This window comes from Nannobrachium achirus, assembly GCF_963921795.1.
Source record: "Nannobrachium achirus genome assembly, chromosome: 4".
Lineage (NCBI taxonomy): Eukaryota > Metazoa > Chordata > Actinopteri > Myctophiformes > Myctophidae > Nannobrachium > Nannobrachium achirus.
In genome coordinates, this window is record NC_137813.1 from 16,810,540 (window position 1) to 16,882,628 (window position 72,089).

At 43.9% G+C, this 72,089-nt stretch overlaps 1 protein-coding gene across 1 annotated transcript; it reads right to left on the minus strand.

Moving 5' to 3' along the window:
• Positions 1-7,713: 7,713 nt before the first annotated feature.
• wizb (WIZ zinc finger b) lies at positions 7,714-54,794 on the minus strand. The gene is made up of 24 exons (XM_080723092.1): positions 54,617-54,794; positions 53,469-53,636; positions 51,648-51,855; positions 44,999-45,074; positions 42,900-43,048; positions 42,315-42,707; positions 40,672-41,949; positions 39,570-39,824; positions 38,052-38,249; positions 37,094-37,281; positions 36,880-37,018; positions 32,635-32,874; positions 28,883-29,102; positions 27,700-28,052; positions 25,520-26,005; positions 24,307-24,505; positions 23,051-23,454; positions 22,246-22,585; positions 21,073-21,299; positions 20,245-20,459; positions 16,665-16,883; positions 16,049-16,157; positions 11,146-11,296; positions 7,714-8,978 (listed from the first exon to the last, which is right to left on the minus strand). Exons 2-24 carry the CDS (start codon positions 53,553-53,555, stop codon positions 8,546-8,548), a joined length of 6,567 nt encoding a protein of 2,188 aa, XP_080579218.1. The 5' UTR covers positions 53,556-53,636; positions 54,617-54,794; the 3' UTR covers positions 7,714-8,545.
• Positions 54,795-72,089: the final 17,295 nt, after the last annotated feature.

Below are 72,089 nucleotides of genomic sequence, written 5' to 3' on the forward strand. Positions count from 1 at the left end.
ATACAGACGCTCGAAGTTCTATATTTGCCTCTGCCTCTGAGAAGTACAAAGGAAATACTCAAGTAGAGTAAATATACGGTAGGCCTACTCGGGTAAGGGCAACATTTCCCAGTCCTATTGCAATAATTCAATGTTAAGCTGTGTGCTTTGTTGGTTGTAGGTATAGCAACGTCTACTGCCTGACTGCATATGGTCTGTAACTTCAGTTATGTAATAATAATAATAATACTAATGTTAGTCCTTCATGTCTATTCTTGCATCTGTTGTACAAAGTCTTTTTGTTGGGCTGTCAACACTTCATGCCAAAGCAAATTCCTTGTGCCTTGAATCTGATACTTTTCCCAGCCCACCTTCTTTTCTGATGTAATACGGCATGCACTCTCTTTCATTTATACACACTAGACAGTAAAACAGTGTTGTGAGCTTGTAGTGGGGCGGGTGGGGGTCATATATAGATTGGAGCTCTCGCCTTTGGACCACAAGGTCATGGGTTCCGCCACGGGGACCGCAAACTTGGCGTATGAGTTGCACGGCTTGGGAGCACGGGGAGCTGTAGGGGTGGCACTCCACCTCCGCAATACACAGAGGAGTCATTTCAGAAAGACATAGCGATGGCCAAAACGCAAAACCTCCTATCTGCAAATTTCATGATTTTTGGATTTCACTTGAAATGAGGACTGACCATGCTGCACATGGTCAGTCTGTCTGCAAGATCGTTCTGCCCCTCATTTTGCCAAAAATGTCATGTGACTAGAACACAACATTTGACAGGTTTGCAAAAGTGGCAAAATGATGAAGCTCAAAACCTCCTATCTGCATTGCCTTGTTGATTGCTAATGATTGGTGTCAGGTGGTGAAACCTTTGATAAAAAATATTAGTTGAAAGTGGTTAATAAATGAATGGTTGCATACGATAAAAAGGTTTGTCTGAATGATAACACGTGTCACATGTAGATGGACGGGCATCGATTATGATGAAATCAGATTAATCTGCAAAACAATTCAAATTTGGGTACAATATAGGCCAAACTATAGAAAATAACAGAACTTATAGTTAAATGTGAACACTAGAGTGTTGCCATTGCCACCAAAATGATGCCCCCGTCAATCCATCTCCCAGACATAACAACCCTCTACGACAGGGGTGGGCAATTATTTTTTCCATGGGGCCACATGAACAACAGAAAATGTTGTGGGGCCAAGAGGCAGTGCTCCCCGCAAGATGTGCACCCCGCAAACTAAACACACAGCTACCTCCGACTTCAGTAAATAAATACTTAGCAGTCCAATTGTTGTTGAAAACCCGGCATTTGGCATCGACTTTTCTTTTTTTAGACACTTGATCAGTATAATGGACAGTAGCATGTCAGTATCATGTCAGTATCAGTATCATGGTCAGTATAATGGACAGTAGCATGTCCGTATCATGGACAGTATCAGTTTAATGTAAACTCTGATATCTGGAAATAGACGACACATCTTCTAAATGATCTTAAGCAACACAATACACAATACAAAAAAAAAGCTAACATTTGAATTGGGTGTGGGGGCGGTAAGAGACAGGGATATTTGATAGGAGCCACTTGCCCAAACAAGGTTGAGAAACAATGTTCTACGTATACCAGTGGTTCTCAAAGTGGGGTCTAAATTGACCCTTACAAGTCTGTACAAATGGAAACAAATATTTGGTTCCATTTGTACAGTCTTCTACACTGTCAGAGTTAAGAGAAGACCTTGAAATGTATATACCATCAGCATTTATCAGCCAGGAGTAGTGTTTTGTAGCCTGGCTTTAGCCAGACTGATCATGTGGATTCACTCACACGTTCCTCCACGGTATCAGTCTGGACTTCGGTCCATAGGCAGAGAGTACGAGAAATCAGAAATTGACCGGGCCAATCGGTGACTGCCTTTAACTACCGTTTTCCGTTGAAAGGCAGTCACTGATTTGCCCGGTCATTTTCTGATTTCTCATACTTGTTGGCCAGGCTAATTGTTGGTGTTTTTACTGTGTTTTGATAGACGGGGGATGTTTTGGGGCTACCATAACAAAGAGTGAAAACACCAGAACACAGCGAGAGGGCAGTGTGGTTCTGCAGGTTAAAGGGCCTACATTATGGTCTCCGACCAGTGAACATTTAGTTGGAAAGGTCAGATAAAAATGTAAATATTGTTTTGTTATGTAAAGAAGGGGCAAAGTGTCATACTATGCCTTTCAACAATGAGGACTTTAGAGTAATTTTGTTCATACTTTGTACTACTTATTTAATTGTTCAACATGACGTGTTAAGAAATGTGCGATACAAGTCAAGTTTGGCCGGAGCTGACAGATGACGCACACATCTGTGTGTAAAATTGAAATCACATTTATTGTTTGTTCAGGAGCTGATTCAACTTGAACCCTTTTGTGTACAGTTCACCATTCTTCTTTTTCAACTCCTCTCCCTCCGTCCTCATTTCATTACTCTTTTTTAAACACACATGCACGCACGCACGCACACGCACAGTCGCACACACCCACACACACGTGCGCGCACACACACACACACACACGCCCTAGCAGAGCAGCCAGTCAGACTGGCTATGGGGCGCGTAGACACATTCATGCTTAATTTATACTCCATTGTACGAGAGTGTTGTGTGCTGCAGAGCCATCTATATTGGAGAGTTGCACCATTGCGAGGGCAGAAACAAGCGCCGGTCACGTGGTTCATGTAACTAGAAATGTCACTATTTCCCCATAGACTCCAATGCATTCCGTAAACTCCCGGTTCAGCACTTTGTCACTAGTCACCAATAGAAGTCTATGTAGAAGACCTGGCCTGATGAAGTGAACGGAGGTGGCGTAACTCTCCAATAAGACGGCTCTGGTGCGCTGTAAATAGCATAGTACAAGCTCACTTAGCAGCTTGTACATACGCTATTTCCAGCAGCGTGCGACACTGTCGAGTGACTTGGCATAAACCAGGGTGGGGAGCACAAGGGAACTCTATCCGACCCCTCACGCAGCAGCACACAAACTACTAGGCCTTCTGTGTGAAGCACTGACCAAGGAATCTCAACGTGCAAAATGGTCCCCTTTAAGGCCCGTTTCTTCTGTTTGTTTCGTTTTTTTTTTAGAGTCCTTCGACACCAGGACGTTGACACTCACATTTAAATAGTTCCCCTTTGCTTATAGGCTACTTTTCAGTCGCTTCTCCTCAACTCTCCCAAACGCAGTCTTTATACCAGCACCAATGTTTCAGCTTCAGAGAAGAAACTAGCAAGTACAAATTAAAAAGAACTCTAAAAGATTCACCTTTCAAGGACTGCAAATACGCAAATGCACAGAGCAATAAAAAATACATAGCCTCAAAAGTTCAAATCAAATCACGATAAAAGGAATTAAGATCACTTATTTTTTTTTTCTATTTTTCTTCCTTCTCTTCTTTTTCGTCCTCTTGTAACTAACTGGCTAATAGAACTGCTGACCGGCTCTACTAGCGTCAACAGTTTCATAAGTACATGTAGTTATATAGGATTAATATGGGATACTGCAGAAAAGTCGTTTTTTCCCGGGATATTCGCTTGGATCAAACAGTCATGTCTCGCAACACGTCGGGGCCAACCGCTTCTGAGAGTTTCTCGGCTTCCCACGGAACCCTGCGCCACTATTGCCTCGCTGTGAAAGTTGACGGGAACGCTCGCCTGAACGCAACAAAATAAAAAAATAAAAGAAACTCCAGTTTGCGTCCAGAGACGGATGCATGTTTGTGTGGCTTGACTTGGGGTGGGTGGGTGTCTGCGGGGTGGGGGTACCGGTGCTTTCGAAGAGCCCTGCTAGACACTGAGGCCCTCGTGTTATGAAACGAAGAGAAGACTGGGCGTTAGCTTTGAGGGTTCCAGTGGGTCCCCGGCTAAACAGTGAGGAACCAAACATACGTTTATGGGCCTGTAACTCCAAGAGTGGGTCCATTGGCTTCCATTCGTCCACTCTCAAGAGTCGAATTAACACAAAGGATTTTAGCGTGTAGATAGGGGTCCCGTACACATACATGGCATTACGTGTGGGGGGTCCTTGAAATGAGGTTGAGAATCACTGATCTAAAACCTAGTAACAACAGGGAAAAGTTTTTGGACACTTGGATAGTCTTTAAAAGCCTCTACTGGGTAGCTGATGCAATGGACACACACTCCACCGCTACAACAGTCCTCCATCGTCCAACAGGGACCCTCACAGGGGGGGGAGGCAGGGTTAAGTGGGGTTGGGGGTGGGGCAGCAGTGCAGGGTTCTTCCTCCGGGGCGAGGTCCAAATGTAAACAGCTTTTACACATCCCGTTCTTTGGCACATCCCGACAGAAAGGACGCAGATAACGTACACTTAGGACTGGGCCATATGGACAAAACATTGCAATATTTCCGTGACCAAAACGTGTCGATATCGATGTTGGAATATGGTATTGTGATGATGATATATCTTTTTTGGTTTTGGACCCATCACAACCCATTGCAATGTGACGTGTTGTGAGCTTGTAGATATTTTCGCTATTATATTTTTGAGCAGTGCTTTGTGACTATGTCCTTGCAAAATGGACAGGGCATCAAATACTTATTAGGTATACGTATGTCCCTTTTCTGATTGGACAATATAATGATGAGACGGGATGTTTGTCTGTCATCATCAGCACCGCTCACTTCACATTGGTGTGATTTTTTTTAACTCACTTGGTTATTTTTAAAGTATAAAAAAATGGCAATTAAAACCAGGAAAAGAAAACACTTAAGCCATATCACAATATCCAAAATCCCAAAGGATATCTGGTCTCACAACACAATATGGATATATCATATCGCAATACATTGCCCAGTCCTAATATATTAATGTTCTGATTAGACCTGTGATTCTCAACCTTTTCTGGATCAGGGCCCTCTTCAACATCTCTATAGTATTCGTCGGCCAGCGTGCATTTTCAGAACATGATCAATCAATCAATTGTGTTTCGTCGTATAATTGCAAGTCCTGTTGATCAAGTATGACAATGAAAACAATTATTTCAAGGTTTTTGGTACATAATATTTGTAATTCTTGTATGTTAAAACACATTGACTGCCTTACACACTTAAGTCGTGTTACCTAAAATCCAATGCTTTGGATGGCGCTGTTCAATTCAAATATTTTTTTTGATTCGGGGGCACGTCGCCCGATGACGTAAACCGGAACGAAAAGAGCCTTTCTCTTTTTTTGAGGATTTTAAACAAGGAAAAGCTCCTAATGATTGTGTACGTGGGGACTGGAGAGGGGATGATCACATGCTGCAGTGGGTTGAGAATCGCAGGATTTAGACCACTGGTTCCCAAGCACTGGGTTGGGACCCATTAGTGGGTCGCGGACACATTTTTAAGCGTCCCTTAATTTTTGGTTTCCTACATTTCGTTTTTAATTTATTATTTCAAAACATTTAAAAAAAATGTAATGTTTTTTTCAAGAGTAAATAAAATAAACATCAAATACCATAAATTAGAAAACAAATGTTTAAGAAGTAGTGAAAATAACCGATCTACAAGCTTATAGATCTGTTGTTTTCCCTAAGTTTGGGTCCCGGGCAAACGTCTAATTTCTAATTTTGGGTCTCAACCTGAAAGGTTTGGGAACCACTGATTTAGACTGACTGCAGACAGCTTGACTTCAGATAACGAGGGGGCGGGTGGGGGGGGTCCGTCTTTCCCTTTACACAGCACAGCGACTAACGTACATCTCGCTATGAACGTGTATGTACATACAAACTACCAAAAACAATGCGCACAGTCACAGACGCAACTGCGCACAACTGCGTTAAAAGTGCACGGTATTATAGACCTAAACGTCACACATTCCAAATATCTTTTTTTCTTTCTTTCTTTTTTAAGCTTCAAAAAGTTACCTAGCTTACCACATTCAGATGTGTAATAAATAAATTAAAAAAGAAATGATTTGGGTTACATTGAAAAGACAAGGAAGGGGGGGGGGGATAAAACGGCAAACACAAAACTTTACATCGGTGGGGGGGCAAACTTCATAGTTTTTCCGAGCCTCCCCGCTTCTCACGTTCATAAATAGAGATTAAGAAGGGATTGTGTGCCATTCAAATAGCAGCAGCCCTGTGTGTGTGTGTGTGTGTGTGTGTGTGTGTGCTGGAAGAAAAATACAAAATCCTACAGTGTACAAATGAAACCAAATGAGCCCTCGCGGGTCCATTTGGTTACATGTGTACTCTCTAGGATTATTGGTTTTCATAAAATCACAAAAGATTAAAAAAAAATCATAAAAGATGAAATGATCAATGGCACAGAAATCGGGGGGGAATAGGCCATAGGAATATTCGTTCATACTTGATTATGTATGAATGTGTGCATAATATATACAGTATTGTATCAACAGATTTAGTGCTTTTAGCTACATTCAGGCAACAGGAATTCTTTTTTTTTTTTTTTTGGAGGGGAGGAGGGGAGGGACAGCAAATGATCTGTCACCTCAGTATTACGTCATAAAGTGAACAGGGTTTGGTCTTCCCTTTTAGGGAAGTGTGTGCTTCCACTTCCTGCTCCATTAACCAATCGGAACTCTTTGTCCAATTCAGCCTGGCTCATTGGGGCATTTTTAAGATTAAGTGCTTAAGTGACAACATCTAAACATCAAACAACGAGTCTAGAAATGTGTGTTTTTTTGTCTCTGTTGTAGCAAATGCTCTTGGCAATAACAGTTAGAAAAGCCTGTTGGTTTCCCTTTTAAATGTTTGCCAAATCTTCTCTCAGTGCCAAACAGCTGATACTGCTGTGGCTATTGTTTGGTGTCGTTTGGTGGATCGGATGATCAGTAAAAGATCGAAACGAGACATATTGACATTTGGCAGAGACGTAAACTTACCAAACACACATTTCCAAAATATTTGTTCAATGTTTTACATTAAAAAGTGCCGTAATAGACCTTTTGTTTTAAAAAGTCTGTACAATGAGACCAACGGGATTACACACAACGCGTCGCTTGATTTCAGTCATGACCTTCAGTTTGAGGCAGAAGGCCTCGCTTTTTTAAAGCACTTCTAGTAGAAACGGGCACGGCCTCACAGGCCTTTAGTAAAGCACTGTTTAGAAAGGAAGGAGGGGGGGGGGGGGGGTAAAATGGTCCTCGAAGGGGAGGGGGGAGGTTTTGGGGGCGGGGGGTCGTTTCAATAAAGTTTAAAGCACCTTAACATTCAATATAAATAAAATACAATAAAATACAAATCTCCCCCTTTACCCATTTAGGCCTAGAATTATTGAACGCTTTAACCAGTGAAAAATAGCAGATATACAAGCTCAGCTTGTAGATCTGCTATTTTTGAAAAAGTCATGAAAATGTGTGCAAATCTTTGAATATATGTATTTTCAAAGCGAATGTTTGTAACTAAAATTTTGCTTCTGGGTGGTCCCTGGAACTAAATATTTTGAGATGGGGGTCCGTGGCCAAATAAATATCATTTTGGGGGTCCTTCACATGAAAACGTTTGAGAACCACTGACATAGTAGTCTCTCAAGAACAGACTAACTGAGCTCCAGTTAAGTGAAAAGGACCTTTTCTTTGACAATGGTTATAGCCAGATCGCTGACATAGAAACATAGGTTTTTCAAAAAACCTTAGAAGGGTTCAAAAGACACTTATAGATTCGGGTCAAAATTCAAATTTTCACGATTTTTCAAAAATAGCAGATCTACAAGCTCGCAGCGCGGCACTCGGTGCCGCGCTGTGAGCTTGTATATCTGCTATTTTTCAATAGTTAAAGCATAAAATAATTCTAAATGGGTTAAAACAAGACAATAGCCTCCCAATAACCTCAGATAAGCCAGACAGCCTTGCTTCCCACGGTGCGGAGTAACAGTCTGGAAAGAAGGGGCTCTGGGATGATCCTCCTCAGAACAACACAAAAACACATTGCAAAAGGCCAAAGGAAAGACATGGATGGAAGAATAGAACCGTAGAAATGTAAGGTAAGACAATGGAGCGTGGCATTTCAAGCCTGACTTGTGCTCAGTTTGCGCGTTAAGACGCCTCGCTTCCAAAAATGGCAGATCTACAGGTTCACAACGCGTCGTGTTGCCAGCGCTACTCAAAGCGACCCCCCCAGTGGTCCCAGCAGGGGTTTGAGGGGGTCCCCGGCAAGATAGTTAATAGCGTCACAATCAGTTTAACCACTTTAACCATATTGTATACCTCAGCAGCTATTCAGAAATGGCAGATCTACAAGCTCACAAGGCAATATTACATTGTGAGATGCTAATTTCTTTTTACATTTTGAAAAATATTTAAAACGAGAAGAAATGTTTCAATACAGATCTTCTCTTCTCTTCTTGCCTGGCAGAAAACATTTTCAGATAGGGGTCTGTGTCCAAAGACATCATTTAGAGGTTCCTTGACGTGACGAAAAAAAAACTTTGAGAACCGCTGGCCTTTGCGACACGTTGTGAGCTTAATAGATCGGCAGTCTCCTGGGCGCGCGATGCCAGCGCACCACTACAGCACTAATAACCCAAGTCTAAATCAGCCCGATTTCACACGGCCGGGGCGGGGGCAGGGATAGGGATTGGGATTGGGGTCGGGGTAATAGGAGGAGGAGGAGCCAACAGAGCCCCCAGCCCCTCCGCGGCCGCGACTGTCCGCGAGGCGGCCGGAGCGGACTCGGCCAGAGGCGTGGGAGAGGAGGGGGCCGGAGCAGCGGCGCCGAGCGGGGGCGTGGACGCAGGGCTGGAGGTCAGGACCGTGGAGGTGGTGGTGGAGGCGCTACTGGAGCTGGAGGTGGAGGTAGAGGTGGAGGTGGAGGCCGGCAGCGCTTCGGGCGGCTCCTGCTCCTCGACGGCGGCGGCGGGGTGGGGGGCTTTGGGAACAGCAGGCTTGCTGTAGTTCATCTTGAGGATGTGCTGCTGAAGGTGCCTGATCCAGTCCTCCTGCACCGACAGAGGCCCGTGGAACTCCACCTCGCAGAACCTGGCGACAGGGACACGCAGAGAATGTTAGGGGAGAGGCAGGGGCTGAAATTTCTAAAAGGGCCTTTGGGAGGATATATATATCGAAAATAGCAGACCACCAAGCTCACAACGCGCCGCGCTGCGACGCGTTGTGAGCTTGGAGGTCGGCTATTTTCGATGCGTGATACCACACCGAACTAAGCATAATCAAGTCAATACAGGAGATGTGGCGAGAGGTCAATTCTTTCAACCTAAGATGCTGCATTCAAGTTCAGGAGAGTTTGGACAAGGCAATTAATTCTCTTGAATGCCGCATTCAGGTATGGCATGGAAAGACAGCATTTGTATTTCTTTCACTATAGTAAAAACTGCATTCATGGTCTGGAGAGGGCACTTTTTACCGACGGATAAAAGAGCAGGGGCTCAAGCCCCCTTTACACACACACACACACACACACACACACACACACACACACACACACACAGAAACACACACACCACGCACCATGGCACACACATCAGCAACTGCCTTCCATTTCAACGGTCCCCGGTTTGAGATCGCTGCTGTCTTAAACCTCTTAACTCCATGAGGCAATATACGGGTGGACTTATATAAATGTATGTTCTTCTGTAATACGTATAATATATATTTAATATAATATATATTTACCTTTGAATACATATATAAATATATTTACCTTTGATTCACCCCTTCTCTTTTCTTTCTTTTTTCACTTTGGTTGTCTTAATTGTTTGTTTGGTTCTCCTTTAATTGATATTGCAATATGAATATTGTAAAGTGCGATAAACTAATATGCATATATGCATTGTGTACCCTGATAACATTATAACATTACTAACATTAACCTTTATTTTAACAAAGAAATATCACTTCCACCAACTCTAATTCAAGTCTGAGAGTACAAAAAGGAAGCAAATGTGTTCCTAATAATCAATTATTTCGCTGGGGACCCCCTGGAACCCCCCTTAAGGACCCCAGGGGGCTACACGCTTGTGGATCTGCTACTTGTGATACTTTTGTGTGACACAGTAGTATTGATCAAGTAGGGAATGAATTTAGGAAGGAACACAAAAAGTTACGAATATGGAGATGAGAGGTTTCTGCCCGAGACAGCAAGTCCATCTCAACACCGGGGGAAGCCACACTTTTTCATTGGCGTTTGGGTGCTGAAGTGATGTCAGATTTTAAGCTTATCCCACCCGGCCCGCCGCTCTCAATATAGTGCATTAGCAGCTAAAAGTAAAGCGCAGCTTGGGGATTTAGGGACTACCTCAGATAGACAGCTCTAATGATGCTCAAGAAACTCTTGAGAGACTTTTTTGGTTCTTGTACGAGGTACTAAAGCAGGGAACTTCAACCTTTTCAGGCCAAGGACCCCTTAGTTGAGAAAGAGATGAGGCAGGGACAACTTTCATGGATTCCATATAGTTTCATTGTTTGACAGCACAATCATCATTGTATTTTGGATTCATGTCAATTTGTGTTTTCAGATACGTATTTAACCACATTTACTTAACTTGACATTTCACTCTGTACTTAGTCTGCTCTTTTTTTCCTTGTCTTTGCCAAAAATAGCTGATCTACAAGCTCACAACGCCTCGAGGGGGTCCCGGACCCCCTGTTGAAGACCCTACTAAAGATTTTTTCCCGAGGGCCTACAGATCTCCCTGTGGCCCCCCTTACCAGGGGCGTCAATTGGGTATGGCAGGGGTATGCAGCTGCCATACCCTGGGTTCAGGGGGGGTCTCTTTGTCTATCTGAGCTGGTTATTATGTTGTTAAAATACAGTAAAATAACTACAAATGCAAAATTTTACAAAATGGTCGCTTCAACAAGGTATTATAATTATATTCTCCACATTTCAGCTGCACAGGTGCAATGCATTATTGTTAATTGTGGCACATTTACTAACATGCCAAGTTTAGCTGCACTTGAACAACTGTTCCAGGCTGCCATATCCAGCCCAAGAAACCGTAGAAACGGGGGAAAAAAAAGAAAATGTACTTGATAAGGTATGGCAACATGAATGGTGTCTTCGCGCGCGTTCAAGACACCAGTCATGTTGCCATACCTTAGCCTTTTTTGAACTGACGCCACTGCCCCTTACAGTAAGTCACCTCTTTGAAAAGCGTCTGACATGGCACCCTCAAGACGAGTCACTCACCGGCACTTCAGGGTGTAGAACTTGCCCACCAGCTTGACCAGGGGGTAGGAGGGGGGCTTGGGGACCAGGGAGGGGATGGTACTGGTGCGGGGGGGCTTCGGGGAGCCACTGTCCCGCTCCTCTCCGTGTTTCAGGGGCCTTCGCTCGAAACCTAGACGAGGATCGCACATTTAGTTGTGTTTTGTTTTTTTTTTGTTGGTCAAAATAAAATATTTTGTTGAAAGGTTAAAACACTATAGCGTGTTTGTTCATAACCCCATCTCTGCCGCACTTTAATTTTTTAACATTTTAACAGAAAATACATTTTCAGGTGGGTTGCTAATTTTCAACCAATCAGGAGAGAGTACCCATTTATCAGCTTAAATTTCCAGTTCTAATTTCATCTGCTCATTTCTTTGAGCCAGCCCTTCCAACTTCACTCATTTATCCTGTATGAGTCCTCTCTCCTGATTGCAGAAAATTGGTATCCCGGTATCAGCACCAGTGCACCACTCAGAGTACATATTTGTCCATGCAAATTCACATAATATACGTATTACTGTTGTGTTTTGAATCTCTAAAGGACCACAATCGAAATAAGATTTCAAGTGTTTATCCTTTTGACTATTGTATGCACGTGTTTTACACGTCGTTATTCATTGTGCTTGGTGCGAACACCTTGGATTGGTTTGAAGAAGGGGGATGGGATTGGGGAATCAAGAATTCAGAATCTCAACAAAAGACAAAAGTCTTTCTAAAAACCACGTCAACCGCAAAGAGGCAGAGGAGAAAACGGTGGAATAAGTACAGACAGGGGCTTCGAGGCCACTGTGGCCTCAGGGAAGATGATTTTCTGAGGGAAGATCATTTTCTGAGGGGCATAAGGCCAAACTGAGGGGCAACGGCAGCCATGGCCTTCATTGCACCCGTTTAAGTGCCCTGTTTCACTCTGTCATATATTGATATCTGACCTGCTTTCTGTCTCTTCCTTTCTCCATCTCTTTTCACCTTTCTTGAAACTGCAATGGCGTAATTTGTATGTCAAAGAATTTACTATTATGTACTGTAGCCAAACTGACGGCAGGGGGAAGCCTTATGCAAGGAATGAATGTGAAATGGGCCTCCCCTCTTTCCGTCGTTCAGAGCGTAGAAATGCATGTTCTAGATCAGGTCCACAGAATACAGCCAGGAAGTGATTTGGGACTCCATTGATGTTTACGTGTGGTGGAGATTTGAGAGCAGCATTACGGGAGATGTTTTTTTACTGTACACACCCGCGCGACCCCTCATCAGCTTAAGCCCGTATCAGAGTCTACGGTGGAGACCTATCCACCGCAAATTTGAGGTGGAAAGCTTTCCACCTCAAGTCAGAAAATAAGTGCAGGCCATCATAGTCACGGCCCACGGTGAAGTCCTTTACACCGTCTAGACCGGTTCAGGTCGACCAATCAGTGAACGGGGTGTAGAGCCTGTCTGTCTGATAGTAAAAACAGAGAGATGTGTTGGGACTCACGGTGGAAAGCTCTCCACCGTGAGGAATGATGTAACGCTGTAGTTTCATGACTCAAAAAGACTCGAAAAGACTACACCGCGGACGTGACTATGATACGGGCTTTACAGTGCTCAAACAAGATAAAAGAACGAGCGTTCGTATTGGCTTTGCGCCGCGTTCAGAATTGGGACGAGCGTTAACGTTCGAAGCAGTAAAAGAGTTAATAGTATAGCATCAAAATAGTTTTAACCGGGGTGCCCGCTGGCCTAGTGGTCAAGGCGCATACCACATACTAGGCTATGATGCCTGCTGGCGTCGCCAGTTCGATTCCCGATCCGGACGACTTTTGCCACATGTCATTCCCCATCTCTCTCCCCATTTCCTGTCAGTCTACTGTAGGGTTTAATGCCGGGAACCGGGATCCCGGCCTAACCGGCCTGAGCGCACCTAATTTCCCTCCCGGTTATTGGCTTAGGGAACCGTCATCCCGGAGATTGTCTTTTTCTTATATAAATTAGGCTAATTATCACTAGAAAGGCCTACTACAGTGCGTGGGCAATTATAGGCTGCTTGCCACATATCCTCGCCTCCTTTTTTAACAGGAAAAAATATATATCAGAATGAATCAGAACCTCAATATGCCTACAATAATCCAACCACAAATTAATCACTCTGATTTGCACTGCCTCTTTGATGAGCGCAGCCGCTGCGCAGCTTGCAATCTCGAGAACGAGCCGGGCGCAGCTCTTGCAGCGACAAGCAGCAGGTGGGGGGTGGGCTTCGATTGCTGTAACATGATGAATTGCCCAGTTTGGGACATAATAAATAGACCTATAGGCCTACTTGACTAAAACTTGTATGGACATTTAGTTTGGCTGTTGATATCACGGGAGGCGGTCAGATGCTGTGGAATTCTAAAAAGCCACGTCCCATACAATATAGGCCTACTAAAAAAACTTAAATGATTAAATCTAACGTGGCGTGGCACCGAAATTATACTGCGTTCCGCTTCCAACAGTCCCTTTACCATCACAGAGAGACAACATGATGGAAAACAATTCGTGCCTTAAGAATATGAATCCACGTTACATAAACTGCTGTACTGTAAGTAATACATTTGTGGTCTACCAAAATTTACAAAATGGTCGCTTCAACAAGGTATTATAATTATATTCTCCACATTTCAGCTGCACAGGTGCAATGCATTATTGTTAATTGTGGCACATTTACTAACATGCCAAGTTTAGCTGCACTTGAACAACTGTTCCAGGCTGCCATATCCAGCCCAAGAAACCGTAGAAACGGGGGGAAAAAAAGAAAATGTACCCTCTTTCCGTCGTTCAGAGCGTAGAAATGCATGTTCTAGATCAGGTCCACAGAATACAGCCAGGAAGTGATTTGGGACTCCATTGATGTTTACGTGTGGTGGAGATTTGAGAGCAGCATTACGGGAGATGTTTTTTTACTGTACACACCCGCGCGACCCCTCATCAGCTTAAGCCCGTATCAGAGTCTACGGTGGAGACCTATCCACCGCAAATTTGAGGTGGAAAGCTTTCCACCTCAAGTCAGAAAATAAGTGCAGGCCATCATAGTCACGGCCCACGGTGAAGTCCTTTACACCGTCTAGACCGGTTCAGGTCGACCAATCAGTGAACGGGGTGTAGAGCCTGTCTGTCTGATAGTAAAAACAGAGAGATGTGTTGGGACTCACGGTGGAAAGCTCTCCACCGTGAGGAATGATGTAACGCTGTAGTTTCATGACTCAAAAAGACTCGAAAAGACTACACCGCGGACGTGACTATGATACGGGCTTTACAGTGCTCAAACAAGATAAAAGAACGAGCGTTCGTATTGGCTTTGCGCCGCGTTCAGAATTGGGACGAGCGTTAACGTTCGAAGCAGTAAAAGAGTTAATAGTATAGCATCAAAATAGTTTTAACCGGGGTGCCCGCTGGCCTAGTGGTCAAGGCGCATACCACATACTAGGCTATGATGCCTGCTGGCGTCGCCAGTTCGATTCCCGATCCGGACGACTTTTGCCACATGTCATTCCCCATCTCTCTCCCCATTTCCTGTCAGTCTACTGTAGGGTTTAATGCCGGGAACCGGGATCCCGGCCTAACCGGCCTGAGCGCACCTAATTTCCCTCCCGGTTATTGGCTTAGGGAACCGTCATCCCGGAGATTGTCTTTTTCTTATATAAATTAGGCTAATTATCACTAGAAAGGCCTACTACAGTGCGTGGGCAATTATAGGCTGCTTGCCACATATCCTCGCCTCCTTTTTTAACAGGAAAAAATATATATCAGAATGAATCAGAACCTCAATATGCCTACAATAATCCAACCACAAATTAATCACTCTGATTTGCACTGCCTCTTTGATGAGCGCAGCCGCTGCGCAGCTTGCAATCTCGAGAACGAGCCGGGCGCAGCTCTTGCAGCGACAAGCAGCAGGTGGGGGGTGGGCTTCGATTGCTGTAACATGATGAATTGCCCAGTTTGGGACATAATAAATAGACCTATAGGCCTACTTGACTAAAACTTGTATGGACATTTAGTTTGGCTGTTGATATCACGGGAGGCGGTCAGATGCTGTGGAATTCTAAAAAGCCACGTCCCATACAATATAGGCCTACTAAAAAAACTTAAATGATTAAATCTAACGTGGCGTGGCACCGAAATTATACTGCGTTCCGCTTCCAACAGTCCCTTTACCATCACAGAGAGACAACATGATGGAAAACAATTCGTGCCTTAAGAATATGAATCCACGTTACATAAACTGCTGTACTGTAAGTAATACATTTGTGGTCTACCTTGCTCTCTTGGGGTGAACTATGAAGAATGATCTTGCAAGCGTTATCCCCCCAAATATATCCAATTGTGTAAGTAATGGCATGCAATGGTTTATAATGACTGAGCCATTGAGGAACATTGAAGCGTTGCTGTGAAGAGTTGTGCGCGACTGCGCGTCCAGTGGCATCTCCCATTAGCTTGATTATATAGGCCTAGTTTGTCCTGCGAGTGTCATGCTGAAAATAGCCGATCTGCAAGCTCACATAGCGTCTAATCTACGACGTGTTGTGAGCTTGCAGATCATCTATTTTCAGTGACACGTGGAAATTCAGTTGATAGGCTACGCAATCTCGCCCCCTGGTTGGTTAAAGGGGTACTGTCACCTAAAGGCCATTACATGGTTATTAAACGTTATTAATTATTATTATTATTATTGACGGGAAAATACCGGGGAGCCCGGGAGAAGCTCCGAAAAATCCCGGTTTTTAAAATGAGCTAAATTCGGGAAAATATTAAACCCTAGTCTACTGTCCTGTCAAATAAAGGCATAAAAAGCCCCAAAACAAATCTTTAAAAAAAAAAATTTTAACCACTTCTTTCACTTCATGTGAACGCATCAAAGCTGGCTCACCTCGGGGCAGACGGACGTTGAGCTCGCTGCGTGCGACCTGCGCTTGAGGCAGGAGGGGGGCGCCGGGGGCCCTGCCCTGGCCCGGCCTGGCAGCGGCGGAGCTGGGGACCTGGAGCAGTGTTGATGTGGACAGGAAACTTTGATTTAGTTTGGGTCTTTTGAATACAATTCCATTCAGTTTCAGACACATGATTTTAGTCATCTGAAAGGTTTTATAAAACATATTATATAAAGATTTTAGTAACCTATAGTCTACAGTTGATTTTGTCGACAAACATGTGTTTTGTCAGGACCTGATGGTGCCGTAATGGCTCATATTACACTTGGTTGCCTGCTGAAAATAGCAGATCTACAAGCTCTGCGACACGTTGTGGAGCTTGTAGATCTGCTATTTTCCCAACAACCCAAGCGCAAGCAAACATAAAATGATTGTCTTTCAGTTGTACTGGATCTCTTCTCCGCTAGTCCCTCCCTAAACATTATTTTTTCCTTTTTTTATGAAATTGTCAATATATTTTACCTTTCAGTAACCATAGCTTAAGTTTGTATTTAGCTTTCGTCCGTGAAAAAAGGCAGTCGGCGAAAGATTTCCGTTGCCGAAATAATGGACACTGACCTGGAGGTTGCTACCGGCGGCCCCGCCGCCCGCCTCCGGGGTCTTGGAGGAGCCCTGGCTGGCGTCGTGGGACGGGGGCCGCCGCACCAGGCTCAGAGCCACGGCGGACCACTGGCCCAGGGAGGAGGAGGACGAGGAGGAGGAGGGGGGCTTGTGGGTGGACAGCGAGAGGACGTGGTCGAGGTCCGACGACGTGGGCGACAGAGGAGAGCTGCTCTTCTGGAAGGGACAAAATGCACACGTTTATCACACATTATCTCAGTGGTTCTCAACCTGGGGGTCGGTTTGGGGGGTCCCCAGATGATTAACTTAATGTGCAACATTGTTTTCTCACTCAACAGTAAACAAACCAACATAACGTTTAAGTGTATAGAGGCTATCTACACATTTCTAAAGTGACTTTTTAATACCTCTAAAATGACAAATTAAACATTGGCCAAATTGTCAAATATTAGAGGCAGAAATTGTGAAAATAGACGATCTAGATCTAGATTGACTATTTTCACAATAGAACCTTGTTATACAAAATGTAATGCCTCAACTCTTGAGGCTCAGTGTGGGGTTGGGGGTCCCCAGTTCAAATATTTTTGAAGGGGTAGCAGCCTGAAAAGGTTGAGAACCACTGCATTATCTAGTCATGGTGCTGATTTATAATCACACTATATAAAGTCCCTTTTCCACTACGAGGTGGAACCAGAACTTTCCAGAACCTGAACCTCTTTCTTTGGTTCTGGTTTTGTTTTCATAGCAAGGCACCGGTTTCAGACAAGGTTCTGGGAACCTTTTTTAGGTCCTGCTCTTGATGTAGTACTAAACTTGAGTTCTGGGAACCTATGGGCGGGGCCAGCAGCGCTGCTGCTCTTTTTTGGGTCCTTCCAGGTTAGGTCTGGTTATATGGAAACGTAAGCAGAACTTGGTCCCGGAACTTAACAGGTTCTTGAAAGTTCTGGTTCTAGTTCTGGCTCAGCCCTGTAAAAAGGAGCTTAAGACTGGCTCTCAACGTCGGGTCCTAATGGGCCCTAATTTAGCACATTTTGATTTAGTTTAGTCAGTCTTTTGAATAAAATGTAATTTAGTTTTAGTCATATTTTAGTCATTCGAAAAGTTTTCGTTTTTAGTCGACTTTTAGTCGACTAAATATCACAAGACTTGGTCGCATGCTGAAGATACTTGAGACTTGAATTCATGGATATTCATTTGTTCTTTGTCACATTCCTAAGCCAAAAATGTGATGACCAGCAGTGGCTCCCTATGGAGACACAAAGAGCCTGCTTTGTTCCCTATGGAGACACAAAGAGTCTCCTCAAATGATTGGCTTAGGAACGCGACAAAAACACCAAAGATATCCATGAAATCAAGTCTCCATGGTGTGAGTGAACAATAGAAATACGATTTAATTTAACAGTTACAGACCCGTAAGGGTCCTTTTTGGGGGCCCCTGGGGTTTCCCTAAACCAGTGGTTCTTTAAGTGGATTCTAGGGACTCTGTGTGCTCTTACAAGTCTGTAACTCTGACAGTATACAAATGGAACCAAATGGACCCTAATGGGTCCATTTGGTTCCATTTGTATACTGTCAAGAGTGGAGCCCTTCAAATATAAACGTTTGAGAAACACTGCCCTACAACACCCTATGCTGAGAACCGGTGTGGTGCATTATAACGCAGTGCCAGTGCATACAGTGCCCGTATAATCAATTCCACATTACAGCCGGATTTGAGTCGACTTCAGCAGAATGAGAACACGTTCACAATAAGATGACAAGGACGTTCTAAAAGGTAATGCATTCTGTATGTGTGTCACATCACGATGGAGGGAGCCGGGGTGACAGTGACGCAAATGCACCAGAAACTAAACCAGCGGGGAATGGAGAAAGAGAGAGGGGGAGAGAGAGAGAGAGAGAGAGTGTGAGTGAGTGAGAGAGAGAAAGAGAGAGGGTGAGTGTGAGAGAGAGAGAGAGAGAGAGAAACTGTATATTTGCCTCCATCAACGGCGCGCAATAATTTATCTGAAGATGAAACATAAGCTGCCAGGCACCCTGGTTACTATGGCAACTATCAAGTCAATAGCCAACTAGTTCTGGCATCTGTCCCCGCAGCGATATTTCGTCGCTGTCGGGGGAAGAAACCTCGTATCTCTAGACTTCACATTTTTATGATTTTAACAGGCAAATGAATGCGCTACTTCGTTGTACCACGGGATCACACAAAAGCAAGCATTGAATAGCCGACCTACACGCCCTCAAAGCGTGCACGTCGCGACGCGTTGAGAGCTTGTAGATCAAAGAAAATAATGCTACTTTTGAAAACAATTTTGAAGTGAAAGTGGGTATGCGTGTGGGTTCAGGAGTCAAATTTAAAAAATAACAGATCTGCAAGAACAACAACATGTTTGGAGCTTGCGCTTCTGTTATTTTTGATATTTTTGTGTGCTGCTGTTGCACATGATCAAGCAGGGCATTCATTTACAGGGAAAAAGATATATATATACTGTATATACTGTATATTATATACTCTATATGGAAGGTTCTGCCTGTCAGCAACAGAAATATTGAACCAATGAAAGGTAATTAGCCAGACTAAATAATAGCTAGATTGTATCTATTTGAACACAGGTTCTTCAGTTCTCCCTCTTTGCTTCCTGAAAGGTAACAGTTTTGGACATAGGAGGTTTCCGGCCCCGACCGGCGATACGTGCAGTGTGTAAAGATGCAAGGCTTTAACAGTAGCGCTGGGGGCTTGTTAGACAACACAAGACACAAAATGTCTGTCGAGGCGCCGGCAGAGGCGTTTCATGCCGCCTGGCACGCAACGCGCACGCGTGCGGGGAGACGTGCTCGGGAGCTGACAACGGCGGTAAGTCAGTGTGGGCGAAGAAAAAAGTAACGCGCTGTAGTCCATAATGTGAAGAGTCTAGGTTGTACTGTACTGCGTAGCAGCTACTGCCAGGTCTCGTGGGCGGGAAAGCGCTGTGTTAATGGGTGTTTAGATCGACGTTTCCCAAACAGTGGGCCGGGACCCGTTTGTGTACAAATACCTCAAAACTGTACTTGAAGGACAACTTTGTTTTTTTTACAACAAGGGTTCATATTTTAGATAGTCATTAGAGAAAAGAAAAGATGACTGTTAAAATGTACTGCTTTCTATCGTTTTAGTGATTTTAACGATTTTGATTTGCGTGAATGTCCCCAAGTTGGCCCATTCCCAAGATGCACCGCATGGGCAGATGTGACTTATGGGGGCTGGTGTAAATAGTAACAAAGACATTTCCGGCTTATTGTGCCTAAAAATACATATTTAGCCACTTGTACGCATGCCCCCACCCACTGAAATCAAAATACTAAAATGGCTAAAACAATAAAAAGCAGTAAATGAAAACATTTTAACACTCATCTTTTCTTTTCTCTAATTACAATCTAAAATATGAACCCTTGTTGTAAAAAAGTTGTCCTTTAAGTACTGTACACTTCCGCAATTTTCTTTTAGGCCAATTCTACTACTTCCGGCAGTCTCTTCCGGGTGCTTCAAGCGCCACTGAGCAACTTAAATTGAAATGAATACCTCTATGGGTGGTGGCCTCACCTTCTTGGGGGTGGAGCGGTTCCCCCCCTGCATGTAGCTGCGGTGCATCTCCACCACCTTCTGCGGCCGGCTCCGCATCCAGGCGCTCAGCGTCTCGATGGGCGAGCCGTTCACGCACCACTCCGTCACGCCGAACTGCCGCAGGTGGGCCCGCGCGTGGCTGGCCAGGGCCTTGCGGTTCTCGAAGTAGAAGCCGCACAACTCGCAGCTGGCATCTGGAAGAACAGGACGGGGGGAGCAAAAATAAAAACGCACCGTTCCCATTGAAATACAGCGGCAGAATCTACCCTCATAGGTAGAAAATCAGTGCGGTGTGACCGTGCCCTGAAAGAGCATTTCTACATTGCAGTAAAAATAACTAATAAATATACAGGACAACTCCGCACTAAATAACATCTAGGCAAATTTAGGCCACAGTCTCATAAATCATGTTTTGGGGTGAGCATTTGGCACAACTGCCAATCAAAGTGACTGTACTGGCCAATCACACCGCGTCTTTTCCGGGACTTGGCAGCATAACAGCATAACATCTGTTTAGCAGAATCTGGCGGCTCGCATGGGACAACAATGTCATGCGTGTGTGTAATGACAAATAATAACAGATTGATAAAAAAAAACATAAAAACTTTTGACCGCAACAAATAGCATAAAAGCGATAGGCTTATGGGCTGCTGGGTGCTGCAGGGGAAACTGGACAACAGGGGCATTTCTGCCTAATAGACCCCATGGACAGTCCTTTGGGATCAATATAAGTAGTGAGCCTAGATGTTATTGATTCTGGAGCTATCCTTTAAGATCAGGCAGGCGGGACAGTGTCCGTGGTCTTACCCTGATGCCCGGCTCCGTGCTTGTCGGGGGAGGACTTCCTCTTGAAGGAGAAGTCGTGCGGCAGCGGGGAGAAGGTCTTGATGTGATGGGACGGCGACTGGCCGGCCTCCGCGGGACGGCCGTCCTCCGACAGGGGCCTCTTCCCCAGCTGTGTCACCCGGAAGAACTTCCCCGAGGTCGGGATGGCCGACGGCCCGGACAGTCCCCCCAGGCCCTGCTTGTGGAGCCTGGAACCAAGGGCGACCAAATGAGTTACCACAACACACTGGTTCCCAAACAGTGGGTCGGGACCCATGTGTGGGTCGCGGACCGATTTTTATGGGTCACGACTCAAGTACAATTATGAGGTATTTTTTTGTACTTTTACTTCTACTCCAATACATCTCAAAAGGCAAATATTGTACTTTTACTCCACTACACTTTTTTTTTTTTTGTTCAAGGTTTCTTTATTATTTTTACAACTTGTATATATGAATTCACAAAAACTTACAAAAGATGATGTATTTTACCCCCCCCCCCCACCCCCCCAAAGTTCCCGCTCCGAAAGAGCCACAACCCTGGTGTCTTGTACCCTTATCAAAAGAAAAGAAAAGAGAATAATAATCATAATGATAATAAGAAAAAAACAAGGTCAATAGGCACATTTACATGAACAAGAGAGCGCAGTAAAGATTATCATTAAAATGAGTAAAGTAAAAAAAAAATATATATATACATATATACATACATATAATATACATACATATCCACTACACTTATTTGAACGGTTTAGTTTTTTGATTATTATTATAAAACATATATTAACCACTTCAGCTCTATATACATTTAGACGATTTGAAAATAGCTACTGTACAAGTTCACAATGTGTCGTGATGCAACGCATTGTGAGCTTTTAGATCTGCCATTTTCAAAATATTTATACATTTGAATACTTGTGAAATGGGATTTTATGCATAATAAGAACTTTCTACTTTTGGTACTTTAAGTACATTTGATACCAATACTTGTTTTAATTCTGGACATTTACTTGTAACAGAGTACTTTTACATTGCAGTATTGCTACTTTTCCTTAATAAAATTTGAGTACTTTTTCCACCACCGCTTGTCGGACTAGGGACGCCCATTTTGAAATCAGGACTATCACAGCCAAAGCGAGGCGCGTGCTCACTGTACCTGGAGCCGGAGTGCAGGAGACTCAGGGGGGATTTGCGGTATTTGGCCGACTGGTAGCTGGAAAGCCGCTGGCCTTCCAGACTCTCCCAAGCAGGGCTGCCGACCCCAGTCTCCTTCTTCACTGTCTGGTCCGACGGAGAGGACGCGCCTATCCGGCCTTCTCGCTTGTGCATGATCTCCCTCAGGGTGTCGATGGGCGAGCCGTTGACCGACCACTCCGTGATGCCCATCTGGCGCAGGTGGGAGCGGGCGTGGCTGGACAGGCCTTTGCGGTTCTCAAAGTACTCCCCGCAGAACTCACAGCGGATGTCCCGCGTCGGCTCTGCCTCGTGGGTCATGGCTGGGTGGCAGGCGAGGAGAGAAGAAACGGAAGAGCAAGTGAACAAGTTGTTTTCTGTGATTACAGAAATAAGGATCAAACTTGATGACAAAATACTTGAGTGGATGTCTGACAGCAGGGCTGCAACTATCGATTATTAGCTTTTACGATTATTCTATTGATCCTTGACGCAGGTTCCAAGGGGTCCCCAGCTAAATGATTCTAAATTCGTAAAAGACTTCAGAACCAAATGGAACCCCCTTTTGGGTCTGTAACTCCAAGAGCGTACGAAGGGAACCAGGTCCGCTAGGTTTCATTCGTAAACGCTCTCTCTATATATTCAAAGACAAGCAAAAAGTTTCAAGATTTTTCAAACAATAAAAGCTTGTAGATATGCTATTTTTGAATATCCCCCCAAAATGATTTATCTCGAATCTAGCAATGACACAGAAGCGTTCCCCGGTCTTAGTGGCCTTGTGAGCGTACCCAGGTTGAGGGGGAAGGCGCTGTCCTGGCCGCTCCAGCTGCAGTTGAGCGGCACGGCGCCCCGTCCCCCTCCTCCCCCCCCGGGACCCCCGCCCCCGGGCTGCGACGCGGTGACCTCCAGCTGCACGGGCTCCGGCTTCATCTTGATGAGCGCCAGACCAGAGGAAGGTGACGAAGAGGAAGGGGACGAGGAGGAGGAGGGCATCACCCCTGGCTTGTTGGCGGAGGCGGGCTGCGGCGCCGGCGGACTGGAGGGCCGGGCGAAGCCGGCGAACGGGAGGCGACCCAGGAGCGAGCCGCTGGCGGGCGACGGGGAGGAGGAGGAGGAGGAGCGGGGGGGAGGGGAGCGGGCCGACGATGATGACGACGGCCGCGGCGGCGGGGGCGGCGTCTTGTGCCTCGGGCTGTGAAGGATCGGGGACATCATTCACTGCGTTTAGTTTTGACGAATGAATGAACCCATTGAAGACCTGCTGAGGCCCGGTTCTAAAAAGTTGTCCTCTAAAAATCAGCGTTTGTGGGACACGGACCAGTTTTCATGGGTCATGACTCGAGTAAAAAGACCATTTTATTTTCCTACATTTAAAAAGGTATATACTGTATATATATTTCAATGGATTTTCCCCTCCCCCAAAAATATGAATTAAAAAAAATATATAGATCAGCTATTTTTGGCAAAGAGGTTTGGTGCAGGTGCTGTAAAAGGGCAAACTGACATTAGACCCCTCCCATCTCCGCACAGAGCTACCTCGGTAGAAATATATTTTTTTTGTCTAACTGCGATCGGGGGTGATTACGTAACATTTCGCTCCAGGCGTACTTGTGGGTAGGGCTGTCACGATTATGACATTGTACACGATGATTAATTGTCACTCAAATAATTGCGATTAACGATTAAATTGTGTTTTCGTTGTTGACAATTACATTTCTGTTTGGCTCTTAGGCTTTGAAGTTGCACATGGCAGATATGACACATAACCTAAATATACATAGAAATGACTGACATATTTGACAACGTTATACTTAAAAAGGAACATAGATAGTGGAAATAGCTGATCTACAAGCTCACAATGCGTTGCATCGCGACGCGTTGTGAGCTTGTAGATCTGCTATTTCCACTATTTTTGAAAATGTTTGAAAATATATGAACATTTTTCAACATGGAAACGATTATGACGATTATGACAAAACAATCGTGATTGTGTCAAATGATCGCGATTAGACGATTATTATGTAATAATTGTGACGGGCCGTACTTGTGGGGTTTGAGCGGCAGGGCGCAGGGCAGGCCCCGCCTGGTGATGATCTCCCTCAGGGTGTCGATGGGCGAGCCGTTGACCGACCACTCCGTGATGCCCATCTGGCGCAGGTGGGAGCGGGCGTGGCTGGACAGGCCCTTGCGGTTCTCGAAGTACTCCCCGCAGAACTCACAGCCGATCTCTTTGGGAGGTTCACCTGAGAGGACAGGACAGGACACACGTTGGAAGTGATGGAGCATTTCTAGAGCATTTACTAGAGCATTTCCAAATTGCAATACTTAATTTACTTCTACTCCACTACATCTCAAAGGCAAATATTGTACTTTTACTCCACTACAATTATTTGAAAACTTTAGCTAATAGTTACTAGATTTCATTATTATTACGAAACATACAGTAACCACTTCAGCCCTATATACATTTCAGCCATTTCAAAATAACCGATCTACAAGCTCACAATGCGTCGCGATGTATTGTGAGCTTGTAGAACTTCTATTTTCAAAATATTTTTTATAAGTACATTTTGATACGAAAACTTTAGTACTTTTAAGTACATTTTTAATTTCGGACTTTTTACTATACTACTAACAGAGTATTTCTACATTGCAGTATTGATACTTACAGTACCACGTAAAACATTTGAGTAGTTTTTACATCACTGCACTTAGCCAAGAATCCTTGGGGGGGGGGGGACCGATTGGACCTTTACAGGTCAGTGAGAATCACAGCCTGAACGTACAAATGGAACAAATTCTTTCCTTCTACACAAATCACTTATAGACGATCTTTGAGCTCACAAAGCTAACCAATTTCTCTGCGCTCTGTGAGCGCGTAGATCGGACACTTTCACGTATTATTATGACGTGCCTAGCGTAGGGACGCTAGGATTCATATGGCAAACTCCCTGTCGCACTTAGAACCACAGACTCACTCCCTAGCTTCCGCCGTGGTCTGAAGACTCACCTCTTCAGACTCCACCTTAGGCCACTTTTTTTTTTTTTTTTTTTATGTTTTCATAAACATTTTTATGTTTACTGAATAGGTGCTTGGTCTACCTACGTTCTTTTTCTTAGATTACTATTTCTATGCATTTGATGTATTGATGTATTACCATGCTTATTGTATAGTCGCTCTGGATTAAGAGTGTCTGCTAAATGCCTAAATTGTAACGTTTAAAGCACCTTAGCGTTCCTCTGGCGGCAGCACTCACTGTGTGGGAGCGCCATGAGCTCGCCGCTGCTCAGGCGGAAGACCTGCATGGCGGAGGCCTTGGGCCGCTTGGCGGGAGGCGGGTGGCCGAGCAGAGCCGAGGCGGACGAGGAGGAGGCGGGGGCTTTGGATGGCGAGTCGCCCCTCGCCGTGGTCATCTTATAGAGGAGAGGTGAGCAGGGGGCGGACGCTAAGAGGGACGCCGGCCGCTTGGGGGAGGCCAGCGCCGCGGCGAGACCCTGCGTCTCGGCGGCAGCGGCGGAGGGAGGACCGTCGGCCTGCAGCGAGTTGCCATTGCCGTTGTGCTTGAAGTCGTCCGTGTGGATGAGCTGGTTGAGGAGGTCTATGGGGGAGCCCTTGGACTCGGAGTACTCCACGCCGAAGTGCCGCAGGTGGGCCCGCGCGTGGCTGGACAGGCCCTTGCGCGTCTCGAACCAGGCGCCGCACAGCTGGCAGATGATGTCCTTGTTGGGGTCCACCTCCAACGCTGAGGAGGGAAAGAAGCACGTCTGGTTAGCGCGATAGGCTCTGTGTAGTAACGAAATTTACCAATGATTCTGATTTCTCTCTGTTCCGTTTTGGGGGAGCAGAGCAGTGTGGTTCTTAAACGTTTTGATTTCAAGGACCACCATAACTCTGAGAGTGTACAAATGGAACTTAAAGGACCCATTGTGCACTCTCAGAGTTACAGGCCCATAAAAGGGGCCATTTGGATCCCCCTCAAGGACACTTTGAGACCCACTGGTGTAGCAGAGTGTTTCCAGTGAGCCAACATGCACAATATCAGCACCCATACTCTGTTTAACCAGAATGGAACAGAGCCTTAATCAGTATCATTGGAAACACCTGTGAAGGAAGTAGCCTAAGGAAGGGGCCCAGTTTCTTTACAATATGGCTGCTGTACACAGAGCCTATTGAACCCTACTTCCATGAGTGGTTCCCTAACCTTTTCTGGATCAGAGTGGTTCCCTAACCTTTTCTGGATCAGAGTCCAAATCCCCAAAGCGTTGGCAGCCCACCCATCTGACCATTTCCAACCTGGTTTGAAATCGCTGAGTTATAGGATTATAAACTAGTTATAGAATCCTAAAGTAGTAATTGAATGACGCACCCTGGCTCACCGGGCGGCATGCATGCCATAAGGCTCAGTCGTTGACCCAGGTTTGATCCCGACACGAGGCCCTTTGCTGCATGTCCTTCCCCAATGCGGTCTCTCTCCACTATAACTATCAAATGTGTCCCAGCGCGGCTGACGACTAGTCATTGATTTTTTTTTTTTTTTCATTTTCATTTCTTCATTTCATTCGAAAGCTGGGAATCATAGCTACAAAATGATATATTGGTTGTGGAGATTGACCCAACAGTTTTGAAGATATGGCTTATAGAATGATGCCATGCTGAAATACTACTTTTGAGATATTCAAGTTCTAAATTTGGGAGGACCAACAGAATTATGTCCCGATCTCTCACATTAATTCAAAAAAGTCTTATTTACATGCAGAGTTAAGCTCTTGCGTTTAAGTGAAATGTAGCCTGATATTTATGACATGCTTTTGTGGCTTTATCACATTTTAGAAAAAAAAAGAAAAAAAAAGAATTCAGCTGTGGTCTAAAGTAGTGGCTTCCGAAATGACTGCCCCAGTGTCATGCTCAGTCACAAATAAAGGCTTGGAAATGGCCCCGAAGATCTAGGGCTCTATTTTCGTCCATGCCTTACCCTGTATCCCTATACATATCTTTGCGTTGTTTTAGTATTTTGGAAAACATTTTAAATAGTTCAATCTCGCAACGTGTCGATGTAGATCGGCTATCTGAAGTATTTTAAAATATTTTTCAAAATAGTAAAAAGATGTTTAGGGATAAGGGGTTAGTCATGGATGAAAATATAGCTCATCAAAAATCATAAACTATTTATGTCATATCGTCACTGTCGAGCAGAAACCTTGTATCTCCAAGTTTCAAATGTGTATTGTCTTTTCGTAAAGTAAAACAAAACTAGCGATGCGAGGCGTTGTATGCTTGTAGATCGGCTATTTTCACTATTTTTTTTAAATACAAAAAGAACTGTTTTTGACATACAGGGTTTCCAACCGACAACAACGATATGGTCATACGTTTTCGGTGACTTGCCCACTATGCAAGAGTTCAACATGAGATGGTAGGAGGCCAACTTCCACTCACTGAGGTTGAGAGGGGCGTCAGACTCCTGCGGCGCCCAGAAAGGCTTGGAGGTGGCGATGGAGGTCAAGCCCTTGACGCCGCCGCCGCCGGTCCGGTTGTGGTCCGAGGAGCGCGCAGGCAGCAGGGAGGAGATGGGGGCTTTCCTCACCACGGGGGACGGGGAGCCGGGGCGCAGCGGGCCGGCCGAGGGGGGCCGGGGGGACACGCCGGGGGACGGGCAAGGCGTGGGGGTGGAGGAGGAAGACGACAAGCTCTTCACAGCCTTGGCCAGGACGGACAGGGGGACGACGGGCTTCTCTTCGAAGTCGGCGTCCTGCGCCTCGGCCTCCTCGCTCTTGTGCATGGCGGCAGGGCTGTGACGGGACATGTTCAGCTGACGATTAATTGTCATGCGTAACGATTAATGTAAACACAGAAATAACAATCTAATTTCCGTTTGCCTTTTAGGCTTTGTACCGGTAAGTGAAAATTGTACATGGCAGATACGACATTTAACTTCAACATACAAAGAAATGAGCAGTACCAATCATTTAAATGAATAATGCACTATTGCCAAAACAGACCATATTTACAGTATATACTTTCAACATGTAAAGATAAATTGGAAATAGATGATCTACAAGCTCACAAAGTGTTACATTGTGACGCCTTGTGAGGTTGTGGATCTGTTAGTTCCGCTACTTTTGCAAACTGTTTGTATGAATTAATCCAACAGAAGAATACATGCAGTTGAACAGAGACGATTCTAACGATCATGCAATAATTATTATGTCGTAATTGCGATAGGAATGGGATGATAATCGCTATTATCGTTTATCGCGATAAATTAAAAAATCGTGCGTGGAGACTTAATTTATTGTGAAATTGTCCTCTGTCATGCACTGGGATCAATTCACCTTTTATTTGCCAAGCTGCATATCCAGTACCACTTACTGTAAACCCTCTGTAATTGCTCAAACTCTCTACCAAATCTCTTAAAAAATAGCCAATCTACAAGCTCACAACGCGTCGCTTGTAGATCTGCTATTTTTTTGGCAAATGTCCCGCACCAGGATAATGGATGTTGGGGATATTTTGATCATCGCGATAATACCGTAAATCGCAATTTCCTTGGCCACAATAATCGTGCTATGACATTTTCATATCGTCCTCCCATCCCTAGACTGCGACAGGGCCTACTTACTTCTTGGCAGAGGGAGGCCGGTTAGGCGGCGCGAGCGGCGGGGTGAAGTGGCCGTCCATGCCGCGCTCCTTGGCGATCTGGTAGAGGAGGTGGATGGGCGCCCCGCTGCTCTCCGACACGCTGATGCCAAGCTGGCGCAGGTGGGAGCGGGCGTGGCTGGACAGGCCCCTCCTGGTCTCAAAGTGGGCGCCGCACACCGCGCACTTCAACAGGTCAGGGACTGTGAACGGAGGGAGACGGCAGTGGGGTAAAGCAGTGGTTCTCAACCTTTTCAGGCCGCGACACATAAAATAATCATATTTCAACTGGGGACCCCCCACCCTGACGAGCACTAAGAGTTGAGGAATTACATTTCATGGTTCTATTGTGAAAATAGCAGATCTACATGCTCACAACACCTCGCAACGCGAGGCGTTGTGAGCATGTAGATCGGCTATTTTCACAATTTCTGCCTCTAATATTTGACAATTTGGCCAATGTTTACTTTGTCATTTTAGAGGTATTAGAAAGTCCTTAAATTGTCACTTTAGAAGTGTGCATATACCTTCTATACACTTAAACTCTATGTTGGTTTGTTTACTGTTGAGTGAGAAAACAATGTTTCACATTTAAAGTTAATCATCTGGGGACCCCTCAAAATTATTTGGGGACCCCCCTGGGGCTCCCGACCCACAGGTTGAGAACCACTGGGGTAAAGTGCCTGTACTCAAGTACATTTTTTTAGGCACTTTTACTTTACTGGAGTATTATCAATTTTCAATACTCCTACTCCATTACATCTCAGAGACAAATAATGTACTTTTACTCCACTACACAATTTTGTGCAATCATCGAGCACATCCACACAATATAACAGCCAGGCGGAAATTATTTTGTCATTTCTTTCCGAAACAAAGGTCTGCAAATAAAATCATCAAACTGTATGAATGAGACATCGACAAATTAATATTTTTATATTCGTCTACGCATTTATTCGCCGCGATCCCGTTGTGTAAGGACTCTTAGTTGCTCACCAGTGTTGTGCACTGAAAATAGCCGATATACAAGATCTTCAGATGTGCTATTTTAGTGTAATCCTCATTCCCTCCTGACATGGTCAAGGCAGATGGCCATCCACCCTAGAGCCTGGGTCTGCCTAGCCTTTCTTCCAGCAATAATAGCTTGCTTGGGGTGGGACCATGGGGGTCCGGCTCATAATTCAGATTATTCTGACATCCCAAAGGTCCGACTAAAGGTCAGTGTGAGGACAATGTCCAGGGATCCTTGCCATGCTGGCTTGAGTTGGACATTTTGGCAAAAATTGTATTTTTGCCATGGACATACAAAACGACAATAATAGCCTATTACCAGAAACACATAAAGCGCTAGCCGTAACAGGTCAGGTGTAACTCTGAGAGTGTACACATTTGTAAACTCTCAAGGGTTAAGGGGGCCTTGCAAATAAAACACTAGTTGGATTCCTAATGTGCCACAATAGTGTCGTAGTAAATAGGCTAAGTGTCAGACATATTCTGAAGAAAACCTGGAGACTTGACATTCATTCAATTCAATTCAATTCAATTCAAAGAACTTAATTTTCCTTTCAGAACTTTGTTTGTGCAGTGGTTAAAGGCATACCGGTACATTCACAGAACATAAAAACATAAATGTCACTATAATAAAAAGCACTGCTACATTTAAAAACTAGTTCTTAACCCATTTAGTGCTCCAGACATTAACGGGTTAAATGTCCTCTCGCAGGCTTCCATATGCTGCCATTGTCTTATTTTGAAGGCCAGAAGTCCATTGCGGATCACTTCCGGGTTGACGTCATGACGTCATTCAACGGGAGCGGTCGTCACCCCATGCGGTTTCTAAAATGGCCGATCGATGCCTTTGTTATTATGTTTTTGTAGCGAGAATCTAATGCCATCCTTGGCTTTAAAAGTGTTGTTTGGAGAAAAATGGACATTAAAGATGAGATTCCCCGTCGGCCTCCATGTTATGGGATTACTATTTTGTGCACGTGGATCCGTGATGATGATGAATCGGCGAGGCCGATCGTGCTAGGACCTTCCGCCGGGCTATTGGGTAGGAGAACCGGCATTACTCTATATACAGTATTTTACGCGATTATACTCGGGATCGGCACTCTAAATACTTGAGTATTTTTCACGAGTATACTCGGGATCATCTGTAAAGTGCCTGAGACAACTTGTTGTCATACAGGCACACATAGACATCAAAGGGGGCTTGAGCCCTAGCCCTTTTATCCATCTGTAAAAAGTGCCCTCTCCACAACATGAATGCAGTTTTTACTATGGTGAAAGAAATGCAAATGCCCCCTTTCCATGCCATACCTGAAGGCGGCATTCAAGAGAATTGCCTTGTCCAAACTTTCCTGAACTTGAATGCAGCATCTTATGTTGAAAGAATTGCCCTCTCTGTGTAGAAATCTATGCCATTACGACATATCTCCAGTATTGACTTGATTATGCTTAGTTCAGTGTGGTACCAAGTACCGAAAGTAGCCGACCTCCAAGCTCACAACGCGTTGCAGCGTGACATGTTGTGAGCTTGGAGGTCGGCTATTTTTGATATTTTCACCAAAAGTCCCTTTTAGAAAATGTCAGCCCCTGCACTCTCTAACATTCTCTGCACGTCTCTGTTGTCATATAATAAAATGTAATTGAGATGAATTGAATATATGATTCAGGCTTGACTCCCCTTTAACAAATCTTTCAAGTGAAACCTTTTCTTTTTACGGACGGTTCACTTGTCGCCGGCTATGTTGAGCTTGCTGCAAACGAAAGCACCCGGTTTGCATAACAGGAACAGGTGCCTGGAGTTCCCTCAGCTCAGCCTCGGTGCATCTGTCTCCCCTGAAACCAAACAATGCCAGCATTTTGCAGCGGGCCACCTCGCTCACCTCTAGTGTCTACAACACGCCGTCACGCAGCTTGCGGTAACACGAGCACACGGCTCCGAGGTCTTCCCTATTAGCGCCTCAATGCGTCCGTCTGCCCCTGAGAGCGTCCCGGGGGGACCCCAATGGCGTTCGCCATCCGGCAACGCTGATCCAGGGTCAGTTGTGTCACTGCTTTACTCAACGCGACGGATCCGTGCTGCATGGACCGTGGCAGAAATTGATCCAACCCAGTCGGTCCCGCCTCGAGTCGATCCCAAAAAGCACTCACTTTGGGCTGCATCGATCAATTATTTTCTAAGTGATTATTGATTACTTTTTTGATTAATCGAATAATCGAGAAGTGCAATATTGTTTTGTTTTTATATAGGCTATATATACAGTATATTTACCAATTACTCAATTAACCACTTAAGCATTGGGCCTAACTTATACTTTGTCACACAATGGTGTCATGCAAAATAACAGATCTACAAGCGATGCGATACATTGTAAGCGTGTAGATCTGCTATTTTCAGTATAGGCTATGTCTTTATTTTTACTTTTAGCCTATGATGACAAAATCGGAATGGATGAATCGATGTATTAAATGATCCATTGAATTGATCCATGAATTGAATACCAAGGACTTTCAACATAAAAAAGACCGTAAAAGGACTTATTTGGGATGTTCCTTTTAGGCAGGTGTTTACTTGTACTGTACTACATTTCTATTGTATTGACTATACTTGTACTGTTCTCCATTTTTGTCGAATAAAATAATCAATCAATCAATCCAAACAAAAACAAAAAAATCAACCGATCGGTAGGATTAACTGTTGCACTCCTGCATGCTGCCCTCACTCACCCTGGGGGTCTGCATCGTCCTGGTCCCTGGGAGAGGGCTGCTCTGGGGGGTCCCTGGGAGAGGGCTGCTCTGGGGGGTCCCTGGGAGAGGGCTGCTCTGGGGGGTCCCTGGGAGATGGCTGGTCTGGGGGGTCCTGGTTCGTCGGACCCTTTGTCCCCGTGCCGGAGCTCACACCGTCCGCAGACGGAATCCTCTCCACCTCCTCCTCCTCCACCTCTTCTACACCCTCCTCCTGAGGTTCTGCTTCACACACAATCCCCCCCAACACACACACACACACACACACACACACACACACACACACACACACACACACACACACACACACACACACACACACACCCCAAAACAAAAGTGTATAAAATGCCAAAGAAGCCACTTGTAAACTTCTGTTGTGTTAATAATTCCAGGCTACTTACATTAGCGAATCACCTGTAAACGCCTGCTCTATTAACAATGAAGGTAGGCTATATTCTTCTAAACTGCAGACTGCAAACAAGTCCCTTTTGAATTCATCATTCACATTTTCCAGTGACCTATAAGTAGGTTATGCATAATGAATATGCGGGCTGATGTCAATCAGAGAGAGTGCATGGTGAGCTGATGATTTTCTTGGCAGCAGCAGTAGCCCTATAGTCATAATAATAACAATAATATTCACAACGTTCGAGTACAGAGAAATAATCCTGAAATAAATTCCAGCATCAGCCCCAAAGACACCCCATCATCATCCTGTGTGTGTAAGCACAACATCATGGCTCTGACAAACGCGGCAATAGTCTTGGTGCGAGGAGCGTACGCTGCATTCCTGGGACAAAAGTGCCATTTTCTGCGACAAATCGGTAAATCAAAGTCGACGTGCAGACAGACAATGCTTTTTGTCTGGTGGGAGGGCGTCTCTGCGCTTGTCACTTCATCTCTTGACTGTAAAAGAGCGGCGCTTTGCTCCGACACATCAGGGGCGCAGCAGCAGCATCGGCGCTAATCTAAAAGATCACTTATTATAGGTAGGCTGCTATCTGCTATGTACAAACATTAGCTTCTGTTTATTTTATTTTGTTACGAAACAAAACTAGTGCCGAGTTGGCATCCATTGTGCATAGAGAAGCCCGTATATCCTATTATATAAAACGACTTCGCAAGTAAAAAAGAAAAGAAAAGAAAGTGACACTTTTTTTAGCCCACTTTTCCAGATCCGGATAAGTTCTAATGATGATCGCTTTATAATAAATCACTTTTCGCCGGAGACCGCGTGCACGGTGCTGTTGTTGTCGGCGTGATCATCAAGCGCGCAATTACGCTGTTATAACACAACACGCACAAAATCTACATGCACTTGAAAGCACAGCGCGTCCTCTATCAACAATCAAAGGAAAGTAAAATGGCGAGGATTGGGGGAACAGTAGGTAATTTTTTTAGAGATCCCGCAGCGGTTGAGAAAAGGAGTAGGACGTCATTCATTTCCAGACGCGCGCCGCGCAATCACAAAAACACTGATATTACAAAACCCCGAACAAATATTTCCAAACATCATCACATTCTTTTTTGTCGCGCATGCCAAACTGGCGACACACACGCCACACACTCACACAATCACAACGATCCGGCTACAATGACGCTTTTATAACATGGGCAGCGAGTCAGCGAGATAATCTTTCTTTCTTATGGAAATGATGTCATATCATAATGTCAGAGTTTCTGATGACTGTTATTGTGTCTGGGCCACGATCAGTGTGACAGACAGGCAGGAGGAGACGCGCACCAGACAGACAGTGCAACAATGTGTGCTTGTGTGCGTGCGTGCGTGCGTGTGAGAGTGAGTGTCTATGTGATCCGAGGCGAGAGGGGGGGGGGGCACCGCCGTGCAGCAGCAGCAGCCACGGTCCCAGTGAGTGCTCCCTACTCACCGGTCAGCTAACCGCAGTGCATCGGGCTCTCCCCGGCTGCTTAAAGCCAGACAGTTTCTCCACTGCTATTGTTTGGGTCTGCGGGGAGGAGGTGGAAGCAAGCAGCCATTTTGCCCCCATATGCACCGCTAAAGCTGTGTAAAGGCGTGACCAATCGAGTGGAGGCGGAGGTTAGTGGGAGAGAGAGAGAGAGAGAGAGAGAGAGAGAGAGAGGGAGGGAGAGAGAGAGAGGAGACATGCACTCCTGTGTGCCACATTAACCCATGTGGGCACATCAGGCGGGGGCAGGGGCGGGGGTCTCTCTCTCTCTCTCTCACACACACACACACACACACACACACACACACACACACACACACACACACACACACACACACACACACACACACACACACACACACACACACAGCTGATTCTAAAAAGGACCCCAGCACCCAGGCGAGTGCACACATAGACATCAAATGGGGCTTGAGCCCCTGCCCCTTTTATCCGTCTGTAAAAAGTTCCCTCGTCTCCAGACCATGAATGCAGTTTTTACTATGGTGGAAGAAATGCAAATTATGCCCACCTTTCCGTGTCATACCTGAAGGCAGCATTTTCAAAAGAATTGCCCTGTCCATACTCTCCTGAACTTAAATGCAGTGTCTTATGTTGAAATAATTGCCTTCTCTGACTGTGTAGAAATCCATGCCGTTACGCCACATCTCCAGTATTGACTTGATTATGCTTAGTTCAGTGTGGTATCACACACCGAAAATAGCCGACGTGTTGTGAGCTTGGAGGTCTGCTATTTTCGATATTTCCACCAAAAGGCCCTTTTAGAAATTTCAGCACCTGCCTCTCATTCTCTGCACGTCCCTGCCAGCACCACACTCTGAAGCTACTGCTGCCCCCCAGACCTGTAAAGGGTCCATTTGGTTACACATTTCATTTGCTCTCAATGTTAGGGTCCATTTGGTTCCTAAGTAACTATCAATCATTTAGCTGTGGATCCCCTGGGCATTGAGGGGGTGTGGGGGGCATAGCTTATTCTACAAAAAGGACCACACGCGCGCGCACGGCCACATGCACAGCACAGCACAGCACAGCACAGCACAGCAATATTTATATATAGGACAGTATTATACAGTTTTTAACGTAGCATATTGTCACTGTCGGGCAGAATCCTCGTATCTCCAAGTTTCAGATTTCTATGTTAAAGTAAATCGTAAAGTAAAGACCTGCTTCATCATATGAGACTGTCGCTCAAAACTAGTGAAAATAGCAGATCTACAAGCACACAACGCCCTCGTGGTGCGAGGCGTTGTGTGCTAACCCTAACCTACAAAGCGAACGGCTTTGGATGTACAAAGTTGCCACTCGACAACAACAATATGCACCCAATGTAAATCCACCCGCACCTGCGGCCAAACCCAACTCTCTCCTGAAGACACTACTATGCCAGCAGTCACACAATCACCCTCTCTCAGCCACATACAGTCAAGACACTCCTTATACTGTAAGTGAAATAACCAGCCATTCCTATTTCCCACAACACGTACAGCATTCGTACACCTTTCCAGACATGTTCCATACATTTGGAACAGTACAATGATGTCACAGCAAAAATCTGTCACTTTTCTTGTCCTAACCGGGGAATTACATTGCATGTATGAGCTTCAGGCACGACTACTTGTCAACCAGTAGGTGTCCTACCTGGCACCAGGGTCTATAAAGGGTATGCACGTGACATCATCATCATACGGTCCGGATAGCAGCTTTAATAACCAGCGAGGATCAGAAACGAGTACATCAGAGTGACAGCGCATTGTAGATGTTGTGGAGATAAAGCCAGAGAGGCCAGACTGAGATGGTTTGGACATGTACAGAGGAGGGATAGAGAGTATATCGGTAGAAGGATGCTGAGGTTGGAGCTGCCAGGTAGGAGGCCTAGAGCAGTGGTTCTCCACCTTTTCAGGCCGCAACCCCAAAAAGAATCATATTTTAACGGCTATTTTCACAATTTCTGCCTTTAATATTTGACAATTTGGCCAATGTTTAATTTGTTATTTTAGAGAGAGAAAACAATGTTGCACATTAAGTTAATTATCTGGGGACCCCCCAAAATAATTTGGGGAATCCCCCCCGACCCACGGGTTGAGAACCACTGGCCTGGAGCAAGACCAAAGAGGAGATTTATGGATGTAGTGGAAAAGGACATGAAGCATGCTGTACAGTAGATGGCATGAGAGAAGATGAGGCAGAGGACAGGGTGAGATTAGAGGCAGACGATTTGCTGTGCAGCGACCCCTGAAAGGGAACAGCCGAAAGGAGAAGAAGAAGCAGAAGAGAAGCTTACCTCGAGGCTCTTCAGTGTGGTTTTCATTCCTCCACGGTCGAGGGAACGGAGAGACTCGGCGGCTCCGCTCTCCTCCTCGCTTCCCATCCACGCTCTCTTTTTTGTCCCGCTCGGTTCCCTTGTCCTCCTCCTCCTCCTCCTCCTCTTCCTCCTCCTCCTCCTCCCGGGGGTCTTGCTGGGAGCCGGGGCTCCGCGGGGGGGACGTGGGGATTACCAGGTCAGGCCGGCTGGAGAACAACTCCCTCAGGATGTGGATGGGCGAGATGGTCACCTCCCAGTTGGTGATGCCAAAGTCGCGGAGGTGGGCCCTGGCGTGGCTGGAGAGGCCGGCCCGCGTGTCGAAGCCGGCGCTGCAGAACTCGCAGCGCATCACGCTGAACGTGTCCGGGTCGAAGTTGGCGACTGAGGTCGAGAGGGATGAAATGAAAAAAATAAACTCTTGCAGCTTTACAGTTATGATGCAGTTAATAATAGGGGTACCACCCATTTCTACCCAGGGTAACCAAAAAATCAGGCAAAAAAAGAGAACCTGAGTTATTTTCTCGCAAATACTTTTCATTGGTTCAATATTTATAGAACTCACAGACACACTTAACCACTTTCAACCAGTATTGCTGTACATTTCATTTCATGTTCAAAACTAGCAGATCTAAAGCTCACAGTGCTTTGCTTACTTTTAAAAGTAACTTGTTAAATGTAACTAAGTACCGCCGTTATATTTTGGGAAAGGTAACTACCGGTTTTTTGATTGATTGATTGAAGAATTTATTAGAAGTTTGCAATAGAAAAAAGTACAGTTTCATGACAGTACAAATCACTGGTACAAGGTCAACTAAAAGGAGATCCGATTTCCACAGGAACCACACTTTAAGTATCTCATATAACATTGAAAGACAGACAGATAGAACATAGTACTTTATCTAGGATAATATCATATCGGTATAAGGAAACCACTAAATTGCAAAAAAAATGTTACTCTGTTACCCAAAAAAGTAATCCTCCAACACTGGTCATGATTGTCATATATGGAATATACGGTATTGAGATACAAGGTTTCTGCCCGACAGCGATGATATTATGCAACACTTCACATTCACATTCCAGTTATACTGTATATCATAAGGGGGCGCTTTGTACATGATTTAACAAAGTCATTTGGTGAATTTGCTGACCTTTCTTCTTCTTCTTCTGATAGGAAAACCTCTTCTCTATAGCGTTGACTTCGGCGGGGGAGATGAAGTGGCGCACGTTGTAGCTGACGCCCACTCTGTTCAGGTGGCCTCGCACGTGATTGGCCAGCCCGATGCCGTTGTGGAAGCGGTCGGGGCAGTAGGGGCACTTCCTCTCCACGCTCTTCTGGGAGCCGGCCTCTAGGGGGCGCCACCAATCACCATTATTTTTAGAATAAAGAGAGAGGGGAGCGCATCTGTTTGGCTATCGTAAAAATCTCCCAAACAAGGTGCTCTTTGGTACATTAAGGGACATAATTGATGCAAAAAAAGGAAGGAGAGACCAAGGCATGGTGGTAGACAAAAAAACTAAAAAGCTTTTAATTGTTGGCTAATGCATAGCAAGAATAAAAACACCTACACGCTGTGGCAAACTCTGCCTTCTTTGACCTGATGAAGGCAGTGTTGGTCGCAACGCGTAGGTGTTTTTATTCTTGCCATGCATCAGCCAACAATTAAAGGCTTTTTCCACAAGAGTGCCTTGGACCTTTTTGGCAGTGAACAAAAGAACAGAATAAATAAAAATTACATTCATGTTTGCCTTTTAGGCTTTGTGAACTAGCATTTGCACGGGACAGATATGGCCAAAACAGGCCATACGTTTATATGTAATAATTTGATACTTAAACAAAAAAGAAATGTAATAGCGAAAAAGCCAATCTACAAGTTCACAATGGGTCAGTATCAATCACGGTATCAATAATCTAAATTAAAAAAAAGAAAGAAAAATCCAATCTACAAGCTGACAACGCGTCACGTTCACTATCTTACGATGATCTCAAATAACGTTCTAGTTGGGATGCCTGCTGGGCGTCTCCCTATAGGGAGGTCCCTGGCACACGTTTCACTGGGAGGAGAACCCAGGGCAGACCAAGGACCAGATTTATATCTCCAGGCTGGCATTAGAACGCCTCGGTATAAAGTGGCTAATGTTGCCCAGGAAAGACAAGTCTGGGATTCTCTGCTGAAACTGCTACCTCTGTGATCCGACTCTGGATAAGCGGATGAAGATGGATGGATGGATATCGTCTCTGTCGGGTGGAAACCTCATATGTCCAAAACTGTTCCATTTCAAGATTCAAATTGAAAAACAGCGGATCTACAACACGTTGCTTCATGCCACAAACTTTTTATGCCTTAACTGATAGGACAGTAGACTGGCAGGAAATGGGGAGAGAGATGGGTAGTGACACGCAGCAAAGTTGGTCGGAATTGGGACTCGAACCAGTGACACGCTGTCAGGCTACACCGAGCCTGTATGCACCTGGACCTGTAGGCCAGCGGGTGCCCCAGATCTGTGACTTTTGATACTTTTGTGTGATGCTGTAGTGTGACATTAAGTTTCGGAAGAAAAGAGAAACAAAAAGACAGACAATGGAGATAAGAGGTTTCTGCCCACCAGCAACGATATGTCAAAAAACTGTGTCGGGCAATTATGTAATAACCGTGACAGGGCCCTACCGCTGTCCTGGTCAAAATCGTCCTCGTCTTCGTCCAGGATGCCCTCCTCCGCCAGGAAGCGACGCAGACGCTCGTCATCAATGTCGTCGTCGTCGCCGTCATTGTCATTGTCGGCCGAGGCGGCAAGGACTCGGCTACTTCTCCGCAGAATGTAAACCTTTGCGTCTTCTGACTCGGCCTCCGAGTCTTCCTCCTCCTTCACTTTCTTCTCCTCGGGAGGCGATGTGCTGCTCTGCTGTGCTGGAGAGGAGCCGTCTGCACCAGAGGAAACCACAATTCAGCGTTACAGTGCTTGAAGCTACACGGGCAAATGCAAAGTGTTCATTTAACGCTACAACAATAAAGAGGGATACTCAGGGTCCATTTTTACACTTTCAGATTGTCAAAAATCTTCAGATTTTACCTTGTAATTGAAAAAGTTCTTAAAGGAGTAGTTCACCCCCAAAATGACTTTTTTTCTATTGATTACACATGCCATGGAGAGTAGAGTTCAATAATATCTTTTGGTTTTTGTCACATTCCTAAGACAAAGATTTGATTCGAGTAAATTTAATTTACCCCCATTGATTCCGGATGGGGACCCGTTTCGAAACGGGGGGTAAATCTATTGTTATCACATTTTTGTCTTAGGAATGCGACAAAAAAATAAAAATATTATTGAACTCTACTCTCCATGGCGTGCCTAATCAATAGAAAAAAAAGTCATTTTGGGGGTGAACTACTCCTTTAAGAGCTTGTTCAGAAACAGGGCTCTCCCTGTCTCTCCAGCTCTTTAGTAATAATCAGAAAATACATTTTCAGTTTGGGATGCCAATTCTATCCAATCAGGAGACAGAACCCCACAAAGATCATTGATCAATTTAAATGTTATAGTGTCCCCGTTCCAATTGTGTCAATCATAATCACCTTTTTACAGTGCATTGTTAAGACCGGAGACTATAGCCTCGAACAGAGTCGGGTCCGCGGTGGTAGGCTATCCACCGCGGTGTAGTGCGGTGTAGTTTTTTTGAGCGTTAACGTTGTAGTTTTATGACTCAAAAAGACTACACCGCACTACACCGCGGACCCGACTCTGTTCGAGGCTTAAGAGACTGAGGTTTACCGAGGTTGGACCTGGCTCTTGTGTGTGGCCTCAGTCCTGCAGGTGAGTCTGTGTGTTTTAGGCTGAGCTCAGAGTCCAGTGGCGTCCACTGGCCTTCACGCAGCGTGCTCCCCTCCTCGGAGGACCTGTTGCTGCCCTGCCTGGGACGCAGCTGGACCAGCTCGTTCCAGTCCCCCTCTCCCCTGTTGGCCTTCCTGTTCCCAATGCACTTGAAGGCCAGCTCCCTGGCGGGGCGAGCCGCCGCCACGTTTGGCTTCTGGTGCTCCAGAACGCTGTCCTCCGCGGCAGCGACCCCATGCCGGCCTTTCCGCTCTGATAGACTCTCCGAGGGATGCTCAGAATCCGGGATAGAGTTAGAAAAGGCAGGATCCGTGCTGGACCTGGAGCGCAGACCCATGTCGTCGGGCCACACCCCACTGACGGAGGGCTGCCCCGGGTGGGCTGTGTTCTGGCGTTGCTTTAAATGACCACGGGCCAGAGAAGTGGAGGCCCCACCCGATGGAGAACCAGGGCGGAGGGCAGACGCCCCAGATGGAAACCTAGCCTGCAGGTCGGGGGAGGTGCGCGGCGGGACTGGGGGAGGTTTTCTGTTGTGGGTCTTGGTGTGGTTGGCCAGCGCTTGGGAAGTTCTTGTGCTGAAGTTGCATTTGGCGCAGACAAAGCGGCGGCGGTGGGCGGGGCCGGCTCGCGATCGGGCCGGGGTCGGCGCCGCGGTGGGCATAGAGGTCGGGGAGGCTGATTCGGAGTCCAGAACCGCGTCTGCATCCAGGTCCAGTGTTGCGACCGGGCCAGGGGATCGGACGGGCGTGCTCGCCAGGTCAGCGTCTGGCCTTTTGGCTGGAGCAGGTGGAACGTGCTGAGTCGCAGGCTCCGCCATGACGCTCTCCTCTCTCGCCGACTCCGCCACCTTCCCGGTGTCGTTCAGCTTCCCGATCTCCTCTAGGATCTTCTCTCTGGACTCCTGGTGTTTTCTGCGGTGATCGTCCAGCGCCGGCCCGTTGGGCAGGTTCCATCCGCACTCCTCGCACCGGAAGCGGACGCTCTTCGCCAGGCGGTCCCTCCTGCCGGCGCCGGCGCCCGACCCGCTTTGGCAGTGCTCGGTCATGTGCTCTTGCAGGTGGACCTGCTTCTTGAAGTAAATGCTACACTCCACGCAGGTGAATATCTCTTCCGTGCCGTCTTCTTCCTGGCCTCTCTCTCCTGCTTCCTCTCCCAGGACGCCTTCCTCTTCCAGCTTCACCGGCGTCAGGTCCATCTCCTCAAAGTCGTAGCCCCCGCCTAAGGTCACATTCATGACAAATTTTGTCAAACAAATAATTGCAATATTTTGGCACTGAACATTGGAACATGTAAATACAAATTTCTGTTAGGCTTTTAGGCTTTGAAAACAAAAATTGCACAAGACAGATGATAAAGAAATGACTGACAATGACCGGTACTCAAAATAAATAATGTCCAAAACAGGCCATATTCCTTATCAATTTTATACTTTCAATAATTTCCCCAAAACAGCCAATCTACAGCTTCACAAGCTGTGAGCTTGTAGATTGGCTATTTTCAATATCTTTCAACATGAAAACTTCACGAATAGCTAAAGTAGCAGATCGACAAGCGGTCGTGTAATACTTGTGACAGGCCCTTACCCCCGGCATCTCCGCCCAGCGGTGCCGCCTCTGAGGAGGCCCCCCTCATCCGCCTCCCGGTTTCGGGCAGCGTGCGCTGCCAGGTGCCCAGGCCCGAGAAGGGCCTGAGCAGGGCCCTCTTCTTCCTGCGGCGCTGGATGAAGGTGCAGTGGGCCCAGGGGCCCGGAGGGGGGCTCTCTGGGTCGGAGTCTCCGGGGAAGGTGTACACGTCCATCTCTGCGTCCTTGGCGTCCGTCCCCCTCTGTGTTTCCGCGTAATTGTCACTGCCCCCTCTCTCCTCCTCCTCCTCGTTCTCGTCCGCTGTTTGGCACCCTTCCTTTGGTTGGACTTTGGTTGGAGACAGAATCGGCTCAGCGCTACTCTCAGATACATTCCGCACTTTGCCGTCCGCCGCTGTGAAGCACCAAAATTAAGTACAAAAAGGAAAAGGGGAAATAATAATTAAGCACTTTCAACCTGTCCCTATCGTAGGTTCTGGATAGTCCACAATAAATGAAGATCTCAATGCGGCGCCATGCAACGTTTGTAGATCGGCTATTTTCGCCACACATCATAAACGAGAAGTTATAAAGTGATAGCACTTGCGTTCCGTGGCGCTAAGCAGAGCTGCGTTTGGGTCCTCTGTGTGTGTGCTCCCATGGCTTTGGCTCTGTCCCTCCACAAGGCTGGGTTTGTCACTGTCACCACAGGAGGGCTGTAGTTGTTCAGGTGCTTGGTCACCCTCACTCTCCAGTCTGGAGATTCATAATTGTAAGATCTAAATAATATATAATGCCATCATACCAGGGCAATTACAGTAATCGTATTACTCATAATATGAGTATTTGTGTATGTAATTGTATTATCATCACAATGTTTCAAACTAAAAGACAGTAAAGTTGCTGGTTCAATCCCCTGCACCGTCAGGAAAAAGTCTGGGCAAGAGAGCGAATAAGCAACACTGTTCAAGGCAGGAGGAATCTAGTTTATAGGCTACACTGTTGCCTCATTGATGACATGCACTTTGAGCAAGGCACTTAACCTGAGGCTCACTTTACACAGCAACGATCAGAACAGAAAACGGCAAAGTGTCGCTGCGTTGTCACTTTTCACTCTGCATTTACACACTGTAGTGTGCATGCCATGCTGTCTTCAAAGATTTCCACTCTGAAAGGTGCTTTCACTTTGTTTTGCGGATTCAACCCCTGAAAACGTCATATCTGACATTTCATTTTGCGGTTTTCTCTAGAGACCATCGCCGTGTAAACGCCACCTAAGGTGACCAGATGTCCCAGTTTGTCTAGGTTTGTCCCGTGTGATCAGCGAACCCACCAGAATGACTAAGAGTTGGTTAAAATAATGTTGCAGTCTGTGATGTCTCTGACAGCCTTTGATTAGTGTTAAACAAAAAAGGTTTTTAGTTAGAAAGTTAAAGTTTTATTTCTTATAGTAATCACCTTAAGTGTTTGTTCAGTAACAGCACAAAGAACATCTTTCCGAATAAACTTTATTTTGAAGCGATACTCCTCCCACGGTTTTGGTGGTACGCACTTGGGCCATACAGTATGTCAAATCGACCGGCTTCACGGGGACTCGTCTGCTTGCATTTTGCTAAGTGATACCTTAATATAGTTAATTTATATTCATTTATTTGTGAATACATTCTCCATTGACTTGAATGGGAAAATGCACAATTTAAACATTTCCCAAATATGGAGATGACCGACATCATAGATGTCTGACATGATACTGACACAGTATGTCCATATATGGGCATTCCAAGATATGGGCTTAATATTGATGACATCAGGGATCTCCATATATGGACAAAGGGGACAGGTACAGAATTCATTTGCAAGTGACTCGCGTCACGATAACCACATTCGCGATTTCCCAGAATTGCTTCTTTCTAGTTGTATAATATTAATTGGATAACAAATAATTAATTGTTTCTTCTGTTCCAAGTTTGTCTGCTAATTTATTTGTGTCATCATTTCCAGTTTAACTTGTTTTTCACTTGTATGCTCTGAGTTTTCACTCCTGATTGAATGTAATTGGTATCCCGACCTGAAAAAAATATTTTCTATTCACTATCTGTAGAGTCACAGGGAGACCACAGTTAACTGAACAAACACTATGTACAGCACGCTTACTATGGGAATAGAGCTATTTAACAAACAATATCACTTACGGCAGTGGTTCCCAAACCTTTTGGCCCGTGACCCAAAAGAGAAATTAGACGTTTGCCCAAACTAGTGAAAACAGCAGATCGGCTATTTTCACTATTTTGTTTTGTAATTTGGAATTGGAATTTCTTAGATTTTTCCTTTGTTTATTCATTGAATTACTTAGCAAAATCACTATATATTTTTTATTCAAGAAAGAATCTTGGCTTTTGGGAGAAAGTTTTGACAAAATGTAGGAAACAAAAAAATTAAGGGAACGATAGAAATGTGTCCACGACCCACAAATTGGTCCCGGCCCAGTGTTTTGGGAACCACTGGCTTAAGGGGAACACACACCGGACACGGGTGACCCTGCCCTGACGCCGCCGGTGTGGGTTACTTCAATGAAAATAATGGGGGCGTATGTTTTGACGCGCCGCGACCACGCTGCCTCCACACGGCCTACGCGTCCGGTGTGTGTTTCCCTTCATACGGCCCCCGACGCCGGCAGCCATTCCACCTTTCCACAGCCCCTCTCACCTGAGTCCAGAAGAGGGCGATCCCGGGCTGTGGGCGGCCAGACCGTGAGGGTTAGAAAAGTGCTGTAGCTCCTCGTCTGACGCATGCATCACGGCACACAAAACAGAACACAGTGAAACAAACACACTAGTGGGGGAGCCAATCAAGTGATTCTGCTGGTTGTAATTTTGGAATGATAATTGTTGGAGACATGTATATCTTCATTCTTGGGGTTCTCACAATGCCAAAAAAACATGTCTTCAATTTTTCTTTTTGGGTTTAGCATGTGTAATTAGCATAATTAGCCAATTAATTGCCAAAAACGGGAAATGGCAATAACTTTGCTTCTAGGTAACTTATAAAGGTGATCTAAGAGTCTAAGTCCATGTTTGTGAGGTCCAGAAATTCATATGTTACCATTGTGAAGTCATACAACCTTTCATAATTAGCATAATCAGCTTAAATGATACAAAAACCAGTTGAAAATCAGGAAATCGCTTCATTTTTCACATTTAGCTGACTTTGGAGAGATAATTTGAGACTCTTATTGACTAATTGAGTATGTTTACATGTCCAGAAATTCCTATCCTGATGTAAGTAAATCATGCAACCTTTTGTCATTAGTACAATCTGGCATACATGATTTATGAATTAGTCTGAAAGTAGGAAATTACCTGTTTCTTTTTCTGTTAGTATATCCATAGATTAATTCTTGTCATAATGAGTCAAGCAACTGTGCTTCAGCTGTGAGGGATCACAGCTGATAAAGCTAATCATAGTTATTGAAATGGTGTTACTGATATACACTTTCATGCGTGCTACCCGTGATGGCCTCTGGGAACTTCATCTTTCTTCCCTGGATGAGCTATGCAAATACTTCTTTGCTCATGACAAGCAGAAGTATGCCCGGTTGGTTCCAGTCTACCTAGCAGAAATGAAGGCCCTGCAGACCACAGATCCAGAGATATACCAAGAATTTATGGATGGGCAGTTCACTGTCAATAAAAATCAGATACCATTCTGCGCCATTGGGGTGGATCATGCCCTTGAGCACATCACTCGCATCATGAAGGTCACTGGAGGCCTTGTGGGCATTACTCAGAATGCTAGTGCTAGGGAAAGGTTCTTCTTGACAGCACCAGAGCTGAGTAGACTTGCTGAAGAAGCATGCCAGATGGCTGGCACACAAACAGCTACACAAAAGGAGCACCATGACTTGTCCATTGCTGTCTGGACAAGGCAGGAAAAGAATGTACTTCGATTGAAGCATGTGATCAAGTCATCTTTGAATCCTCTAACATATGATGGCAAAGACCTACCCAATATCATCACAAAAGTTGTGATGCCACCCCACGTGGAGAAAGATGTATGCAGCCAAGACGAAATTGGCCAGCAGAACTATGTTGCTTTTGTGCACGCAATAACAAAAATGAAGTCAGTGTCTGGGCCAGAATGAAAAAGGTTCAACTGAAGATGTGGAAGAGTGCAGGAAAAGTTATGAAACACAAGCTCGCTGACCAGGTGGTGGAATTGAAGGATGACAGGTCATTGTTTGCTTGAATGCTGATTGTTGCTCGATCACGGTCAGAGATCAACCTCAAAGAAGCCATTGGCCAGCACGAGTTCACTGCCAAACCACGTGCTCTCTTCACAGTGACTGGTGAGCTTCGGCCCTGCACAGACAAGAGCAAGCTCATTCTCGAGGAGCTGCAGAATGAGAAGAGGACTGGTGACGTTGGTGTTGATCAGCAACCACAGAGTGCTGCCACTGACAGTTGTCCCCTGCCATCTAAGAGTGTAACTGTCATAGATGGAATGGCATTGGTACAGGCAATGGGAAAGCCATCATGGATCAAGATATGTTCCCAGTGGGCTGACCACTTCATAGCCATACTGGACAGGAAGACCAAAGAACATAGTGAGACCCATGTAGTATTTGACCGCTATGATATTGCATCTTCACTGAAGGAGGCCACGCGTAAGCGACGCCAGGGTGGCAAGCCCCCTACCACTTATCATGTGGAAGATAACACACCGATAGGGAAGGTGTCTGAAAAACAGTTCTTGTCAGGTATCCACACCAAAGATGAGCTGACTGTCTATCTTGCTAAGAAAGCCCTCCTACACTTCCAGGGGAAACCCAACGTTTTCATAATCACGTCAAGGCAAGATGTCCACTCAAACTATATCGATGTAAAACATCTCCACAGCTCACAGGAAGAGGCTGACACAAGGATAATCCTGCACAGCCTGCTGTCTGAAGAGGGCAACACAGCTCTACATTGCGTCCCCGGACACTGATGTCTTTGTTCTTGCAATCCGACGGTACAATCAGCTGTGCAAGGACACCTATTTCATCACCGGTATGGGAAACAAAAAACGCATCATCTCACTGGAGCCAGTAGTGCAGGCACTGGGTAAAACAAGGACTTCAGCCTTACCAGGGTTCCATGCCTTCTCTGGAGCTGACCAGACAGGCCATTTTGCTGGAAAGGGAAAGTTAACCTGTTGGCAAGCCCTACAACGGTGTCCTGTGGAGGTGGTATCTGCATTTGCTACTCTAGGTACTTCAAAAAAGCTCAGTTCTGACACAGAAAAAAAGATTGAAGCATTTGTTTGCCAGCTGTACGAGCCCGGTACAAATCTTGTGGATGTTGGTGAACTCAGGTGGAGGTTATTCACAAAGAAACAATTATAAGCAGAGAAGCTGCCACCTACACAAGGAGCATTACATCAAGCCATTGCCCGTGCCCATTACCAGGCAATGGTATGGCATCAGGACCACGTACCTAACCCACAGATGCCACCAGCAACTGAATATGGATGGGAGGCTGAGGGAGATCATCTGGTGCCAGTCACAACACGGGATCCCCCAGCTCCAGCCACCATTACTCAACTGATCAAATGTGGCTGTAAGAAATCCCAGTGCATGTCACATTGTTATTGTCGATCTCAAAATTTGAACTGCTCTGAGATGTGCATGTGTGGGGCAGATGAAGAGGTGTGTTGTAATGTAAGCAAGGCGCAACTGTTGGGGATTGACGATGACGACGACGAAGATGGAGACCCTTCTATTTAAATGTGTTTACAGAACTTTCTGTACATATTAGTATAAACGATCTCATAATTCTGTGACCATTTCTCATATTGTTTTTTATTTTATATGAGGGATATATAAAGAAATATAGCTATTTCTGGTTTCGGTGTGATTATTACATAATTATTACACAGACAAAAGGTTGCATGATTCATGTATAGGATAATAATAATTCCTGGACTTGTAAACATACATCTTAGAGTCTGTGAGAAGCTTTCAAAGTTGACTAAAACAAAGAAATGCAGCAATTTGCTTATTTTCACCTCGTTTTTGCGTAATTTATGCTAATTATGCTAATTAGGAATGGTTGTATGACTTCACAATGGTAACAGATGAGTTTCTGGACCTCACAAACATGGACTTAGACTCTTAGATCACCTTTATAAGTTACCCAGAAGCAAAGTTATTGCCATTTACTGTTTTTGGCAATTAATTGGCTAATTATGCTAATTACACATGCTAAACACAAAAAGAAAAATTGAAGACATGTTTTTTTGGCATTGTGAGAACCCCAAGAATGAAGATATACATGTCTCCAAAAATTATCATTCCAAAATTACAAAAATTGATAGGCTCCTCTACTACACAGGCAGTGATGGGAGATGCACACGTTTGACGAAAGAGTAAAAGTATCAACACTGCAATGTAGAAGTACTTCTGTTACGACTAGTATAGTAAGTAGTACAATACATGAGTGCATGTACGTAGTTACTTTCCACCACTGCATACAGAACATGCTCGACATCATGACTCATAGATACAGCAAAATCCTAAGTGTTAATTTAAAGGTACTGTAAAGTGATGTTTCTGTTCAAATAAGTGTTAAATAGCTCGATATTCTTTCTGATAGAAGCTATGGGGCTTTTAAGCCGTGACATCATTTTGTAGGCAGAGGAGAACTCTGCCCCCAGAGCATTTTCTGTCCCTCGCTATTTCAACAGATCCGAGACAAAAATAACGACTAAACACTTTCCTTTCAACAACAAAGAGAAGAAAAATGTGTAAATAGTAAAAAGATTCACGGAAACTGGGGGCAGAAATTCTCCTCTGCCTACAAAATGATGTCATACTTAACAGCCCCATAGAGTATACTATGTTCAGTAAGAGAGAGAGATCGCATACAGGAAACAGAATAAACAACTGAAATTGGAAATGATGAGACGACAAAATTGGAACTGGAACACTATGAAATTGAAGCTGGTGAAAGGGCTGTTTCTCCTGATTGGTTGAAATTGGCATCCCACCTGAAAATGTATTTTGTGTTTAGTGAAGAGCTTGAGAGACAGGGAGACGACACCCAATGATAACTATCGGGCGAATAGAGCTTTAACCTTTTCTCACACTCATAGACACTCACTGTAGAAAAATATGGACGATGCGAAGCCACTGGTTTCTATGCAGCGCAAATGGCCCTTTTCTACCCCTTGGAATGGGTGTCGCCATCATAGAATTGTAAAGGCATCAGAGATGCTATTGGCTGCCAACGGTCAAGTGCAACCGCAGGGATACATGGGAGAATGTGGTCGAAGCCTCCCGAAATACAGCACACGAAGAAGAACACAGCCGGCTGGTATCAGTTTAGTTGGCCACGCCCCCCGCAACTTTATCATTTATTTTAAAATAAATTGGACCACATTTCGACAAAACGAATATGATGGTGATTGAAAGGCAATTTTTAACTAGCGATAGGAACCATACAGTATTCATGAAAATGTTAATTAAGGTTAGAAAACGAAAGGGGAAAATTAATGGGATCCAATGGAGAACAATTCTTTTTGCGACCGGCCGGGGGGGAAAACAGCGCAACTAGCGGCCAATCATAGGAGGTTTTAGTTCCGTATTGGAGTCATTTTAAATCGGCAGAACTATGCCCCTGCTCACACTACGTCCACTCTTTCCTCTTTCCCACGCTATCAGAACCTTTCATTCATGAGTACTCCTAGCCCAGGGGTCGGCAACCCAAAATGTTGAAAGAGCCATATTGGACCAAAAAAAACCAAAACAAGTCTGTCTGGAGCCACAAAAAATTATAAAGGCCTTATCATCGTTGTCGGGCGGAAACCTTGTATGTCCAAAACCGTTTGTTTTGTATTTATCATTTTAAAAATGATTTAAACTAGTGAAAACAGCCGGTAAGCACACAACGCCTCGCACCGCGAGGCGTTGTGTGCTTGTAGATCTGCTGTTTTCACTACTTTTGTGCAACGGCCTTATATGGTGAAGCAGGGCTTTGCTTTGGGGAAAGATTTATACATTTGAAACTTGGAGATACGAGGTTTCTGCCCGACAGTGACCAGCCCCCAAAATGGAACGAAGGCCGACATTTTATTTTAAATTTTTTCTTAATGGCCGGCCTGGACCGGCTGGGAATGAACCGTTCGTTCGGGAGTTGTCCCGCTTTTCCCAATGGCCAGCACGTCCCTGCTCCTAGCCAGTCAAACCCTTTCAATTTGCAGTCAGCTGTTCAGGCGATGGGCTCCGTTTTACAAATCACTGCCTCTGAACCTGTCATTCTCTCTTCAGACCGTGCAACTACCGGCACCGGAATTCCTTCTACCACGGCAGAGCACCACCATCGTTTATGTGTTATGCTTTCAAGTTGATCTTTCCTTATTGAAATATTTTGATAGTAATCATTGCTATATAATTTATTATTCAATAACAGAGGTTACCCTGGCTGTTTAGTGAACAGAAAATATATTTTCAGGTCAATTTTATCCAATGAGGAGAGAGAACCCCACAAATATCATTTATCAGCTTCAAGGTTGTAGTATTCCAATTCCTATTTTATTTCCTATTTTTTCTTTTCTTTTTTCCATCACTTCCAATTTAACTCGTTTGTCCTGTAGGTGTAGGATGTAGTAGGCTATGAGTAGTGGTATACAGTAGCAAAAACTTGTTAAAACACCAACAAACTGGAAACTGAGAAATGGCACCACATATTTGTTATAGGTTAAATCTAGTCTTGTGTAGCCAGACGATCTGACATCTGGGGAAATCAATCAACAATTTGTGAAAAGTTTTTAAGCTCATTATTTTAATAAATTATCAAAAATGTAATAAATAAATCTATTGTTAATTCATTGTCGCACCCCTCTGTGGGTTGTGACAGGGCTGCTTTGAAAGCATCACATCAACGTCCTGGCATGAAGGATCACCCTAAAGTCCTTGCATTAGTGCATTATTTATTTGTATCTCTGTTTTTCACCCTACCGTACGTTGAATTTAGACGTAACCAGTCATATCACTACAGTAGGTGGAGATCTCTAATCATCTGGCTACATGAGAAATGATCACCAGCCAGAACCATAGCATTATGAAACCAGCCCTGCGCCGGCACGGTCAAGCAATCTGGGTTTTAAATAGCTATTAAAGGAGTAGTTCACCCAAAAAAAATACTTATTATCAGTTACACACCCCCATGAAGCCTTGAATCAGTGGGGATGTTATTGTTTTTGTTGCATTGCTGAGCAAATCATTTGATGACCAGCGGAGTCTCCTACTGACCGATGAGCCGGTCATCAAATCATTGGCGGACTACTCCTTTAAGCCTGTTAATATTAAGTTTGTTACCATCTAATGTTTCTTTCTCAGAGTCCGAGTCCCAGGCGAGGGAGGATGGAAAGGCTGAGGGTCTGAAGGTCCTCTGTGCATTCCTCCCTGGATCGGGCCTGGCCGGGGGTCCCCTGGTCTGCTCCGAGACCCCGTCTCCGCTGTCGGACCACAGGCTCCTGCTGCCGCGCGGCAGCTCCTCTCCCCCGTCTGGAGAACACAACGCCTGCTGCTGACAATTGAAAAGCTTTAGTTTAAACCGGTGTTTCTCAAATGGGGGTACATGTACCCTTAGGGGGCACTGCAGGGGATACTGGAGAGGAACTGGAAGTGGGAATATGTATTTTACTGTAATAGTTGATGATAAAACATTGACAGACTTTGTGTGAACCTGCTCATCTGTAAATTGTTCAACCAAATTACGTCAATAGTCCAACTGTTATTGAATAGAAAGCAATGTTTATTTGCCATTATGCTATTTTATTTTTGAATACTGTATATTGGCATTGGAAATGGACTTTTGATGTAAATCTTTCTAAGCAAAATGCTGTAGTCAGGTGAAGGCGGTACTTGGCTTCAGAAATCAGTATGAGGGGGAAGGAACTGCAGCCAAAGAAGTTTGAGAACGACTGGGTTGAACCACGGCTTTGCCAGCATGGGCGATGATGATGAGAAAGACACAAAAAAGGGTCTGCTGTGTAATTGATTATCGATTAAATAATTAGCTATTTCACAAAAAGACTCCAGAATGTCCATTATGATTTGTTTATCGTTGATGTCGGGCAGAACCCTTGCACTGTATCTCCATATTTGAGATTTTTGTTTTTCTTCACCATAAATTGTAAATTGTTCGGATTTGAACCTGGATTTGAACCCGGATTTTGACATTTTTACCATTGAGCTAATAGAGCAGAGGCGTCGATTGGGTATGGCAAGGTATGGCATTACACCAGTCATGTTGCCATACCTTAGCTTTTGCTGAACTAACCCCACTGTAATAGAGGCTGCCTGCTTGCTCAGGGGATAAATGTAATCTTGACCATCAGGTCAAAGTTCGTATCAGATCCTGTGTCAGTCTATAGGTCTATAGAGACTTGACTTTTGACATCATGTAAATGTCTCAATAGAAGAGCAGGGAGACAAAATACAACCACCCCAACTGTATAAGATATATTGCATTAACATACTCTATTGGACAAAATGACATTTCAGAACACATAAAAAACACCCGAAATGCATAGAAAACTACGCATTTTAGCACACTTATACCTACAGTATAACACACAATATAAACAACAGGTCTTACACCTACATCAGGCTACAGCATCAACCCCCATCCTTTTTTCTTCTCTTTTTTGGGGGGCCCACTAGTGTAGTCGGTATGCCAGATGCCCTGTTCACCCTTGCTATCTATCTCTCTCTCATATTTTATCAGTTTATCTATCCGTAAACCTAGTCGTAGCATAACATTTCAAATAGTTTAAGGTTTTTGACATTTTCGGGCATTTAGGGGGGCATTGGCCCCCCTTGCCTATGCCTAGATCCAGCCCTGTTACATTTTATTCATAAATAAAAGGTTACACACTACATAGTGAGGCTTTAATGCCCATCTTCGTCAAACAAGTGTGTCATGAAAAAGTCGCTGAAATAGATGATCTACAAGCTTGTAGATCGGCTAGATTTCAGTGAAAGTGGTTACGTCTGTCCGTGGGTTTCATAAATATTGAACCAATGAAAAGCATTAACATGAGCTTGTGACCAAATAAGGAATACATTGGAACCTTTTTTACCAGGTTTTGGACAAGGTTTTACAGATGTCCAGCATACGCCAGCGTGTCCTACCTGTAATGTGTCATTTTGGGTGGTAGGGGTGGAGGGTGGGGGCCCATATTTGGTCCCTGGGGTGAGGGGCTGCCCCTCTGGCTCCATGGTCCCCCCAGAGCACACAGTATGGGGGTCCCCACAGGTCAACGGCTCGTCTACATCTTTCAGTGCCTTCTTCTTCCACTGCTGGGGTACAAACATGCACGCGCGCGCGCACACACACACACACACACACACACACAAACGCGCACACGCACGAACGCACACGCACACGCACACACACACACACACACACACACACACACACACACACACACACACACACACACACACACTGAGGCACAAGTGTGTGTGACTTCATGAGAACATCATTTAATCAGCCCCCTGTCCCCCCCACCCCCAATGTTTATTCTACCATAAATGCTCAAACTGGGACAGGCCATTGTATGGTGTTACACCAAAAGTATAGTCCCCATATTGATAGTTTTTATTAGAGGTCTGTAAACTTTGAGTCAGTATGGCTACCAGTTATGTAGCGTCCATGCACTTATAAATGCATACCAAACTGGGGGGGTCCTTGAAATAAAATTTAAAAAAGTTTGAGTACCACTGACATAAATTACAAACCTAGAGCTATATGCCACTTCTTCAATAGCCTACAGAGACCAGCAGGCAGTGTCATAGCCTAAGTCATAACCGTGTCATCTCAGCAGTGAATCAGAGTGTGTCATGCATGCACGGTGACATATCTGACCAGATTTGAGGACGGTCTGACCCATATTTTCTCATTCTCAACATGCCTGGTGGCTGGTGGTGGTGGTGTTCAAGTGCAAATGAAATGGGTCGCTCCAAATGCTTACATAAATAAAAGTGGCCTTTATTATATTCAGGCCCATGCAATGCCCTCTCTGGATGCCCCTCTGGAAAGCATGCCAATGATCAGGACACATCAAGGTGTCCTACGGGCTGCTATTACCCTCATATTATTATTGGAAGGACGTGGCTGATGCCGATCGATTCATATAGTCAGCTGACCCGCTGCAAGAATGTAGCAATATTCAACGCTTTTCAACCATTAAAGCGCCCACAACAGATATTTATTTATTTTTCGTCCTCTCTGTCTCTCTCTCCCTTTTTTCTTTTTTTTTCTTTTTGCAAATACTCACAGAATTCGGCCTGGCTTTGCGGATCGCAGGTTAAAAAAAATAAAAAATAAAATAAAAAAATGCTTGTTTGTTTTATGCAGCGTCTGTCATGGTTCCAGAACGCGGCAGCTGTAGCGGTGAGCCTTCCAGACGCATGCGGGCGGACTTGTCACGTTCTCCGGCGTGTGTTTTAACTTGGTCATTCGGTGCTCACGGTCCGTGCATGGAATGGATCTATCCCGTGAAGAGGATGCCAGCCACAGGACTCCATGTTATTTGGCTTGCAGGCACGCCACGGCTGCGTACGTAACGTCAGTGGGGAGGGGGGTGGGGGGGACCCACCACGGCCAAGTTCATACGTTTAATGGAAGGGTTTATTTCTTACTTCGTAATAACTACGTATTTGCACTGAAATGGGATAGCCTTGCATTAATACATTGTAGCCTATGCCTACAAGCTAACTTGAAAATATGTATTTGACCAAACTGTTGGGACTTGGGAAGTGTCCTAATAGATTTGCATATGGCAACTATAACTTAAAATCTGCCTGCCATGAAGTAGGCTAGGCTATGTTTGTGCACTAGTTCAGTTGGATTATAATAGGCTACTAAGAGATCAATGTGTTATGTGTAATTAACCAATTAAATACATTCTAATAATAATAGCCTAATCCCTAATAGGCTAATAAACCCCTGATCAGTGTTTGGTGTGAATATAGTTAATTTGTTTTTAATCAATTAACAATTTTCTCACACAATTTCTCAACATCATATACTACTGCTCAATTGAATGCACATGGCGCTCTCTAGCGGCTGCTAGACGAAATTGTTTCTACATAATGCGCTTCCCAATGATAGTAGACTAGTAGGCCTAAAACCTTTCACAATATGTTTGTTTGTTTGTTTGTTTGTTTGTTTGTTTGTTTGTTTGTTTGTTTGTTTGTTTGTTTGTTTGATTGATTGATTGATTGATTGATTGATTGATTGATTGATTGAATAGGCTACTTTATTAGCAGTTCACATATAGGAAAAGAACAATACAGTACAGTTAGGATACAAGGTCTATCCTGCTAGACAGTAGGTTACAGTTCAGATAAGGTCTAGCCTGCTAATAGGATTTAAACCCAAGAAAGCACTGTCTATAGTTGTATTCATTTCATACCAGTGAGAGTAATGTCATGATGAATGTGAGTCAGTCAGTCAGACAGACAGACAGACAGACAGACAGACAGACAGACAGACAGACAGACAGACAGACAGACAGACAGACAGACAGACAGACAGACAGACAGTATTTAGAAAACAGAGGTGAGTGACACTAATATTTCACATATTTATTTATTCAAACTTGGATGTTTCTAAGGCTCTTTGGAGCAGTCTTGTCATTCATTGACTTCATGTCATACAACAGTGATCCGTGGTGAAAATACACCATTTACAATCATACATGTGTGTTGCATAGGCCTACAATATGTGTTAAGCTCTAGCATGAAGAAACTCCTTCTGACAGCTCTCTAGGAGAGCTATACTTATTCTTAGGTCCAGGAACCTAGGCAGCATGACAGCGTGCCAGTGGGTTCGACTCCCCGATCCCGACGACTTTTGCTGTGTTTTACTCCCCATAGGCCCATACTCTCCCTCCCCATTTTCTGTCAGTCAACTGTTCACTATATCACACTATCAATAAAAAAAAGGCAGAAAAAGCACAAAAAATATATAACTTAAAAAAAAAGAAAGATAATTGCTACCACAGTAATTGCTATTTTCATGTGGTGATTTCGGTCCTTACTGCCACTCTTATTTGGCAGTGGTGGCAGGCTCTTAGTTGGCAGTGGTGGCAGGCTCTTAGTTGACAGTGGTGGCAGGCTCTTAGTTGGCAGTGGTGGCAGGCTCTTAGTTGGCAGTGGTGGCAGGCTCTTAGTTGACAGTGGTGGCAGGCTCTTAGTTGGCAGTGGTGGCAGGCTCTTAGTTGACAGTGGTGGCAGGCTCTTAGTTGGCAGTGGTGGCAGGCTCTTAGTTGGCAGTGGTGGCAGGCCATCACAGTTGACGCTGAGGTCCCTGTCAGTCCCAGAGGAGGTGACGGTGATGAATCCTGGCTGGTCGCTGCTGATATGGCTGTTGATCCAAGACTGGTACTGAGACACTCTGGTGTTGACTCCAGGATAATGACGCCGGGCACAACCACGGGCGAAGCTCACTATTCCAGACTGAATCCAGCGATGACCCTGACCCTGTTTCATCCAACCCTTGATCACCATTGGGCCTCCCGAATCTCCCTACAGGGAAAAGGTACAGCATTCTAAAACAACGAAAGCTTTGCATGAAGACATTCTTGGAGAGAACACAACACATTCAAATGATCACCTGACATGAGTCCTTTCCTCCAGCTCTGAATCCAGCACAGATCATATTGTCAGTGATTCTGCCCACTCCATAGTCGCAGTTACACTGTCTGTTCCCCACCACTGGAACCATCACCTCCTGGAGGTTTTGCGGGGCAGGGAGGTCAACTATTATATAGGGAGACACACATTTAGTTTCATGGGCAAGACTTACCACATATATAAATATATAAAAACAACAGCATAAATGTTGACTTCCTCCCTCATTTAAACGATGCACATCGATTGATGGTTGCTATATAGGCAATGTAAATTAATACTATCTGTGTTTAACTTGGAGAAGCAGATCATCATTCATCTGCAGTCTAATGTATTGTGGTGGTCTGCAGTTAAGGGGGGGGGGGGTCGTGGCTGTGTGTTCTGACTATATCTGTTTGTAAAATGGTTTGTTATTTTGTTTACATGAACTACATTGAGTTTACACCTTGAAATGCTACAAATTAAATGGACTTGGTCACTTATTACAACTCACCTCCAGATGCAATGTCGCCCCAGCCAGTGAGCCAGCTGTCAATGTAACTGTGGAAGGAGCTCCCCCTTGCTGCCAGGCAGACTGGTCGGATATAGTTTGTAAAAGTCACCGGTGAGGAAAGTTTCAGAAGAGCGATATCATTATCTGATCGAATGGTTTTGTTGTAGTAGGGGTGACGGATGATCTGGATGGTCCGAAACTTTTGGTAAGTGTTGTACCGGTATGTCCAAGAGTATGTCAAACGTTTCTGGCGACCCAGATAAACATTGACACCGGAGGTATCGTTACTATAAAAAAAAAAGAAAAATCCATAATGAGCACGATATTACATTATTCACATGAAATGGCCTTGTGAAAGTAGCTGATTATAGTGATTGACAGTAGTGAAGTGCGTTTATATTTGAATAGAACCTGTTTTGAGTATCAGTAGGCCTACTACTTGAGTAGGCCTATATATTTGTAGAGGTCTATACTTAATATCTAATGTCTAATATGTCTAATATGCTAGTGTACTCCACTACATTTCAAAGATATATGTACTTTTGACTCCACTACATTACTATGAAAGCTGTCGAGTAATGTGTAATGTTACCAAATGCACCATGTCAACAAACTATAACCAGTAAGACTCCCTAATCGGGAGATAAGCGACCGTCATGTCACATACACAAACTTTAGAAGGCAATCGTAGGCGTAGCCAATCAGGAGGGAATATGGGAAATGGGACAGATCCATGTTGATAATTAGAGATACTGTGTACTGCTTTGCGTGATTTTAGGCCAATATCTGTAGGAGCAGTGTCCAAAAATGTGTTTTGCAAAAATCGTCCTGAAGGTGGCGCTAGAAGAGGGCCATGTGAGAAATCAGGAGCAGAGCAGAGGTTGTGATTTGCCACCCAAGGAGTGTGTGTGCAAAGTTTGGCATCGCAACGGTGGCGGAGATAAAAGTAGGGCCAAAAGTGTGACGTGACATGATGGACAGAGGGACAGCCGGCGGAGCTTTCCATAGTAACTTGCAACAAACTATAACTACACATGCAAGTCAGTGCATTTCCGAGAGTTATGGTTCTGGAAATGCATTGTGAAAACAATACAGCAACTCAATGATATTAAATGTCAAATGTACTTTTGAATACTTACGTTTAAATCTTTTTTTTTTTTTTTTATGTGTCTTACTCGCAGTTGTGACCATGAGCATCTACTGTTGTCAGTCATGGAAATTAACTTTGTACATGTACTAAAATACTGGGTACGTAGTTACTAGTTACTTTGTATATTTATATTATCAAATTTTAAGGAGCTATAGTCAACTTTTTCTTGAAAAAGTAAATTATACTTATAAATTATAAAAAAGATTAAGCTTCATTATGTGTTTCTATTCAAAAATGACCACAAAAAGCGTAAAATAATGATAAAATAATTTTGGCCATTGTCATACTGACTTTGTTTATATCCCTTATCAATCATAGAAGAGGGATATAAACAAAGTCAGTCTGACAATGGCCAAAATGATTATCTTATCATTATTTTACGCTTTTTGTGGTCATTTTTTAATAGAAACATATGAAGCTTAATATTTTTTATAAAATATTTTCGAAACATTATTTTTATTTTAGTGTCTGTTTTTCAAGAAAAAGTTGACTATAGCTCCTTTAAAATTGGCTATTTGAAAATAGTTGATCTACAAGCTCACAACGTGTCATGATGCGATGCATTGTGAGCTTAGATCTGCTATTTAAAAAAAATCAATAATAAGAAAACTTGTGAAATGGGACTTTCAGCATAATTAATAACAGATGCCAATACTTTTGGCACTTTTAGAGCTTTTTCCACTCTGCAGTATACCTTTAGTAAAAAAAAAAAAAAAAAAAAGTACTTTTCCCACCACTGTCTACTAGCTTATATTTGTATTCAATAACTGGTTTTGGTTACTTTTTCCAACATGCATGCACTGACCTTTCGAAACAGTGAGCAGCAGTCAGCACCCATTCCTTGTTAATAAGAGATCCACCACAGAGGTATGTGTAAGGAACAGTTATACGTATTTCTATTTCGGCCATCCAAGGCCAGCTCCCTGAAGGAGCATCGTCACCTCCAACTATCTTGGTGCTCAGAGGAGCCTGGCCACACACTGAAAGAAATACAACCGTCAATGGGTGGAAAAGCCAACAAAGTAATGCTAACTTTATGCTTCATCGTACGACAGTGTCGTGCACTGAAAATAGGCCATCTACAAGCTCATAGCGCATAGCAGTTTGTAGGTTGCCTATTTTGTAGAATGGCTATATTTTGTAGATCAGCCATGTTTTGTAGATTCCCAGTTTTTTATGCTTTGTCGTACCTTGAATTATTATAGGAAGGTCAAAAATATATTAAATAAAATAGTTACTTACCATTTAATTGTGACTGAGCACCTGAACAAAGGGATGGAAATAAACTGTTAATGAAGTCTGAGATCATTCACAATGCATCTTAGTTATATATTATATATTATGTTGTGTGTGTGTGTGGTTGAGGGGGTTAGTTTTGACAGCAAATTCTGATTTAGTCATTCAGTCTTCTGAATAACATAATTTTAGTCCTATTTTAGTCATCTGAAATTGTTTAGTCTTAGTCGAAATCTTACGTTTTTTAGTCTTAGTATTAGTCTTAAAGGGATATTTCTCTTTCATTTTTTTTTTTTTTCATTTTATTGTCTAATCAGGCTTTTGGGAACACACAGGACAGTTTTTGAATTTCTTCATTCAGTATTTAGTGGGACTGAGTTACTAGGGCCCAAGGGCCTTAATTATTTTATACTTTAGCTATTGAACAATAGCAGATATACAAGCTCACAGCTATGCAAGCTTGTAGATCTGCTATTTTTTAAAAGTTGTGAAAAATGTGTGCAAATCTTTGAATATATACATTTTTTTAAGCAAACATTTTGCTTCTGGGGTGGGGGGTGGGGGGGGGGTCCCTGGAACTAAATATTTTGAGATGGGGATCCGTGGCAAAATAAAATACACATAATTTTTTCGGGGTCCTTCACATGAAACGGTTTGAGCACCACCGACAGAAACATACGTTTTTCAAAAAACCTCAGAAGGATTTCAATTATTCAAAGACTTGCACAAATGTTCACAATTTCTCAAAAATAGCAGATCTACAAGCTCACAACGCGGCACTCGGTGCCGAGATGTGAGCAGCGAGAACCTAGCAACAAGGGTTCATATTTTAGATTGTAATTCGAGAAAAGAAAATATGAGTGTTAAAATGTTTTCATTTACTGCTTTCTATTGTTTTAGCGATTTTAGTATTTTGATTTCATTGAGTGGGGGCATGCGTACAAGTGTCTAAATATGTATTTTTAGACACAATAAGCCAGCAATTTCTTTGTTACTATTTACACCAGCCCCCATACGTTTAACTTTAATATAATATAATTCACCTAGTATAATAAACTGATTGTGTCTCCCTGATGCTGTTTGTGAGGAAATTCTATACTTACCTCTCATCAGTAGAGTTATCAGAGTTGCTACACAGAGTAGTTGACAGACAGCCATCGTATGTTTGATTGCCAGTGGGAAATGTGTCCAATATTATAATGTGTGTGTGGGGGTGGAGTCTCAATTTGACTCATGATTAATTTGTTATCTTATTTCATGCCTTTAGCTTATTTCCTTTAAGGGAATATACAAATCTGATAATGGTAGTATAGGCTACTAGTATATTATTATAATATAGTATTCTAGTCAGATCTGTTATTTTCACTATACGCTTTAAATTCTTTTTTATTGTATTTATGGAAATTATTCATTTTCATTCATTTTTGTAAATATATTTATTCATGTCATACAGCAGGGGTAGGCAACCTTGGGCACAGGTGCCAACATTGGCACAGGGGTTGGTGATCACTGGCACACTGGCAGAAATATGAGAGAAAGGATTTATATTTTAAAATCAAATATTGTTTTAAACGTGGTCAATTACAATAAAGTCACCCAATTTGCAGCAAATTACATCCTTCATATAATTCTACATTCATTAAAAGTCTGAACTTTGACTGGGGAGGGGGTCGGGGAGATACAGTAGGTGGGTTATTGTTGAGTCTAATGATCTTTATAACAAACAATGTCCTGACAATCAAAGTATGTCAGATTGTTGATGGGGTGTCATTAAAATAAATGTTGACATGGCACACTGACTATCTAGAAAATAAAAACACAGCATTTCAAAAAGGTTGCTGACCCCTGTCATACAGGAAACTGAAGCAGTTAAAGGACCACTTCATCTCTGGGACAACCAGACATCATATGATGCATTGCATCATATGATGTTTTGTAGCATGCTGAAATACTAAAATATCTAAACACAGATTGAACACAAAACATAACTCAGGATTGTGATGATCGTGTCCCAAACAACAATAAAATAAGATCTGGTTGTCCCAGAGGTGAAATGGTCCTTTAAGTTTTTTATCTATTTTCTCCCTTTCCCCAACACTCCCCCCATATTGCTATCAGCACTCTCTATCTACAAAAATACACAAACATAAGTTACATATACATATAAATATAAAAAAGACAACTAAATAAACACAGAACAACAGTAAATAATATCAAAATAAATAAACAAACAAAGAAAAGAAAAGAAAAAACTATTGAGTTGAGGCATTTAGATGCAAGTCACAGGTTACGTATATAACAAGTCATCCAAATGCTAACAGATATCACACTTCACTGCTTCATATATCATATCATATAAATAGATATTTGCACATTGGACAGTTAGGGGAGAACGGGGTAAGATGAATCACTTCGTGCTTATGTTGCTAAGTGAGATGGCAGTAAATTCAAAACATCTAGACATATTTCAGGATGTCTGCTATCATTTGAAATTATAAGTAAGTGTCTATGACAAAGGACCATACAAATATGACTTATTTAAAAAAGAGTGGTCATTTGGTTCAACTTGCCCCAGGTGAGGGGTAAGTTGATCCAAGTAAAAGGGTAAGTTGACCCATGTGATATTCTAAACTTTAATAGTTTAAATTAGTGTAGGCTATTCATCAAAATGAAAGATCATTCAGCATAATTTGAGTAGCAAAGACCTAATAAAAAATATGAATGGTGATTCACATAGTTCAATTACCCCAAGGCATTTGGTTCATCTTTCCCCACGGCCACCATTTTGACAAAACCTGGTTAGCTTAATGCTTAAGGCTCATCTTTAGCTAAATGATTCACATGGTTTCATACATTGGGATATCACCAACATGCATGATATATAAGTTTAGACCTGGGTACATTTGCTTTAACATAACAATCTTTATACGATAAAAGTAAAAATGTTACTTCGACCAGCAAAAAACACTTTTTGGGGTAGAAATATACTTTCCTCTTTGCCCATGTGTCTGTCAACTCCACAGCCAGGTAGAAATTATGTTTGCGTTCTTATTTTAAGGTCAAATGACAACTCATGTGTATAGTTTTAAAGATAAAGGGGTGGTTCATCTTATCTTACCCCGTTCTCCCCTATTGGACATAGCCTACACAGTTATAAGACATTGATTAGTCTACCGAAAGTGTCCTCAGATTCTTGAAGTGATTGCCAGCTTGAGAAGAACTTTCCTGTCGGACCTCTCAATATGATTATTTTTTTTTTTTCAACTTTAAAAACCCCAATGTCTTTCGGCCACAAACGACAGAATTGGGGATTTCCATCTTCCCCAACAGAATTTGGGGTTTCCATAGTAATATTCTGTGCCTTGCTACCATTGTGGAAAAAGCCACAATGTACTTTGTGGGCATCACTTCCTGTTCCTCCTACTGTAGCTGTTTCATTCTGACTGGTTGCTGTGGGCCTGTGACAGGTGAATCAACTTTATTCATCCTTTATTTATTATTACAAAAAAGGGCAATAAGAATAGTACATAAAGTGGGGTTTTATGAACACACAAATAATCTATTTTTGAGGTCTTGTTCATTGAAACTTCCTGACCTAGTAGAGTTCAAAACTGCTCAAATGATGTTCAAAGCAAGAAATAAACTGCTTCCAGCTAACATTCTTGACATGTTTAGTGATAGGGAGGGGGGCTACGACCTAAGGTGGGAACTCAATTTTAAACAAGCAAATGTTCAGACCACCCGAAAAAGTATGTGCTTTTCTATTTGTGGAGTAAAGATTTGGAATAGTTTGACAGAAGAGATCAAACACAGTAAGAACATTTTACAATTTAAAAAAATACTCAAATTAAATATCCTGGCCAAATACAGCAAAACATAGTTTCATTATTATTATCATTTTTTATTTGTACGTGTTACTATTATTAAATCTATTATTATTACCCCTATCGTTAAATCGGTCCACGAAGCCGAGGTCCTAGGGCTGGTGTACACGACAAATTTCCAAACCCCGCTGTGTGTTCCCTGGGGGCGTGAAAAATAAGGGGGTGGGCTCTACATGTCCTCTGGGACCCCATCTACGTATGGACACCACTTGTTCGCCCATCCGTCTTACGGATGCTTTTTTATTCCATTTTATTTGTTTTAGGGTCCTATCTTGCAGTTCAAGCCTATTTACACAGGGTGGCAGGCTACTTTCCCAACCTACTGGAGGTGAACATGCAGGGGCGTCAATTGGGTATGGCAAGCTATGGCAGCTGCCATACCTTGGCTACAGGGGGGAAATAATTAAATGTACTTTTCATCGTGCCTGTTTCTAAGGTATGGCAACATGATTGGTGTCTTGCAAGACACCAGTCATGTTGCCATACCTTAGCCTTTCCTGAACTGACGCCGCTGTGAACATGTGTACACAGCCAGCATATTACTCAATGCCAAACTTTGCACACACACTCCTTGCCTGCCAATCCACAACCTCCACCCCTCCAGGGACCCCCAGGGCTTATCTCCCGATTAGGACACTTTCCAGCACACACACACACACACATATATATATATATACACATATATATATATATATATATATATATATATATATATATATATATATATATATATATATATTTCATTTATTTATTTCATAAATATTTTTCATCACAATTGGGTTTGTGGGGAGCCATCCCTGCTTCAAGCTGTCACAGCACGGCACCAACACTTCAAACTAGTTAAAAAACCCAATACAGCAGATCTACAAGCACCTCACAGATCTACAAGCACCTCGCACATGCCAGGGACAGAGTAGGTTGGCCTGCATAAGCCTTGCTGTCAACACACTATACTACACCACTCAGGCCACCAAGCCAGGTGTGGTCAATTAGTGCCTTCTTTTGATCAGTGGCTTCTGCTTGATGAGTGGCACCAGTCTGTCTTTGTTCCCTGGTCAGTCAAGTTCACTGGGAGAGAATGTTTCAGATCAGTGCAAGTGTATTTGTTTTCCATTTGGACTTACTGTGTTTTGTTGGTACAGTATGCGTGCGACTAACTAATATTTCTGATAATTCCAATTTGTTTGTTGTTTAATTAGCCGGATTGTGAATGCCCTGCATTTTTCTTTCATCTTTAGAACCACACGTGTGTAACAAAACAGAGTGGTGATCATTTGGTGTGGGTGAAGAGAAGAAAAACATTTCATTAAAGGAGTAGTTCACCCCCAAAGTGACTTTTTTTCTATTGAACTCAAGTCTCCATGGCGTGAGTAATACATTGAAAAAATAAGTCATTTTGGGGGTGAACTACTCCTTGAATGTCAGTTTTGTGGTGTTTTGACTGGACACCCTGAACATATTGCCAGATAGATAGACAGACAGACAGACAGACAGACAGACAGACAGACAGAGAATTGTAGGCCTTGCATTTATTTGACTTGGTTCCAACAGATGGCGAAAATAGCTAATCTTCAAGCTCACAATGCCTCACTGTTTGGACAAAGAGTTGAGGCGTTACATTTTGTAAAACACGGCCTTGTGAAAATAGCAGATCTACATGCTCACAACACCTCACAACGCAGGGCGGCGTGAGCATGTAGATCTGATATTTTCACAATTTCTGCCCCTAATATTTAATTTATCATTTTAAAAGTATTAAAAAGTCCTTAAATTGTCTCTTTAGAAATGTGCAGATAGCCTCTGTATACTGTTGAGTGGAAAAACAATGTTTCACATTAAGCTAAACATTTGGGACCACCCAAGATCATTTGGAGACCCCTCTAGGGGTCCCATAGTTGAACCACTGACTTATAAGGGGAGTATGGAGACCCCTCTAGGGGTCCCATAGTTGAACCACTGACTTATAAGGGGAGTATATGAGGCTGGATCCGTCTGGAACACTGCACTAGGCTCTCGCCAGCTCTGTAGCTCTCCACACTTGAACAGTTGTGTCCTTAAATTCAATTATAATAATTAACCCCTGTATATACGGGCAATAGTTTTACATGACTTTGTGTACACAGCCAATAGTTTTACATGAACATGTCTAGGCTTTAGTACTGTACTGCCTCGTATAGCCCAACAGAGCCCAGCACAGAACAGCACAGCCCACCAGAGCCCAATACAGCCCCCCAGAGCCCAACAGAGTCCAGCAAACCTAAGTCCAGCCCAGCCGAGTAGGAGTATAGACCGGGGAAAGGGGGTAGTTAGATGACTCCACCAGGCCATTACTGTCCAGATCTGGCTTGAATAGGCCAGACTAGGGTAGACAGGACTGCACCAGACAACACCAGGCTGCTCCAGCCTGGTGGGACACTCAGAGACTTTGTAAACGCCTGTGTACATTTCCCATAGATTCTATGGGACTTGAACACTTGCTCCTGCCCTTCGTGTACACAATCTGTGCCGTGTCCCCTCAGAGGGACATTGTGGGCCCCCCGACCTCACTTTGAGAACCGGCCATGGACCACTTGATAAGCCCACAGTGTCCCTCTGAGGGTCCCCCGACCTCACTTTGAGAACCGACCATGGACCACTTGATAAGCCCACAGTGTCCCTCTGAGGGTTCATGTAAAACTACTGGTGACTTTGTACACGCCTGTGTACATTTCCCATAGATTCTATGGGACTTGAACACTTGCTCCTGCCCTTTGTGTACACGGTCTGTGCCGTGTCCCCTCAGAGGGACACTGTGGGCCCCCGACCTCACTTTGAGAACCGACCATGGACCACTTGATAAGCCCACAGTGTCCCTCTGAGGGTCCCCCGACCTCACTTTGAGGACCGACCATGGACCACTTGATAAGCCCACAGTGTCCCTCTGAGGGTCCCCCGACCTCACTTTGAGGACCGACCATGGACCACTTGATAAGCCCACAGTGTCCCTCTGAGGGTCCCCGACCTCACTTTGAGAACCGACCATGGACCACTTGATAAGCCCACAGTGTCCCTCTGAGGGTTCATGTAAAACTATGGTGACTTTGTACATGCCTGTGTACATTTCCCATAGATTCTATGGGACTTGAACACTTGCTCCTGCCCTTCGTGTACACGGTCTGTGCCGTGTCCCCTCAGAGGGACACTGTGGGCCCCCCGACCTCACTTTGAGAACCGGCCATGGACCACTTGATAAGCCCACAGTGTCCCTCTGAGGGTTCATGTAAAACTTAAAACTAATGCCCGTGTACACAGTGGTTAATCGCATGTGCAAGGATCTACAGAGCTGGCTGGAGCAGCCTGGTGGAGTCTGGTGCAGTCCTGTCTACCCTGGTCTGGCCTATTCAAGCCAGATCTGGACAGTAATGGCCTGGTGGAGTCATCTAACTACCCCCTTTCCCCGGTCTATACTCCTACTCGGCAGGACTGGGCTGGACTTAGGTTTGCTGGACTCTGTTGGGCTCTGGGGGGCTGTATTGGGCTCTGGTGGGCTGTGCTGTTCTGTGCTGGGCTCTGTTGGGCTATACGAGGCAGTACAGTACTAAAGCCTAGACATGTTCATGTAAAACTATTGGCCGTGTACACAAAGTCATGTAAAACTATTGCCTGTGTACACAGTGGCTTTTTCCTTGACCTTTCGAGTTAGGAGTGTCGTAGAGACACGAGACCGGGTTTGTTGGATTCAGCGTCAAAAAGTAAGTCAGAATAAGTGTCTTTTATCCGAAAGAATGTGTAATCGTGTTGGTGGCGTGCAAATTTCGTGTCTTTTTCGCAATCATAAAGGGTTCAAAGTGTCGGAGAGACACGAAACCCATTCCATCGGATCAGGCATCCTTCAAATATGAAAAGTGTTTCCTGCGTAAAACAAACAGATTTTTTTAGATTTTTTTATTGATTTTAAGGACAAAAATCCGGGTTTCGGTGTCTTTTTCGCAATCGTAAAGGGTCATGAGAACCTAAGTCCAGCCCAGCCGAGTAGGAGTATAGACCGGGGAAAGGGGGTAGTTAGATGACTCCACCAGGCCATTACTGTCCAGATCTGGCTTGAATAGGCCAGACTAGGGTAGACAGGACTGCACCAGACAACACCAGGCTGCTCCAGCCTGGTGGGACACTCAGAGACTTTGTAAACGCCTGTGTACATTTCCCATAGATTCTATGGGACTTGAACACTTGCTCCTGCCCTTCGTGTACACAATCTGTGCCGTGTCCCCTCAGAGGGACATTGTGGGCCCCCCGACCTCACTTTGAGAACCGGCCATGGACCAGATCGGGCATGCTTCAAATATGAAACGTGTGTCCTGCCTGAAACAAAACATATTTTTTTGATTTTTTTATTCATTTTAAGGACAAAGGGCCTGTTTTGACGCCTAAAACGACCCTTTTCCTTGACCTTTCGAGTTAGGAGTGCCGTGTACACAGGATCTACAGAGCTGGCTGGAGCATGGAGCAGCCTGGTGGAGTCTGGTGCAGTCATCTAACTACCCCCCTTCCCTGGTCTATACTCCTATTGGGCAGGACTGGGCTGGACTTAGGTTTGCTGGAGTCTATTGGGCTCTGGTAGGCTGTATTGGGCTCTGGTGGGCCGTGTTGTGCTGTGATGGGCTCTGTTGGGCTACACGAGACAGTACAGTACTAAAGCCTGAACATGTTCATGTAAAACTATTGGCTGTGTACACAAAGTCATGTGAAACTATTGCCCGTATATACAGGGGTTAATTATTATAATTGAATTTAAGGACACAACTGTTCAAGTGTGGAGAGCTACAGAGCTGGCGAGAGCCTAGTGCAGTGTTCCAGACGGATCCAGCCTCATATACTCCCCTTATAAGTCAGTGGTTCAACTATGGGACCCCTAGAGGGGTCTCCATACTCCCCTTATAAGTCAGTGGTTCAACTATGGGACCCCTAGAGGGGTCTCCAAATGATCTTGGGTGGTCCCAAATGTTTAGCTTAATGTGAAACATTGTTTTTCCACTCAACAGTATACAGAGGCTATCTGCACATTTCTAAAGAGACAATTTAAGGACTTTTTAATACTTTTAAAATGATAAATTAAATATTAGGGGCAGAAATTGTGAAAATATCAGATCTACATGCTCACGCCGCCCTGCGTTGTGAGGTGTTGTGAGCATGTAGATCTGCTATTTTCACAAGGCCGTGTTTTACAAAATGTAACGCCTCAACTCTTTGTCCAAACAGTGAGGCATTGTGAGCTTGAAGATTAGCTATTTTCGCCATCTGTTGGAACCAAGTCAAATAAATGCAAGGCCTACAATTCTCTGTCTGTCTGTCTGTCTGTCTGTCTGTCTGTCTATCTGGCAATATCCTCAGGGTGTCCAGTCAAAACACCACAAAACTGACATTCAAGGAGTAGTTCACCCCCAAAATGACTTATTTTTTCAATGTATTACTCACGCCATGGAGACTTGAGTTCAATAGAAAAAAAGTCACTTTGGGGGTGAACTACTCCTTTAATGAAATGTTTTTCTTCTCTTCACCCACACCAAATGATCACCACTCTGTTTTGTTACACACGTGTGGTTCTAAAGATGAAAGAAAAATGCAGGGCATTCACAATCCGGCTAATTAAACAACAAACAAATTGGAATTATCAGAAATATTAGTTAGTCGCACGCATACTGTACCAACAAAACACAGTAAGTCCAAATGGAAAACAAATACACTTGCACTGATCTGAAACATTCTCTCCCAGTGAACTTGACTGACCAGGGAACAAAGACAGACTGGTGCCACTCATCAAGCAGAAGCCACTGATCAAAAGAAGGCACTAATTGACCACACCTGGCTTGGTGGCCTGAGTGGTGTAGTATAGTGTGTTGACAGCAAGGCTTATACAGGCCAACCTACTCTGTCCCTGGCATGTGCGAGGTGCTTGTAGATCTGTGAGGTGCTTGTAGATCTGCTGTATTGGTTTTTTTAACTAGTTTGAAGTGTTGGTGCCATGCTGTGACAGCTTGAAGCAGGGATGGCTCCCCACAAACCCAATTGTGATGAAAAATATTTATGAAATAAATAAATGAAATATATATATATATATATATATATATATATATATATATATATATATATATATATGTATATATATATATATATATGTGTGTGTGTGTGTGTGTGTGTGTGTGTGTGTGTGTGTGTGTGTGTGTGTGTGTGTGTGTGTGTGTGTGTGAAAGACAACTGACTTTTATGTAAACCATACTATATGGACAGTTTGTTCTGCATGTCACTATGCTGGAAAGTGTCCTAATCGGGAGATAAGCCCTGGGGGTCCCTGGAGGGGTGGAGGTTGTGGATTGGCAGGCAAGGAGTGTGTGTGCAAAGTTTGGCATTGAGTAATATGCTGGCTGTGTACACATGTTCACAGCTGCGTCAGTTCAGGAAAGGCTAAGGTATGGCAACATGACTGGTGTCTTGCAAGACACCAATCATGTTGCCATACCTTAGCAACAGGCACGATGAAAAGTACATTTAATTATTTCCCCCCTGTAGCCAAGGTATGGATAAGCCCACAGTGTCCCTCTGAGGGTCCCCCGACCTCACTTTGAGAACCACCACGGACCACTTGATAAGCCCACAGTGTCCCTCTGAGGGTTCATGTAAAACTACTGGTCGTGGACACCACCTAGGGCCTGTGTACATATGGCTCTCTGCTGCCCCCCAGTAAGAAACTATAGACGGCACAGACCGTGTACACGAAGGGCAGGAGCAAGTGGTCAAGTCCCATAGAATCTATGGGAAATGTACGAAGTCGTGTACAAAGTCACCGGTTGGTCCACGAGCCATAGTTTTTTCCATTGTAGCTCCCTACAGTGTACACGAATATGATTATTTCTTTTTACTATTACTTTGTAACATATCTCTGTTTCTTGAATTGTTATTATTATGAAATGTTTATCAAGTCTATTTCCATATACATTCTTGTTTTTAGTCTTTTTCACTTTTTTCTTCTCTTTTTTTCTTCTTTCTTCTTTTTTTCTTTTCTTTATATATATATATATATATATATATATATATATATATATATATATATATATATATATATTTATTTATTTATTTATTTATTTTTTGAAAAAAATTATAATAATCTGAACACTCTTATAACTAATCAATGTCTTAATTCATGAATAAGTAGGATAGGCATTCACAAGCTTTCAGCTTCAGCCTATTCCTTTTGATCACCTGTAACAATGATTATATGAATGTATGACCTGTATGAAAATATAAGCCTAAATATAAACTAACTGTGAGTATCCCCACCCAGCACAACATGTACCTTTAAGTATGTTAAAATGGCATCACATTGACTAAAGTTTTCCACAGCAATCAGCAATTCTGAACAACCACATATTCGAACGACTCGGTCACAACAGTCAATCGAATCCATGCCCATGCGAGTATGAAGTGGATCCCTATATACATACTACTACTGTCCAGCGATTAAATATTCTAATTGTGATCGCACGATTTACCTAGTTAATCGTGCGATTAATCGCAAATAAGTCATCCGTTTTTATCTGTTCCCAATGTATCTTAGAAGTCTTTCATACCCCTATTAAAATGGAGTGGAAAAATCTGATGGCTTTATGAGAAAGTATGTTCATCTTTTCAATTGAGCAGAGGATATTGTAGACAATGTTTGACCATTTTTAAAGTAGCCTATAGTTTGTTGATTACTTTTTGGCATAATGAAAAAAAAGGGGTATTAATAGAGTTATTAATAAAATAATTTAAAGTAATTAAAATGTCACTTTAGAAATGTGCAGATACCCTGTAGGCCTATGTTGGTTTGTTTACTGTTGAGTGAGAAAACAATGTTGCACATTAAGCTGAGGGCCTCCCAAAATAATAATAATAATAATGATGATGTCCTATACGGGTAGGCCAAATGGCTAAAATAAATACATAAATATGTGATTAATTGCAAATCAAATAATTGATTAAACAAGTTAACTTGGACTGGCCTAATACACACACGCACGCACGCACGCACGCACGCACGCACACACACACACACACAAGTGTGTCCACTGTAACATGACTTAAGAAATTAATTCCGTATTTGAACAAATGCAAGCCAAAAATCCAGATTTGTTTTGGATGACTGAATGCTTTATGTTATGCTGGTTGTTCATGAAAGACATTTTTGTTTTAGCAAAATTCATAGAGAAAGCATGGCAGTTGCGTTGGAGAACATTGTATCCGTAAACAGCATGGACAATCAATATGTTCTTTTGCATTTCTGTTTGTGGTGTGTCTTGGTGTATGTATGTATTATGTTTTGTGAGTGTCTTGTA

Coding starts and splice junctions, on each gene's coding strand:
- wizb (XM_080723092.1), bottom strand. CDS start 53,555: ATGGAGCCAGAGGGGCAGCCCCTCACCCCAGGGACCAAATATGGGCCC. Junction 32,875..36,879: donor CCACACTGAAGAGCCTCGAG/GTAAGCTTCTCT, acceptor TGTGTGAAGCAG/AACCTCAGGAGGAGGGTGTA. Junction 22,586..23,050: donor CGCCTTCCCCCTCAACCTGG/GTACGCTCACAA, acceptor CCTGCCACCCAG/CCATGACCCACGAGGCAGAG.